Genomic DNA, 71,400 nt, shown 5'->3' on the forward strand with positions numbered 1-71,400 from the left:
ACCGACGGGACGGGGGAGCTCCGGCCGGCCGCGCTGCTTGATCCGAGCCCGCCGGCGGGGGACGGGGTCACAGCGGCCCCTCCCTCCGCAGAGCCTGCCCCGCGCGGCAGCGCCCGGAGCTCTCCCTCCCAAAGGCAGCGGCCCGGCCCGGGCCCGGCGCAGCGGCCGCAAGGTGGCGCTGTGGGACTGCGAATGCCGCCGCCGAGGCCCGACTTGGGGGGAGGGGATGCGGAGCAGCGCCGACGCTCCTCAGCGCCAGGAGGTGTCTCTGCCGTGGGAGGGAGCCGAGTTGGTCCTGCTCACCGGAGAGCTGCACCCCGTCGGCCCCACACCCAGCGCCCCGCAGCTGGAGCTGCAGCCGGGAGAGGAGGACGCGCAGCTGGCGGTGACAGACGGGACCCTGTGCCCCTGCGCAGGACGGCTGTCCCCGAGTCAGTGCCGGCCTTTCATCTCGTGTGCGCTCGTTCTTGTAGGCAGGGGAGTGGATGACCTGCAACGTGAGGTTCAGCACCCCGTTCTCCTCGTCGGAAGAACTATGAAGATACGGATAGGCGGTTGTTGCAATGCTTAGCGACGCTGGAGATGCGTGGATAGGTTTTGAATGGGCCGCACGAGGGGAACTGCAAACGTGTTTTGCAGTGCAGGCTGTTTTCTTTCGTCTTCTTCCTTTCCTGTGCGGGCTGTGAAGCAGTGTGTCATAACACAGCGGTTCTTGGTGATAGCTTGGAGCTTATTAGCAGTGTTGGGATAGTTTGAGCATTAGATGGGAGAAGCAGCCTGCTAGGTTGGAATAGTCTAGTGGTGTGTTTGTCCAGCTTTAGCAGCTGCTCAGAGTAAGATTGCTATTTTTCGAGTTTATGGTAGCTTACACAGGATAGACAATAATGCTGTGAGAAGGAAAAGCATGGCTAGAGTCAGTGGTACTGTGGTGCATTCTGTAGTTGTTGCTGAGGTGCAGGGTGTTCAAGCAATAAAAGAAATGAGCAAATTTGAAGAACTGACTTCCTTCTTTCCTCCGTACTTCACTTCGTTGAGGTGATGTTACTTTCTTTTGAAACTTTCTGCCAAGTCGCCCAGAGCTATTACATATGGGGTATTCTGGAAAAGAATAATTTGGTAGTGGTTACTGTGATTCTTTTAAACACACATTAAAGGGAGATCACTGTTTTTTTCCAGTTCTTAAGCAAACATTTCTAGTCTAGATGACTATCTATCTCACTGATAAGGGAATATTTCTCTGTAAAGACTTGTGGAGAATGAAGCTTGCAGTTTTTATTTTTATTTTAAAGGGATGTAGTATCCCTGGTCAAACCCTCTTAATTTGGAGGTCATATAAAAATTACTCTGACTGTAGAAACATTAACATATAACTGCAGGTGTGTGATTAGACTCTCAAGCAGATCTGTATTCTTACCCTTGTAATAGCATATAGTTTATCTGTAGATTTTATACTTCTCCTATCACAGCTGTATTTGTCTGAACCTGTTCTGTTATTGTCTGTGATGCTTACTCATTATGGGGGTAAATAAGAATGCAGACTGTACTGTGCAGCACAGTGTATAGTAGATTGCTAGTAATGAGTGTGATTTCAAAGGCAAATGTGTGAATGAACTCTACTGTGTTCAAAAGGCAGCTGAAGTTCATGCCCTTCACTGGCAGTCTCAGTGAGGAGTCTACTAAATCAGGGTCATAAAGCCAAGGGCTTCCTATTCACGTGGGAACGAAGTCAAAAATCCCCCAGAACGAGTTGGAAGTGGTGGAATTTCTCCATTGGTGGAACAAATGATTGTGACTCTGAGAGAGATATTAGTTCCTATTCATTGCAGGGGAGTTTGACAAGATGAGCTTTAAAGATCCCTTCCAACTCCGAGGCTGCAGTGATTCTGTATTTCTATATTAAAACAGGGAAGAATGGATGATTATGCTTTGTTTCCATAGGGTGATAGGAGAAAGAAATTCCACAACATGGTGCTAATATACGCAGAATCAGAAAAAGCACTGGACTTTACTATGAAATGCAGGCACCAAAGGTGTAGGAGGTGAATACTCATCTGCATACTGTGTAATGAGACCAGTGCTGATTAGAAACTACAGCCACATGAAAGAAGTATCCATCGGGGCTTCTGGTAATCTGTAAACTCAAGAAGAGCTGGAAACTGATGACCATTCATGAGGGAATGGTATCAGTAAAGCAGGTGATTAGCAGGCCCTACTGATGACCTGTGACAGTTCTTAACATCAGATTTAACCCCAAGCCTTGTGTTAAAATATTTTCAAGGGTGTTGAACAGAAGAAGAAATCCTATTATCATTATGTGTTGGTAGGGATGATGGGATATTAAAAATCTAGCCTGTAGCTGGTTAATGAAATGCTTGTAACAGAATGCAGGTTATGGTTAGCTAGGACTTCTGGGAAGAAAGTAGAAAATTGGTGGCCAGGAAATGCTTCAAAGGGCGAGGGAAAAGCCAAGGCTTCAGCCTGCTTGGATCAGGGGAAGCTCAAGAGCAGATGGCTGAGGAATGAGATGCAAATGCAGCAATGTGGTGGCACTTCCAGGACGAGGAGACCTTTTGGATTCTTTTTCCTGGGGTTTGGTTTGTAAGCAAGTAGTGATCTTAAACACTTACCCTCTGGTCTTCTAGATCAGATTTGTTCAACTCTTATTCCAAATGGAAAACTGTATCCCTTAAATAAATAACTTAAATAAACTTAAATAACAGGAGGTAAGTTGACCTGTCTGTTCACGAGATGCAGTCTTCTGATTAGTTATGGACTGACTCATTATCATTTGGACACGGTGTGGGGTCAATGACCAGCTGGAGTGCATGGAATTCTGCCTGAGGGTTGATGGAGAGCCAACTGAGATTTGATGGGTTAGCATTAAAACGAGAACAGGGACAGGGAACATATCAGTGGAAGTCTGCTACGGGCCACCTGACCATTTTAATACTGGACTCCAGCAGATAATACAGGGTAGCATATCTCTGTGGTTGTTAACAAGCCTGCCTAGATCACAAAATCTTACATCTGTTGATGGATATATTTATGTAATGAGTCATTGGAACGAGCATTACTTTGGGTTGATGCTGTATGGGATTTGTGGGGTCTTAAACCACACTGAACTACTTATTCCTTATCCTGTCTGTGGCATCTTTGTTTTGTGATTTGTTTTTGTTTTTTTTTTCCTTCTCCTTTCATCAGCCATTCAAGTTTATTACAGGAAATGTTCTTAAAAAGGAAGGAAGGAAGGAAGGAGGGAGGGAAGGAAGGAGGGAGGGAAGGAATGAGGGAGGGAAGGAAGGAGGGAAGGACAGACATTACTTCAGCACTCTCTTCCCTTTGGAAGTGACAGACTCCAATCTATTTTGAACAAGTGGGTGAGGTTACTTTAGTCATTTTAGTATCTTGTTTGTTTTTGTATCTTCCACTGTACATCAAAACATTTTGTAAAGAAAAATCAGTACAACAGTTCAACTTATGTACAGTGCAGCCATCTGAGTGACTAATTGCCAGGTCTAGACAATGAATATGCCTGCAGAAATTGCTACAGAGTACTGAGGTTTCTTTCCTTTTTGGGAAGTTAGCAGTGTGAAAGAGCCACTTTGGAAGGATATTCCAGCTATCTTTGGTCACAATAATCAGTCTTAGCTGGCCTTAATTCAGAATCTATACCACTCACTTTTTAAGTTATTACTGCAGTAATATCTGTAGAAAATCTCTGACAAGTTACCAGGCTTTATAATTTATTAGCTCAGGTTTAATGTCAAACAGCAAATAGTAGGTAGCTGAGATATGTATCTAGTCGAAACTGTACAGTAAAATTCCTCAGTTTTTCAGCAAGAAACAGTTTTCAAAAGAGAATAAGACTTTAATTGACAATGTGAACCTAGCTGTCTTCAGAAATCAAGTACCATCTGTACCACTGAATAACAAAAATAGAATTATCCGGTTATCATGAATTAGTTATTCTGCTGTTCTGGTAGTACGAACAGTTAGGTTATGGCTATGCTCCATTTTCTTCTGCCCCTTTGGAAGTCTTGTCTAACAAGGCTCACTGGAATAAAGCAGCCCTGAACAAGGCAATATGCAGCACCATACTGAGGTCTTCCTTTAATTGCTTTAATGCAAAGACTACATTTATTGTGTCACAGAGCCAAAATATTTTTAGATGCTGAAAATGGCCAGCACTGCTTCTGTTACAGCAAATTTATTCCACAAGCAAATCAGTGTGGATGAGAATGTACTAACAAAAGAAAATGCTGTACAATCTTCTCCAGTCTGTGGCTTTAGAGTAGAACACATTACTTTTGACAATCTGCTTGTTCTTGATAACCAAATAAGTGCTTTCTTCTTTTTGCTTAAAAAGTAGTAGAAACACATTTTCAAGCACATCCCTAAACATGCTTGTGATAAAGTTGGAAATAACAGTTATGTGAGTCAATCACAATTTTAGAAGAATATGAATGTAAATTTGGATCTTGAAATCAGACTCCTATGAGAGACAGAGGCTGATTGTTTCCACATTAAGTATGTTTTACACAAATTGCAAAATCATATCCCTGAATTTTCTTTTTTTTTTTTCATTTAATCATTTTTATTTCCATGAAATCAGAACAGCGCCCAAAAGAAATTTAAAAAAAAAAAAAAATTAAAAAATTAAAAGGAAGTTAAAAGAAGGCATGGGAACATCCCTACCAACTCTGAATATATGTGGGAACATCCTGACTGGACTAGGTAAGGAACTATCATCAACTGCAACCTGTTTTAAGGTACCTGAAGAACTTTAAAGAACTGTAACTATTTTGTAAAAATGATGGATGTTTGAATTTGTAAACTGACTGACTTGAAGTCTCTGGCTGACACTTGCCTTATTCTGTGGGAGGTGTTTGTATGATAGCAATGAAATAAATGCAGCAATGTATTTTTGGTCTTAATTGTCTTAATTCTTGAAGAGAAGCTACCAAAAAACAGATAATTGATGTGAAGACCTGCGCGTATGGGCTTTCAAAGAGTGATGCAGAGCATTCAGAACCACACAGTGTTTGTGTGTCATCCTTGGTTTGGGCCAGATTTCAGACCACGCTCTCCATTTTCATATTATTTTTATGTGTGTGTTGTCAGCATTCCGAGCTGCGGGAAAACAGCTGCATTATTCCACCTACGGCTGTTCTTTTGTTCGGAAGTGTTCACAGGCTTTCTCGGAGGTACCACCGTCACCACCTGCACAGAAAAAAAAAATAATAATAATAATCACAGAATCACCAAGGTTAGAAAAGACCACCAAGATCAGCCAGTCCAACCACCCGCCCACCCCCAGTATTTCCCCTCTAAACCCAGGTTGCACATCAGCCTTACTCCATCAAGCACTTTCTCTCCACGCCACTCCTCAGCTGAGCGCCTTACGGGAGGCGTTACGGAGGCGCCCCGACCTCCCCTCACAGCCACGGGCACAGGTGAGACAAGCGCCGCTTTACGGCAACGGACCGCAGCCGGAAGGTCCCGCGAAGAGCCGGGCACGACCCCGCAAGGCCGGCACAGCTGGGACAACAGCCCCGCCTGCCGTTCTCCCGCACGGCTGCTACCCCCCATCGCTGCGCAGCAGCTCATATGAGCTCAGTCGCGCCGAGCGCGAGGAGGGACGCATAGGCGTGCCGCCATTTCCGCACGGCGCTTTACGGCGGGGCACCTCCTGTTACGACACTGTCGCGCGACATCGTCCGGGAGAGCCAATGCTGGTGGCGCGCACCGCTGTAAGGCCCGGCGGCGGCAGTAGCGAGCGGCGCACGTGTAGCGAGCGAGCACGGGCGGGACAGGGAGGAGCCGGTGAGGTAGGACGTAAAGCCGTCCTCAGTAGCGGGGCTGCGGCGCCCGCCACCCTCCGCGAGTTGGGTGCGACGCCGGGATTGGCCGCGGGGATCGGAGGCGGGGGTGTGCGGGCCCAGCCAGCCGCGGCCTCGCTAGCCGAGCCCGGCGCTGGACTGCGGGCGCCTGCCGCCGTCCGGCGGTGCCACTGGGGAACGAACGGGCTGAGCGGCGCGGTCAGGGCCGGGCTGCGTCTTCCGGGGTCGTGATTCGTCTCTCTCCGCGTTGCGTCGTTAGCGGTGTAGGATCCGTGTAGCTCTGTTTCTTTCTCCGTTTGCAGGATTGTCACGATGAAAGCCTGGAATAACAAGAAGTTTCCAGGAAAGAGCGGAAAAGTATCTCGTGGAAAACAGCTGCGTGGAAAAAGGAAGTTTAAGAAAGATGACGGTAAGGAAACAAAAGCTTCCTCGTGGGAGTTCTGACTGAACGGTTATTGTACTTTATTTCTGTCTTGACCAAATTGATGAGCTTTTATGATGAAACGACTGGCCTGGTGGACTGAGGGGAAAACGGTGCCTATGGTCTGTTTGGGCTTCAGTAAGGCACCATCTCCCACGAGATCCTCACAGATAAGCTGATCAAAGTACTGGATGAGTAGTGAGAACTGACGCGATGCTGAGAGCTAAAATGTGGTATCTGTAGTGTGAAGTCTGATTGGAAGCCAGTGATGAGCAGAGTGCTCTAGTGTCCATACTGCAGCCAGGGCTGTGCAGCATTTTTGTTAATGTGGATGATAGATTAGAGTGCACTTCCAGTAACCTCGAGGGTAACACAAAAGCAGGGGGGTCACTGATTCACTGGTAAGCTGTACTGTCATCCAGAGGGACCTGAACAGACTGGAGGAAGAGGCTGACAGTAACCTCATGAAGTTGGGCGTAGAGTTCTGCAGATGGGGAGGAACAGCATCAGGACATGCTGTGGAAAGCCCAATGGAAAGCTGTGCTGTATGGGAGAAGTATTGCTGTTCCAGTTGGCAATAAGTGAAACTATGAGCCAGCTGTGTGCCCTTGCAGCAAAACAAGTTAGTGATATCCTGAGCTTTGTTAAGCAGTGTTGTCAGCACATCAGGAGGCATGCTTCTTCAGCTGCTGTCTTAGCAACGCTGAGAACAAGTCCTTTGTCTGCTTCTGGCTCCCAGTAGAAAGGAGATGTAGGCATACTGAAAAGAGTCCAGTGAGGGGCCACCGTGATGACGGAGAGACTGGAGTACCTCTGCTGTGAGGAGAAGCTTGGAGAGCTGGGACTGTTTAGCCTGAAGAGTCGAAGTCTCAGAGGGGGTCTTTTCAGTGCCCATAGATACCCCAAGGGGCAGTGCAGAGAAGAAGAACCATGGTATTTTCAGTAGTGCCTGGACAAGAGACAGTGGGCAAAAACTGGATCACAGGAGGTTCCATCTGAACATGGGGAAGCAATTCATTACTGTGCAAGTGACAGGCTTACCAAAGAGGTTGTGGGGTCTCTGTTAGAGACCTTCAAAAACCAGCTGCACTTTGTGCAGGTCAGCCCGCCCTGGGTAACTCTATGTGAGCAGGGGATGGAGCAGATGGACCCAGAGGCTCCTTCCAAGCTCAGCCATGTTATGATTCTGTGTCACGTTCAAAAATATACTAATGGTAAGATGAAACGATTTGGAAAAAAATAAAGCTAAAGGATTGTAAGCCCTTCAGCTGTATTTGGTTGAGCTAAAATAGTCTTGTTAAAAATAGAAAGTTGTTGATGTTTTTTTTTATTCTGGTCTTTGCTTTCCTCCATTTAAAAACCAAGAATTACTAGAGAAGCCATATTGTGTGAAGTGCTATGGATTAGAATTGAGATAATATCTATTTAACTATCTAACATACTCAAATATGGTCAGAACTGATGTCAAAACAGCTCTGACCGTAAACTGTGAAGGGGCATTGTGGCACTTGTGATTTTGGTATCTTTAATTCAGATTAATCTTTTTTATATCTGGACCTTTATGTTGTAGACTAAAAACAATGCTTGGATGAGACAAAACTTCCTGGTAAAACAGGGCGGGAGGAGGGGAGGAGGGGACTGCAAAAAAAAAAAAACAAAAACACTGGCTTTGAGAAGCAAAAAAAACAATGTGGTATGGGAAGGTAGTCTGATTCTGATTCTTGTTTTAATAGTTATTTGTTACTTTGAAGCAACAGTGGTTCTAGGGTCATATTTTAATTTGTGGATTTTTTTTATTAGATTCAGTTCCTTCAAAGACTTTTCATAGTAAAGGAGATGAGGAGGAAAAGCCTAAAACCATTTCCAAAAAGCCTATGAAAGGAAATTTAAGACCTGGAAGAGCTAGTGTCAGACAAGTCAAGAATAGACAGCAATCAGAAAAGCTTGCAAAGAAGAGGAAATACCAGGATAGCACAGAGAGAGGTGAGTAGATTGACTGGTTTTTTTTTGTTTGTTTTTTTTTTTGAAAGGCTGACTTAGATGAAAATGAGATTTTGATATGCACTTTATACTGGTTTGGCTTCCTCAGCCCCCACCTTGCAATCACCTTTCCTAATTGACTCAGTAACTCCAAGTTTAGATTTAGTCTCTTCTGTGTAATGAATGATTAAATGTGGCACTGAAATCATGAAAACCAACAGTTAAGTTATGAGCTGTCTTGACGTCAAACATAAAGGTGCAGTATTGAGTTTAAGTAATTCATATGCCATCAGAATGTGGAGAAGGACCTCCTGGTGGATGACGGGTTGGTGATGAGCCAGTGTGCCCTGGTGGCCAGAAAGGCCAGTGGCATACTGAGGTGCATTTAAAGGAGTGTGGCCAGCAGGTCAAAGGAGGTGTTCCTTCCCCTCTACTCTGCCCTGGTCAGGCCTCACCTGGAGCACTGTTTCCGTGTATGCTCCACAGTATAAAAATAAAATAAAGAATAATAAAGAAATTTGTTGCTTGGAGTGGTGAGGCCCTCACCCAGAGAAGCTGTGGATGCCCAATCCCTCGTGATGTTCAGGGCTAGGTTGGATGGTAGCCTGGGCAGCTTGATCTAGTGGACGGCAGCCCTGTCCACGGCAGGGAGTTGGAACTGGTTGGTCTTTGAGGTACCTTGTAAAGGGATGTAAAGGATTGTATGGAAAAGCCAAAGGGAGGATTCACTGGGTCTGTACAGTCACAGAGTGGTAGGTACATCTAGGGTGAATGTTCAAGCTGTGAAGATGTTTGCAGTGCATCCTTTGAGTGAGCTTTGAGGAGAAAAATCATTGTTTGCCTTGTTCTTCTGATATTCTAAAACTAGAAACTACCAGCTTAGCATGTTTATGAAATATTTGTGCTGGGAAAATGCAGACAAAGCTCCTGGCACATTAGGAATTGAAGTCAAAGAGTTACATAGCTCATACTTAAAGGATTCCCTTGCTCCTCTCTTGTTCTGAACTATAGAAAATAAATGTTTCCGTTTTCAGAGTCAGATTCTAAGAAGCCTAAATGGAATGACTTCAAAAAGAAAAAGAAGGAGTTAAAGCAAAGCAGACAACTTAATGATAAAAGTAATTATGACATAATTGTAAAATCAAAGCAAATATGGGAGAGCGTGAGAAGGTAATGTTTTTTTTGTCTTTCATTGTCATAAGTTGCAGTACTTTCTTTTGGTAGCTTTTGTGAAGCTGTATTTTCACTGTGGAACTGTCACTGAATGACACTGTTACATGCAAGTCTTCAGAGACTTCAAGCGAGGTGTGATCTTTCATAATTATAGAAATATCTGGATTTTTCACCTATATTTTAGGCTAAGATGTTTGATGATTTGTCTTGCTTTTTGAATTATGAATCACAGATTTTGTCTAATCTTGCAGTAGGATCACTGCAAGCTTATTGAGGTTTTTAGAGTTTTCTGGAGGGTAGTGTTCTTTGGGCAAGTGTAATTCAGGACTGTGGTCTTATGACAGAAAGAGGAATTAATTTTGCTGTGCTCTAATTGAATATTTTCTAGATTTGGCTGTAAGGCACTTAAGGATCTTCTGTATCTTAGTGGCACTAACAGTTGTGACTGCAGAATTGAGTTTCTTGACTAATTATGTTGTTACTAAGAAAATGACTTTAAAGTATGAGTATCTGGTTTGGTTTCTAGGCACTAAAGCCACTTTTTTTATGTCTCAATTTTAATTAATGGCAGTGTAAATGTGGATTAGCAGGAGCTAATCTCATAATATGTTTTAATGCTTTTTAACATAGAGATAGAACTGACTCAAACTATGAAAATGCAGTTTCCTTAAGGTTGCTTTACTTCTCTTCCTGTAGAAAGAAATGTGATAAAGAGAAGCGGGAAAAGCTGATGAATGAGCTACAAAAACTACTTCATGGAAAAATCAAAAATGTAAGGAAAGCTAATGCCACTTAACAAATGCTGTATAACCTGCAGAGTTCATGGAAGCTCCTTTTAAAAATGGTGAATTGTTTATATAATTCAGTACTAACCCATTCTTCCAAAAGCTATAGAAAATGTTATTTTAGCTTTAAGTCTTAAAAAAGGGATTGAAAGGCTGCATTTGGCTCTTACATTTGAGGACAATAGCACAGGGATGCTTTGCCAAGTTGAAAGAAGCTCATTTAAAATGAAGTTTACAATCAGCCACTCAGAGTTCCAGTTGCTGCTTCATGATAGTGCATTGCAGAAGTATTGTCTTGATACAAAACCGAAAGAATGCTTTAGTACAGTTAATTCACAGAATATCTAAATTTACCTGGAAATGTATGTTGCTGGATCCTGAAGTGGTTCTTGATGTGCCATGCCGAATTGAAACTGTGTGGTAACGTTCATTCTGAAATTCCATAGAACACAAGAAAAAATGATTTTTTATTCAGTATTTAATATTTCGTATATGTAACAGGTATTCTTAATTGGCAGCGATTGCAAACATTCTCTGTGTTGTATTATAGAATATTTTTAAAGTAATAAAAGCACTTCAAAAATTAGTACGCTTTAGCAGGTGATTATTGTGATTGGTATTATGTGCTGCCTGTGGCATAAAGCTCTGTTGGAGATAAAATGTTAAAATAAATTTGGTGTGTAGTATCATACAAATACTCTAGAGTAATGGAACATTTCTGTCCTGCAGCTAGCATTTGCACATGATTCAACTCGAGTGATCCAGTGCTTTATTCAATATGGTAATGACAAGCAAAGACAAGAGACATTTGAAGAGTTAAAAGGTATTTTTTCCCCATCTGCCTTTTACCGGTATGATATTGTGCTGTTTTTTCATAAGCACTGTTAACTTTATGGTGACAGGATGTATTATTCCCAGTGAGGTCTTGAAAGGCACTACAAAACCCAAAGCCACTACTTAAGTGTTGATATAAAGGAAAATCAAAGTGAGCTGATTGTTTTTCCCCTTTTTCTAGATAGCCTTGTGGAGTTGAGTAAGTCAAAATATTCCAGGAATATTGTGAAAAAGTTTCTTATGTATGGGTGAGTATGAAGTGAATTTGTTTATTTATCTTGCATCTTTGATTTCCAGCATGATGCTCCTCTCTATCTATTAAAATGATGATTTTAAAAGGGCTATGTCTCTGGGAGCGTGTTTGTAACAGTGATGAGAAAGGAGTATTTGGTATTTCCTATAGCTATTTTCTTTTTGTCAAGAAGTAAAGGTACAGCAATACATATCACTAAGGAAAACATGCAGGTAAAGCCCTCAAATATGTGCTTTGTGCATTTTATAAGTAACAGTTGGACTGTAAAGACTGTATTCGCTGAAGCATAGTGTTTCAGGAAGTTATCCTTCTGTAGTTATTCACAGGTTTCTTCTCTTACATACGTTTGATCATCCTTTATAACTTTTGTGGATGCCTGCCTTTCTCTACATATTTTCGTTAATATCATAAAGATTATTCCCCCTTGGTTTGTCTGCTTATACTTATCACCTACGTAGTCTTTCAGAAATAAAGCTACTGCTAAGTCATATCCTCCCTAATGTTTCAACTCCTGCTATCAATCTTTCCCTGTGAAACAGAACAAAACAACAAATTGCTGAAATAATAAAAAGTTTTAAAGGTCACGTGAAAAAAATGCTCCGTCATGCTGAAGCATCTGCTGTAGTGGAATATGCATATAATGACAAAGCCATTCTGGAACAGAGAAATATGCTAACAGAAGAACTATATGGAAATACTTTTCAGGTTTACAAGGTGACTTATTCCTTTTGTTTTAAGGTGTTCTGTCATCTAATGCCTTGTGTTATTGATACCTTCCTATCCAAAGTATTCTCCAGTAAAATTCCTGTCTGTGTCCAAATGCATTCTAATTTATCATATGTAAATGCGTGAATAAGTTGCACGTTTCTAAAAGTTATACAGAAATGCAGGTTAACCTGCTATAGTTTAAGATTGTATTCTTCAGCTTGAGCTACGTGAAATACATTCATGTACAAGCTTTTTCTGCAGTCCAGTGTTTATCATGGAATCATAGAATGGCTTGGGTTGGAATAGACCTCAGGGATCATGAAGTTCCAGCCTCCCAGCCTCATACAGGGCAGCCAACCTCAATATCTAGTACTAGACCAGGCTGCCCAGGGCCCCATCCAATCTGGCTTTGAATGCTTTCAGGAATGGAGCATCCACAACCTCTTGGGGAAGCCTGTTCCTGCACCTCACTGCTCTCTTGGCTTAGTTGGTGTTGTTACAGTATCTAGCCTGAAATAGTCATCCTTAGTGAGATAAGATTTTGATTTAATTCCCCATTAATGCTGTAGGTGGCTTCTACATTAAAACTATCTTATACTATGAGAACTGAGCATGAGCAAGATGCACTTGTTTCTGTATACAACATGCAATTTTGGTTTATTTTCTTTTTCCATACTATTGGGTTTGAGTCCAAACTCTTGAAACCATTTAGATGCATATACCTTGCAGATAGTGGTAGATCTTTTAAAATGTACTACCTCCTTTCTTTTGACCTAGTATTTCTTTTTCCTTGCTGACTTACAGATTTTTGTTTCCTATTAATGGAGAAATAAATATTTTCTACTAAGTACAAAATTGTTTTCAAGTTTAATTAAAAGATTTAACAACACTTTAGCACAAATAGCTTACTCTATTTATGGACTGTAATTTTTCTGGGTTTATACAACCTTAGAAATTAAGTTTTACAGTGCATGTGTTTAGACTAGATACCTGGAAACTTTGGTATATAGAAGATTTATGCAGTATTCCTTTCCCATGCTGTTCTTGGCCTGAAATTTCTTGTACCTCCAACTTAGTTCATTGATGCATTGCCCTCTGACATCTATGTATGCTATCTTGCAAAATTTTTCTTTAAAAACACACTGCCAATTTAGTGTGATTTTTACCAGATACCTGCCAGCCTCATGAAGAGCTGGCTTTAATTGCCAGAAAACAGTTCAGACCATAGAAGTGGCTTTGTTTCCTAGTGGCAATTACACAGATCTGTAAATGTATTTTTGTCTATAGTTTGACATACACAAAGTAGCTACACTGATTGTTTGTTTGTGATATTGCTGATTGACAAGGGACTAAGGCATTTTCTATGAACTCTAGCATTGGGAAGGGTATAATTAAAATTCTTAATGGACATTCATTTCAGACACCAATTGTCCCAACACTGGATAAAGTGTTAGAAGCTCAGCCTGAGAAGAGAGAGGCCATCCTAGATGAAATGAAGCAGATACTTACACCAATGGCACAAAAGTAAGGACCGAAACTGATTTACAGGTGTCAATCTACTATGCATCTATTTGTTTTTGAGGTGGTGATACTTGTATACACCTGCTGATGTATATAGATGATGTATAAGAATAACACTAACCCACTGCTTCTCTTTCACCTGTAATATTTCTGCATTGGGTAGCAAGAAACGAAGATTTTGTCCTTAGCGCTGTGATAAGTATCTTAAGTTTTATGAAGCACCTGGCAAATCAATTGGTCAAACTCTAAAGAATGTGGTATGCCTGAATAAACTTCTTGAGTGGTCTTTAAGATAAAATATCTTGTTAGATTTTTGAATCTATTACTCTTGGTGGAATTTCCCACCCATTGTAAATACTAAACATCATACACGTCATATATGTTTTTTGCACACCGTGCTTTTTCTTTTTTTGGAAATACAGAGGAAGAAGTGCTAATTTCTGTTAGAACTATTGCTTTTGAAGGGCTTTACTTATTTTCTTCTTTCCAAATACAGAGAGGCTGTGATAAAACACTCACTGGTACATAAAGTATTTCTGGACTTTTTCACTCATGCTCTTCCAAAACAAAGATCTGTAAGTATTCTTTCGTTGTATTTTGTTTTCTTTTGCCTTTCAATGAAATATTTTAAATTATATTATGAAAGCGTTGCCACTAAAAGAAAATACACTGAAATGCCAGCCTTGTACATCTGATGATTCCAGATGGGTGACTGGGCAATGGTGTTATACAAAGACTTAGTTACAGTGAGCTTTCACACTAATGCAATAGTACCTCACCTAGTTTAACCTGTTTCCAAGCACTGTCCATCATCCTCATTCTGCAGCTCAGCACCATCTGAATCCAAGCCACGTGGAACTTTCCATACTTGCTGTGTGTCTCCTATTTTCTCCTAGACTGAGCTCCTTGTTGTGATGAACAAAGCCAAAGATAAGAGTAGTGAGGTAGATTATTCGTGGCCTAGTCTAAATCGATATTTCACTTAATTCAGGATTTTTGAGTATAGTTTCTATGGTAATTCAACAGAAAATAGTTCTGAATTAACAATGCTCTTCTATTCCAAGAGGAGTAAGAATGTGTCTCTTCTTTGTTTTTATTTTTGTGCGGTCCTGGTCCCACTTGAATAATCTCTTCATGCAAAAGTTGTTGAATTTAATTCTGTTTTTGTGCAAATGTCATCATTTGGAAACTCTTTTTGTAGAGCTGTCTGTGCCTCTGCACGTAATTAGTGATGCAAGTTATGTGAATGAGCACTTTCTAGGGACTTTTGATATTTAAATGACTTTTAGTTCTTCATGTTATCTAGCTGATGTCCTGTGTGTATAAATGAACTGTATGTCCTCGTGGTGGTTTTTTCCCCTAAATTAATAGTTGTAGATGTCTCTTTAATATCTGAGCACCATTCTGAGAATTTTCACTAATAGAACAACAGACAAGCTTGGTTCTAGTTCAAAACAGTACATAGTGTAGTTTTGGAGTGGGCAGACTTGTGTCATTTATAGTCTTTGGTGATCTTTTGGAGGCTATTTTTTTGTAAGTCAAGGCAATGAGTGGTTCTGTAGACCTGGTAATATTCTCTCTAGTGTTCTGGGCAAAAATTGTTTTGATGTCTCGCATGAAAAATTGCACAGGTGGTTGTTCTTTTTTTTACTTAATCACCTTTTCTTCCTCAGGAAATGATAGAAGCTATCAGAGAGGCTGTCATCTACCTGGCGCACACTCACGATGGAGCCAGAGTAGCAATGCACTGTCTATGGCATGGTACCCCCAAGGTAATATTTAGTTCCTTTCTACCTAATGTATTTGATATTAATCTGATCTTAGACCTAGTCTGCATTACTGTTCACATAGGTTCTTCTATTTACAAGTAATCCTATCTCACTTACATAAGCAAGTGTAAGTATACATAAGCAAGTGTATCATAGAATCCCAAGGTTGGAAATGACCTATAAGATCATCTAGTCCAACCGTCAAGTGCATTTGCTGTGGAGACTAGCTTCTGAGCAGGTAAGTCTGCGCTGGCAAGGGATCTGGAGTAAAAAGACCAACCAAAAAGCTCTTTTTAAGGCTTTTCTAAGGCTTTTTTGAGGCTAACAACAGCACCACGCTTGTGCTGGGGAGCTGGCAGCTTGTGGGCAGGCTTCTGAGTCACCAGAGGTGGAGTTGGCAGGTTAGCGGCACAGCTTAAACACCTGCCCTTAACCTTCACACCTGATAATAAGCTTTAAATAGCTTCAAAGAAAACACAGCAGGTGAGAAACCATTGTTTCTCTTACTGAGAAAGGGGAGGTTCAGTGAGCACAGCCCACACTTCCCATAGGGTGCTACATCTGTGCATGTGGGAGGTGGGTCTAGTGGTGAGAATTGTAAGCTTTGGTCCCTCCTTGCTCAGGAGACTGGCTTTCCTTGGTAGTCTCTGAGACCACGGGCCGAACCATGGTCTCCACTGGACAGCGGGCTTATTCTAAGAAGGTTGTGGTAACCCAGTCAGAGAGCTTGCCAAGAAATATCGCTATTCAGGTCTCTGGCTGCAGGGAGTGCCTGAGCCTGCTGCTGCCCAGGGAGAGTGGCAGGGACTCCACCTGTGTGAGGTGTGAGCAGGTAGACGAGCTGCTCAGCCTGGTGGTGGAACTCAAGGATGAGACTTGGGACAATCAGGGAGTGTGAGCGGGAGATCGACTGGTGGAGTGACTCGCTGGCTTACCAGAGGGAAGGGTCTGGGAAAATACCCCAGAAAGGTAGTAGATCCCCTGCCCTGTCACAGTCAGACAGACCTGACTGATGAGGAAGGTTGGAAGAAGTCCCTAATCAGTGTCACAGGAGACACCCCGCCTGCCTAGCCCACTTCCCCAGCTCCCTCTAAGCAACATGTTCCAGTTGCTGGAAGTTGAAAGGGAGGTGAGTGGAGAGGCAATGGAGTGATTTTGCAAGTAGAATCTCCGCTTCAGAGTTTCTGGTCATGTTGATTAGGCTTCTTTCCAAACAAAGAGGCATTCCTATTCTGTAAGTAAGTGACAGAAAATAAGTGGTTGTATGTAGATTTTTTGAAGTTAATTTTTCTGGGATCTCCCGTTCCTGGACTAAACATGTAGGTACCTCACAGAATGTTTCTGAGACTGTAGTGTGGAAAAACTCAGATTTAACCCTTTACATTGTTTTTTAGGTGCTGACATAGTACAAATGTTGAACTTCAGTGACTGTTCTTAGTTTTAGGAAGCAAAGTAGAAGTTGTCTTTTTGAAGGAATAAATAACAGTACGCTTTTCAGAGTTACTGGCATTATGAGCTCACTTGAGTTTCTTTCCTTTTTGGATAGGACAGAAAAGTTATTGTGAAAACTATGAAGACATACATTGAAAAAATAGCTACGGTGAGTGTTCATTAGTTATGAGTAAAAATATATCAGAAATAACTATTGTATGGTTAAAGGCTGTTTTTGTGTGTGTGTTTGTGTTCTTCGCTACTGGAAGCAGCTGTGAGATCCCAGAATTACGTTTGCAATAGTGATGGTGTACTAAATAGTCTGAAATAATCAGCAGCTTATAGTAAGATACTTGAAGACACTGAGAAGCTTCATTGTATGCACTACATGCAGTATTATTACTTCAGGCAGCAGAGTAAATTGTAATTGTTTATTCTGTAGTGCTTTGCTCTTTAATTCATGTATAGGAGAATTAGTTGTTTGAGACAGAAAGAAAGCAGGTATCTTCAAGCCTATCTTTATACTTTGTCTTTATTACTCCTTGGTCAGTTTGTTGTGACTGAAATATTTCCTCTTCTGCATAGAGATTAAAATTTAATATGTGCCAGGGATGTCATTAGTAAGGTTATTTGAGCATGTTTTTTATTTTAAAGAAAAAGTGTAACAGATCTTTAAGCTTGGGAGCTTCAAAATGAACTAATCTTGAACTGATATATAATGGAATAAGTCTGTATTTACTTTGTGTAAGAGCTGTGGAAACAGAAAATAGTTTGGATTAGAAGTGGCCATTGAAGATCATTTGGTTCCAAATCCCTTGTTGTGGACAAGAACACCTTCCACTTGACCAAATTCCTCAAGGCCCCATCCAGCCTGGCCTTGAGCACCCCCAGGGATGGGATATGATTGGAGATTGTGGCACAGAGTAGCAGTTGTAGTTTTGCACAGCACTATTGTTACACCTGCCAAAAAAAAAAAAATCTCTTCTTAGATTTCTTCCCTTATGGATGCTGCTGTGTTTTGTTTACTAATAGCATAGTCAGTAGTCTCCAGGCTTTTTTGATCAACCCTATCCCTACTATGTACATTTATTTCTTAATAATGACTAGTGTAATTGTAGTGATATAACAGATACATAATAACATACACATTTTAAAACTAAAAAAGATGAGAAATGCAATTTCAAAAGTATCTCTTACTTTCAAATGGTACAAGAACATTTTTCTCATACCCCAGTGGGTTGTCTTGCACACCCCACTTTGAAGACCACTAGCCTAAGTAATGTTATTTGATTTTTCACATACCAAAGTATGTGTACAGAAATCAGAAACTGGTTGAATATCAGTTAAAAGTTTTGGATTATTGAAGGTTTAACGTCACCCTTATATAATCTCACTGACATGCAAATGAATTGGGTTATGCCTGTGCTGTGTAGATTTGACTTTGCTAGATACATGCTCTACAGAACTATATATGTATTTCATTTCTGTTTTAAGCAAATGCACTGTAGAAGACTTCTCAGTCTCTTCAAGGATCTGGTTGGTAGGGTGTATTGGGATAAAGCCCTGGAGAGATGGGTGTCCCAAGAAAGCTAGCTGATACTCAAGGCTCACCTCCTCTGCTCTTAAGAACTATGCGTCCTAACAATGAAAGTTACACAGAAATGTCAGGATGCCTTCTCCAAAAGAAATCAAGAGACTATTTGGCATATAGAGAAAGCTGGAGTGCTGAACTACTTTTTTTGCCCCAGTCTCCATCAGAAAGTGTCCTAGCCACACTACTCGAATCCCAGCAAACAAAGACAGGGACTAGGAAAACAAACTATGGAAGAGGATCAGCTTTGTAACCATCTATGGAACCTAGATGTTCACAAATCCATGGGACCTGATGATTGGCATCCAAGAGTCCTGAGGGAACAGGAGAATAAGCTTAGTCAGCTGTATCCATCATATTTGAGAAGCTGAAGCTCTCCAGTGAAGTTTCCCGTGACTGGAAATGAGAAACATAACCCTATTTTTAGAAAGGAGAAAGAATACTTGGGGAACTAAAGGCTCATTATTCTCAGCCCTATACCTCCTGGAGGCTGTGCCATAGCACATAGGATAGAGTGATAATTGGTGACAACCAACATGGCTTCACTAAGGGCAAAAAAGTTTCCTGAAAATTTTTACCATCTATGGCAGAGCTTACAATGTTGGTTGATAAGCAGATGGTATTATCTGCCTGTACTTGTGCAAAGCATCCTTGTCTCCAAAATGGAGAGACATGAATTTGATGGATGATCCACTGGGTGAATAAGGAATTAGCTAGACAGTCACACTCAAAAGGTTTGGTCATCATTTCAGTGTCCAAGTGCAAACTAATGGAGCTTTTCCAACCCAAACCATTCCATATTTCTGTGAAAGAAAATCTGAATACATTGTTCCAGCAGAGCGAATCCTATGATTTCAGATGATTATACAGTTGGATTGGGTTAATATCTAGCATATGATGAAGCAATATAGCAGCATATAATGGCAGATCAAATTAATCTACATTTTTAGGAACAGGCTTCTCTGAAACCTGGATTTCAGGTTTGTTAGGCTTCTCATTCTTTGCCAGTAGACAGAATTAGCTTGTATGCTCAGGTCATGTTGAACTGTCTTAAGTGTTGGTTCAAAATGAATTGTTCACAGAAATCAACTGTGTCACTGAAGTATTCTGTTCCCATCTTTGCAGGGTGAATTTTCTCATTTGGTTTTGTTGGCAGCATTTGATTGCATCGACGATACTAAACTTGTGAAACAGTTAATTATAACTGTAAGTAATTATTTTTTCCTAAAACAGTGTATCAGGTATTATCTCATTTTTCATTGTACAAGAGTATGACAGTAAAAATCCATCCAATTTTTAGAAATTATTTAAGTCCTTTCCAACTTTATTTCTTTGTCACTTTTTTCTTGTCATAAAAGAACTCAGCATTTTCTCTGCATTTATTTATTGAATTTGAATTTAAGTTAGATTCATTACTTGCTAAGAATCGTACATGTTCATCCAGGCTAGTGGATGACTTGAATCTCTTTAAATTAAGATACGTTGTCGTAAGTTTAAGCTCTCATGGTCCATGTGCTGCTTTGAAAGTAATGCCTCCAACTTTATTATGTTCATCCATGATGTCAGATGGGATGTTGGTGGTATGGCAGTACAGAAATATGGCAACATGTTTGACTGCAGCGTAAACAAAACTTTTTACAAAAATAAATACTTGGAGACTCTTGGTTGGATGTTAAAGCCATAGGCTTACATTAACTATCAAAGCTTGACATTTTACTTAGTATGTTGATAGTTAAATGATAACTAATGTTTGGGATAAAAATCCTTGAAATATTTATCTAATCTCTAAAGCGGATATAGGTGTTTGAAACGTGAGAGCAATTCAGCTGCTTCGCAGCAACTGCATGTAATTACACAATAAACATAACAGTAGTATAATCCTGTCTGCACTTACTTCCTTTTGGAATGTCCCATTTGCTCCCTTCTTACGAATTTTCATAACGTATTTTTACTTAAGCCCCACTTACATACAATTCTTATTACTTAAGTTGTTTTTACTGTTTTCACACTGAGAAAAAGGGCTTTACAATGCACAACTAATTCTAACATAAAATAATATTGATATATAGGTTGTAATGTGCTCAAAGCCATGCTCATGCAGTGGGTTTCATCACATTTATGATACGTGTGAATTGAGAGCCAGTGGCAGGGAGTTAAAAATGAGGGAAATTCTTTGCATGATGCTTTCATGAGAAAATGACAAGGCTTGCTTTGTTTTTGCTTGGAACTTTGTGCAGGAGGTATTGAGTTTGTTTACCCTACCATGGAAATTCTTCTCAGAGTCCCTTTCTCTGAAGTGTGGTAAAGTGAAAGCATTGCACTGTGGAGGTGACTTATGATTCTCCATTATAGAACCTGTGATCACAGCTGGTTTCCAGAGTCCACTGAATGATTTAATACCTTTGGGCAAGTTCCAAACAAATAGGCCCTGACAAATGAAAGCTATCTTGCATCAAGATCGCTGTGTGGTGTTTCAAGCACTCTGCTCTACAGAGGGTTTATTAGATAAGATGTTATGCTTGGTTTTATCGTCCACTATGTCACTTAGCACCTAAAGAATCTGTGTCTTTTCCACCACCTGAGACTTCCTGATAATATCCCAGATAACTGAATGTTTACTGTTCAGTCGTCATACTGGACAGGGGACTAAAGGAGAACATGTGTAGACAACTTATTCTTGCACAGAAGTAGCTTTTCTGGACAAGAAACGGAAAAAGACATCAGGGAAAATGAAAAATTTATCAAATGAGATCAAAACCAACTCTTAAGATGGGGAATAAGAGCTAGTATCTGAGGAAGAGGCAGAAGCATGAAGAAATCAAATATTGAAGTATATTCTATAGAAGAATTGAGAATGTAATATTTTCTTTAAAACTAAATTAGACTTCTGAAATATCTTTTAAACTTAACTCTCTGTCCATACTAAAAGCTGAATTAATGTGAAGAAAACAGACTTGGGGAAGAGAAAAAGCAACACTTGCCAACTCTTTCTTTTGTGTGTTTTCGTTTTTTGTATGCTATAAAATGCATCACTTGTTATATTGAAAGAATGGCTGGAAATTTTTTTAGGTAAAGGGAGAATTGCAAACTCCTAAAAGCTTCAAAGGAAAGTTTTTTCTTATAATTTCTTAGCTATACGGCCTTAATCCTGGACCAGATAATATATGTTGCTTTAAACCCTCATACATGATTGGAATTATATTGAGTGCTTGGCAGAGGTTAGGATTCAAGCAGATTTCAGTGGGTAAGCTCTTGTTGGAAATATTCTGAGAAAGTAACGTTAGGCAGAATATCCCATTGAAAGGAGTGCAGTTGTGTCATTTAGAGTTTCTGCTGGTACTTTCTACAGTTCTGGCACTGAAAGCAATTCCGTAATTAATCAGAGTCAAAAAAATAGTGGGAGAAATGAACTTTTGCAAGATTTAGAGATAAATGTTTTTATTATGTTAATTAACTGTATTATAGCTTGATTTCAAAGTCTTTTGCATTTGGTTGTATTAAACTTTAAGTATTTTCTTTACCTGTTCTAAGTTTTGAAATACTTGAATAACTGTCATCCATGTAAAATTAACTACACATAGATCTAAATCTCAGTGTACACGCTGAGGAGAAGGGGGCTTCCCCTTTAGACAGCCTTTCTTCTGTGTTGGAATATGAAGATTGAGTTAAAAACTAAAAAACTGTATGAAGTGCTGCATCCAAATGATGCTCATTGCAGTTTATGAAGATTTTTACCATTTGCTGCCAGCTTCTAACCACCTGTCCCTTTCTCTTCCCCCTCAAAGGAGCTGTGTCAGGGGAGGGTCCGGTCAGATGGTAGAAAACTGTTCCTGATGGAGTTAAAAAAGGCTCTGCAAAATATGGCTAGTCCTGTGTGAGCCAGAGGTTGGACTTGATGGTCCTTGTGGGTTCCTTCCAATTCAGGATATTTTATGATTCAAAGGCAACTAACAAGGCCTAGTGTTTATTGGGGGGGGGGGGGGGGGGAAGTTATTTAAACCATTATCATTCCGTTTCTTTTATGAGCTGTTGCTGAAAGAATTTTCGAAATGGTGCGGAAAGAGTGGTGAAGGGGTTTTCAAGGGCAGTGGCACATAGAATGTGCTGGAAGTGCTTAATGCCATGTACAATCCTCCTCCAATTTTTAAACTTTTAGCATTTATATATACTTCAAAAAGGAATAAATTGATGGTATACAGAGTTCTTACAGGTGTGAGAGTACTTGTGTAAAGCACTGCTGTATGAAGGGGTCTGTCAAGAAGGGGGTAAAAATGCAAGTACACACAGACTAATACGACACAAGTATTTCTTCTCAAGCCCTCCTACTGTACAGGGGTATGAGGTACTCATTCTGAAGTTTACAAAATGCTTATTTCTAGCCATCAGCTAGTCTCTGGGGAAAGCCCTGTGTTTTCTGCTAATGCTTACATAAACTGCAAGTAATACTGATGGTGCTGCCAGCAGAAGTTGGATTTGTTCTTTTAATGGAATCTTTTTTGCTATTGGATGTTCTGTGATCAATTTAGGATTGAGTTTCCCTTCTCAAGGACTGTCATCACTGTCTATACAGCTGTTTGAAAGTCAGGATGGTATCAGTGATCACTCTTGAGTAATGTGATAGATGATCTTTTGTATGTTTGGTCTACTGAGGTTATTAATTCTACTCAAATCATGTCTGTACACAATTGTGATGTACCAGAATATGCGTTGCTGTTTGTACTTGTATGTATTAATAAACTTGTTTTTTCATAGTGTTTTCTAATCAGTGATGTTGATGAACCTGTCTTAAACATTAATATTTCTTCCATTTCTTTAGCTTCTACAAACATGATTTTTTTTTTAAAATTTCATGAGTAGATATGAATCTTACAGTATGCAGTTTTCCTTTTCTAAGCTTTGCATTTGAAAAAATACATAACTACTGGTGACTCAAAACTATTATTTCATTAATGTTTTATTGCTGTTTATTCATTTCTACAGGAATTAAATGCTTCCTTGCCCAGTTTAATTTCCAACAAACATGGAAAAAAGGTCTTGCTGTACTTGCTAAGTCCTAGAGACCCTGCACATTTTGTTCCAGAAATCATCACACTTCTGCAACAGGGTGATGGAAATGCCTATAGGTAACTGAGATATGACGTTCTTTTTTGTACGGTCCAGAAAAGTCTGTGCAACTTTCTCTAATGATAAATTTAATGTTATTGAAATATATGCGATAATACATTATTTATGGTGTGTAAGTATTATTATTATATATCAATCTGAAGTCCTTGCTTTTCTGTTTTTTGCTTAAAGCTTGTATATGATAATTGTTTGAGTTAGATTGTTTGCTAGACCTTCAAATATAGCAATAAAAATTTAAAATTAATGTTTTTTAAGCCCCTTATCTTGTATTGATGTTGATGCTTGTCTGGTTTTGAAGCTGCTACAATTTTCAAGTGAATTGTGTAAGTAGTCTCTCTCAGTAGTTGCAATTAGAGAATGAATAGACAGTAGATGGAGGTTAAATTACCATTGTTAATGAAAAACTTACTCTTGTGAAGTTTAATGCCAATTTTAGGCTATATACATACATTCTTACTCTGTTTTCTTAAAATGTGTGCAACATTTAACTGAATGAGAAACAAGGAAGAATAATGATTTTGATCTTTCAGTAATTTTTAGCTGTCTCAAAGAGCGTGTGTGTTCTGAATTTATTTTTATTTGGTGTGCATACAGAGCAAATCTTCTGCATTAATATGCTATCTCTTTCATCAGTAAGAAGAATACTGAACTCCGCCGCCGTGAACTCCTGGAAGCCATTTCCCCACCTCTGCTAGAGTATTTGCAAGAACATACCCAAGAAGTAGTAATGGACAAAGCTACCTTTGTCTTGGTTGCTGACATCCTAAGAACGGCTACTGGTGACATTCAGCCCACACTAAATGCAATTGCTAATTTAGCAGCAGAAGAGCTGGTTCCAGGTGGCCAGGATGGGCAGGTAATGTAACAGAACATAAGACATTGACATCTTGCAGTGCATTTGCTTATGCTTTGTTACTAACATGAAGTCTGCGTATTTTTTCCTTAATGTAAGAAGCCAATGAACTTCCACAATAAACTTGTATGCTGGAAGTATTCTCACTTTGTTTTCTTATATGTCCCTTCAATAACTTCTTATTGTGTATGTAATAATGAAGGCTTGAGCTAGAACTTCATCTGAATTGGGAAGCAAGGTACTTCATGGTCTTGAATCTTCCAGAACTAATTTAAATATTCTGTGGGAAAGTAGTTGACAATCTTGTAACGCAGGCTCTCTTTTAACCTTAACACTATGAAATCAAGCAGTTAGTAACTTCTTATATTCATTTAGCTGTTTACACTGAGAACGATAGGGCCTCTTAGCTTTCAGGAATGAATATATTCATGCAAGGGAAGATCATAGCTAACAGCTATCTCTGCTGTATGACCATCTTTTCAAAACAGGAGCCTTTCCACTATTTTGCTGAGTTAAAGTCAGTGACAAAAGTCTCTGTAGACTAGAAAATGGAAAATGTTATGTAAAAAAGATACCCTTCAGGTTTCTGTAGTTTTGCTGAATTGTCTCAGCCTTCCTGAGTTTTGTAGTGCCCCTTCCGCCATAGCCTGTGGAATATGGCAATATAGGTACTTCAGGTAAGAACAGAACTATCAAGACAGTTTATAGATGGAGGAAAAATGTTGAAAATATCTCCCATTCTTAACAAATTAACTAGATTTCTTGCTTCTCTGCCACCCCCATGAAGCGTGGGCTTTATACCCAGACATTCTAGAAGCACCTATCTTCAAGCTCATTTCCAAAATCACTTACCTCTGCTTTTTAAGATACACATGTGGTATAATTATGGTATAATGAACTAGTGCTTTCTCTGATTTTCTGTGAGCTGTACTGTGGTGACTTTTGGAGTCCATGAAAATACAGAAAGTCTAGATATTCTTGTAGAAGAAGAACTAGAGATTCTGCTAACTAAGCATTAAGTCCTTGAGAGTGGTGGATGAGATATTAGCTGATGAGGAGCAGCAAATAGTTAATACCACTGAAAGTTAGATGCTGCGAGGCAGAATAAAAACAAACTGCTAACTTTTAAAAAATATTCAGATATTTGCAAAGAAATAAATAAGTAAAGCATGCAGGCATTATAATATAACTGGATTTTGAAATGTCACTGAATAATTTATTTGTGGGTTTTTTCCCCTTTTAAAGCTTCACATTGCAGAGCATCCAGCAGGTCATTTAGTGCTGAAATGGTTAATAGAGCAAGATGAAAAAATGAGGGAGAGTGGAAAAGAAGGTATGTTAGAAATTCAGCCTTATTTGATCAAATTTGTACTTTTATGTTGTCTGTAATATAGCCTAAATAAGATTGCTTTGTTTATTTCTATAAACATACTAATGAAAATTTAATATCTTCTAAGATCATTGATTTTTTTTTTTTTTCTTGCTGTTGTGAGTTGCTTCATGGACAGAACATAAAAGGCACATTTTTCTTCTACAAAGCTAGTACTGTGTAGTTTGCAGATTTGAGTTTACTGCGTATTTAGGCAGTGTTAGTTTCTGTGCTTACAATATTTTTATCTTTGCTCAGACACATGGCAATTTAAAGGATGATAATAGAGATAGTAAAGCTTTTCTGACAGAAAGACTTGTTTCATTACTGCTTGTGAGCCAAGCTGTAATCCATACTGTGTTCATTAGTGCAGCTGAGGTACTGCTGTATGACTGTTCCTACAATAATTCAGGCACAAAAATAGGACATCTTTGCTGTTTTATATCCCAGAAGGCAGAGATTGGGCACAGATGTTCTCATCTTAATTTAGCTTTTTGGAACTCATTTTATTATATAACTGCAAAATCTTTGTGTATGTGTATCACCATACACTAATAGAGATTACTTTTTCTCCTATATAAAAAAAAACTTGAAAAATGAATGGAGATGCATGGTGCAGGGTAAACTAGAGAGAACTTCTGTTGTGCGTAGAGGCCTTTTTGTTGTAGAATTATCAGACCTGAAATACCTATTAGTAATTACTGTGTTCAGCCTTCTCCTGTTTCTTTGAAAAATGAGAGATCACTGTGCTTTATTAAATGTTTCTGAAAGGAGGCTGTTTTGCTGCTTCTTTATGTAAGTGAATTATTGGATAGGTTCAAAGATATATTTTATCTGAACATCTTTTGGAGACTACAGTAATTGATATTATGATGGTTACGTGACTTAATTTATGTTCGCAGTATATAATTTCCACTTTAAACACAAGTTTTTACTTTCTGTTTCTTTGTCTTCCATTGAATTATGTGTCATTAAGTATTGTTGGTGTGATTTTATGGCATCAGCATTATAAAACATCCAAATTATAATGCATGGAACAGCAAAATAAAAACTATCCTGTTCTTTACTTGGAATTCTAATCTGAAGTGACAGTGAAAATCAGGATCAGCGTTTGAGTGCTGAACTTCGGGGTACCTTTGGTTACTTCCTCTTAAATTTGCCCAGCTTACAAATTGTAAGAACATCCGCTCTCTAGTTCAGTTCTTCAAAAATAGCTGTGTACCTGTGGTGAGCTGTGGTTCGTTCTTTTACATGCATCATTAGTGTAATGGATCTGCAAATAAGCTTAGACTTTCAATCCTACTGAAGAATTTGTGCCCTGTAGCATCAGTATAGTTGAAGTAAACATACTCTACTTTTGTCAGTAGAGTGTTTGCTCTGGATTTTTAAATAACTTTATACAAATACTGTTTCTTCAGTTGTAGAGTTGAATGCCTGAAAACAGCATTTCTCAGCAGATATATATATATATGTAATATTGCATGTAATTATCTCTTGTATTTGTGATGTTCTTACTTTGGAGTGTATGCCTTAAGATATAGATAGCCTTTGAAATCATCTGAAAAAAAATGAAAAGTAGATAATACTTTATACTAGTAAGTTGTCACCCAGTGTAGCAACTGACTAAATTTTAAGCAGTACTTGAAACTGGTCAAAAACCTACAGACATATTAGTGCATTGAATTATTTTGAGGGATAATAACTTCATGAAAACATAGAGGCTAAAAACTATTTGCTTAAATTGCAGTTGGAGAGAATTTTTAACTTGCTTCTTTATGTAAGGGTAGTATCTTAATATTTTTTTTTTTCTTCCCCTGCCCCTCTTCTGTGTTTTAAAGGCTGCTTTGGAAGAACATTGGTGGAACATGTTGGTATTGAGAATTTGAAGACCTGGGCAGAAGTAAATCGAGGTGCCATTGTTCTTTGTTGGTATGTAAGGCTCATGACTATTTGTTATTAGGTCTTAGTATAATTTCTTCAGCAATTATCAGTCGGCAATATGCTGGCAGAAATTTCATTTTTTTGCTGCTGGTAAGTCTGCAGTGGAAGAAGATGCTGGAAAAATTCAAAGCTGCATTTCCAAGATTTCCAAGGGTTTTTTCTTTGAGCTTGGGCATCTACAGTTCAAGGAAGCCACTCAATCTTGGAAAAATAATAAGATTAAAAAATTAATTTTAAGTGTAGCTACCATGTATTTACAAACACAAAAGGCTTAAAGGAAGATTCCACAAATAGCTACATTAAAATAACTTACCCTGAAGTACCTGTGACTGGGGTCAGCTTGCACAAAATGCAGGTTCTTTTTTTATATAACATGTTACTTTGTCATGATGCCTTAATTATGGAGCTCAGGTATGTTTCCATAAAAAGATAAGTGTTCAGAATAGATCATTATAAATGATGAGCTGACTGGCTTGCAGCTTGGAATTAGTTAATGATGCAGCTCTGGAGATCAACAAGAGCACACAAGAATCAGATTACTAACACTATCACTTTATCATATGCCAACACTGGTATTGTTGCCGTTTTCACACTGTAACTAAATGTTAGTGTCAGGTCATGGAAACCGAAGGTTTTGCCATAAGACCTCCTCATATAGGCTTACTCTGAGGCAGAATTGTCAAACAATTCAGACAGACAAAATGGTTCTGAAAATGAAAACATCATCTTACCTTTTCCACAGCTACTCCCTCTCCTACAGTTACTTTAGGTTCCTTGATGTTTGCTTTCCATCCTTGCTTCTTATTATCTCTGAGTGAGGATACTTTGACATTCCTACACTTTTGCAAGATGAATCAAAAGGTGTTTAACTAATACGAGTCTTACTGCTGAAATCTGAGTTTAATACTAAGTTTATTTAGTCATTGCCATTCAGATTATTACTGAGAAGAAATGGTATTAGAACAGTAGTTGCAATCCAGATTATAAAACATTTACACAACATCACAGTAGTCTTAGAGATCTGGCTGTAAAGATAGTTCTGTTTATAAAATTGTAATGCTTTTTTTTTTTGCCTCTTGCAAGTTCCATAAATGCCTCTAAAGCCTATAAGTAATCTAATCCTCTGCACAGATGTTCAGTAGAGATTTTTATAAAGGCCTGTGCACTGACAGTGTATTAATGCTTGGATTTTTTTCTCTAACTTAAGACTGAGGAGAGTCATTTAACATGTGATGTTGCTGGTTTATGTACTAACATATTATGATTGTCCAAATAACATTTTGAAGTAAGTTAGTGGAATTTTTCCGTTAATCACACTTGAAGAGCTATTCAGCTGTCTGTGTGAGAACAGCTTTTCAATAGCTTTTGAACACTTCTGCTAATAGGTAAATATTTGTTTTGTGTTCATTATAGAAGACAGCACAGGAACATGCTCATGTATATTAATTTATGCAAATTTCTCTTAGGAATGTGAACTTTTACCCCTCTCTGGTATTACATGTCACTATGGGGTAAAGATTTGACAGGTGCTCTGTTACCAAGTAGGGGAACTCATCCCCTAGACTATCAGTCAGACACCTTTCAGAAAAATTGAACCTCATCTAACTGGATGAAGAGAAAGTATTTGTGAGGTGTGGTTTTGTTTTGGTGTATGGTGTTTTTATTCTATTTTGGAATTTTATTTTCATCTGAATCCTTTGTAGTTTTAAGTTCTTTTAATGACTGTTAAGGCAAGATGCCCTTTAGTTTCGTCTGCCTTGTGTGCATGAGCATAATCAGCTGTTTGTTCAATTTCATGTGACATTTATTTAACTCAATAATATAGTAATTAGGCCTGATGGTTTTTTTTACTCTATGTATTGAAGTAAAGAGGAGTTATCTAAATCATACTACAGTGATAAATCTAATTTAGTCAGCATTTTTAATAAAATCATTGCTTTCTACTATTAAAAAAAATACTCAAGTTCTTTTATCATGAAGGAACTCACATCTTTCTTATAGAGGTAATTTGCAGATGTTGCAAGTTCTCAAAACTGTAGTTAATTTTTGTTCTGTCATTGGCTTTTTTGCTTATCAAAATTTGAGAACTGCCCATTCAGTCCATGTGAAGCTTTTGGCTTCCTGGTCATTTAAGCACATTGACCAATTAATGTGCAGTTCGTTGAGTGCAGTGACCTGCTTAGATACCTGGTACGCTTCAGACACAGCCTTCCATTACCTTATTTGTTTTTGACTTTTGTAAAAGAATTTGGCACCTGTTTCTGGCCTAGGACAAGCATGAAACATGGGAAGCATCATAAGGTTGTAAGAGACCTCTGCAGATTTACAGCAGGGCTTACTGTAAATCAAGTTTTGTACACAAAATGTCATAGGTGTTATTTTATTTATATTTCTATCTTATCTCTGCTCAGTATTTTTTGAATTTGTGAGTGATATGTTTCAGGGTAGGTACACAAAACTATTTATTCATTCTCACGTGTCATTTTTTTTTTTTTAAGCGTAGAATGTTCTGTCCATAGAATACGTAGACATCTGCTTACCAGAAGAGCTTTAAGCCAAAATAAGACTATATTGTGTTCTGGCAGCACTGTGAGACATGCAGATGTTTCATATTAAAAATAGCATCTTGAAATATCTGTAGATACTACCAGTTTGAAAGCAGCTTTACGTGTATTCGTACAGATGTTATCAGATGAAATTCGAGTGACTTTGCTAAGGAGACAAAACATAAATCTCTCCTTAAGCACCAGTAATTTGTTGTCTGCTTTACTTAGTTCAGCTTGATATGTCTACTGCTTAGAATCATAGAAGGATGTGGGTTGGGTGGGACCTTAAAGATCATCTAGTTCCAATCCACCTGTCATGGACAGGGACACCTTCCCCTAGCCCAAGTTCCCAAAGCACCATCCAGCCTGGCTTTGAAGATCTCTAGAGCTGGGGCATCCATAGTTTCTCTGGGCAGCCTGTTTCAGTGCCTCATTGTCCTCTAAGTAAAGAATTTCTTCCTCACGTCTAATCTAAATCTACTCTTCTAGTTTGAAGCCATTACCCTAGTCCAGTCCCTGCTTTCCCTGACATAATATTCCTGTTTTGTTGCAGGCTTCCTTTAAGTACTGAAAGGCTGCTAAAGTCTTGTTTATAGAGTATGCAGGAAACAAGGTTTTAGGTATCTGTATATTTGAGTTAAATAGAATAATTGTGAGGCTCATAAAGACTAATAGTATCGTGCAGCCTATTTGGTACCAGTACACGTATGTTTTAGTTTGCTTCCAATTTTAGTTTAGTTCATGCATGTTCAATATAATGGATTGTCTGAACCATACTGAGTGAAGAATTGATTGTCTTGGGCTGCCTTAACTTAGGCTGCTCTTAAAGTAATGCCTCCTATTTACCTTCATGGAAGCTACAACAGATACAGTGAGCACAATAATTGTTTGGTAGAGCAAATTTTTAGCAGCAAAACACTATTTTTCAACATAGTCATCACCATTACCTATATATATATTTTTTTTTTTTTTCTGGCAATGGTGTGAGGTAGAGAGTAGGCTGTGGGTTGGACGTACCTGGTTTATTTGGTTGCCATTGCAACTTCTAATGCTGTTTTGGATTACATACTTGGATTGTATAAATAGTAAGCTTTTTAGGCAGTATACTCAACCTTTTGAATTGGCAAACTATGTGTACCATTCTTTCTACTACTTTATATTGTAATAAAACATTTCACTACTACATTAAAACATATACTATTACCTTGAAAGAAGGGGAGAGAAGGACAACCTCAGTCTAGATGGAGGTGGAAACACAGAATATTATGTTATTCTAATAATGTTCTATAGCTTATTATGGATTTCCTCATTTCTTATGAGGAAAAGTTAGCTAGGAAAGATTATCCTTTTTTTCCCTGAAGGTAATGTCTAGTAAAGAACAGACCTACTGAGTTTCTGAGTCTTGCAATAAAGGAAGCACATAATTGAATATTAAAAGTAGTTTATATATATTAAATATATTTGACTGTATCCATTTTTAGTATCCGCATTGCAAGAAAGATAGCAATAATGGGAGTGAGCTTGATACAGCCCAGACATCGGCTGACAACCTTGGCAAGGCTGTACAGAGGCGGGCTGGTTCAGCTGAGAGAAGAAGAAATTATGTTCATGCTTTTTGAAAGTTCTACATCTTTCTCTAATAGGTCAGGGCAAACTGTTATATTCTGTTGTCTCTTGAAGTATGTAGACAGTTTTTCATATGAACTACATGTTGACTTTTGTCATCTTGTTTTTTTTCCCGTTGCCTCTTCTTGTAGCCTTCTACGAAGTACTGATCAAAAAGTGACAAATGCAGTCAAAAAAGGATTGAAAAAAATTGTTCCAAAGTTGAAGCTGAATAAAAATGCAAAAGGAATAGAAGCATTGCTGGAGAAATTGACTTCTTAGTGCACAGAAAGCTAAAAAGATCGCTTACAACTATGCAATTAACTGCCATTTGGTAAGATTTTTGGTCCATGTCTGTGTTCTAAAAAGCATTTGTGAATTAAATCATTTTGGAAGCAGTTTGTCTCTTGCGCTCATTGTGCTGTGTGTCAATCGTTGCTCTTAGAAATAGAAATATCAAGATCTAAGCATTTGTGGAAACTTCTTGACATTCATGATGAAGTTAAATCCTAGTAATTTACACAGAATTGTTTTGATATCTGTTAAAATCTGTGTGCCTATTATGTCCTAGTTACCACAGAAATGAAAGCATCTGTTCTGGGGCTACTGTTGCATACAAGATAAATACACATATTCATAATACCTTTCCCTCTTTTTTCCATAAACAAAGCAGGAAAAAAATTCTTAGCCTGTGAAGGAGTGGAGTGATGGAAGTTTTCATCCTTCAAGAATTGACAAGAACAGAAAGAAAATGTTGTCTCTTACCTTTTTTAAACAAGGTCTAAAATGAAAGGCTTGCTCTCACTGAATCATAGTTCAGTTCTTTTTTTCTTCAGTCTTCTGAAAAGTACAGACTTCTAAGCCCTACTAAGCCAGTCTGTATTTTTGGTACCTTCTTTGTAATAAGAAGGATGAGTTTACTTTTGTGTAATATCAAGTAAGTGTTTACTGTACTTTTTAGAAAAATGTAATCTTTATTTTATTCTCATCCTAGGCAACTTTCTTGATAAGGCATTCGTGTAACAACTTGTTGATGTTTAATGCCATACTGCTAGATTGATCCAGACAGAAAATAAAATAATTCCTGATAGTAGGAGTCACTTGCTCCTACCAGTTATCCTGGTAAGGCACCTCAGTTTTTACTACTGGATAGGCTGCCATTATTTCTCCTGAAATACAGCTTCCTTAACATAAAATACATGGCAACTAATTGGATGTGGCTAGTGAACATTACACTAATACACAAGAATGTTTTTTCATATCCTCAGATAAGATTATTTCCCTAAAAAGCATCAGAAACTTGGTAGATAAAATTGGAAAACTTCAAGTCCCGTATGTATTCATGACTGGCTTCTGGTCTGCAAGTATTTTTATTCTTCAACAAAACTTTCTTAGAATCATTTAGAAAAACAGTAAGGAAAAGATCCCAGAATCATAATTGGAAAAGATTCTCAGATCATAAAATCCAACCAGGGTGTAACACTAAATCCCAGTTCCTTCAGCCAATCCTTGTACGTATTGTTTTCTAGTCCTTCCACCATTTTCATGTTCTTTGAATACATTTCAGCAGCTCAGTATCCTTCGTACAGTAAGGGGCATGAACATGATACTCAGCTCTCACCAGTACTACGCACAAAGGGAAAATCACTTCTCCAAGTGCTGTTTGTTATACATTTCTGATAGAAACCAGTAATGCCATTGGTCTCTTCAGATTTCAAGGCACGTTTCTGGATCATGTTCATCTGGCTGTCAACCAGCACCCTCAGGTACTATTCTGCCAGGCAACTTCCCAGCCCCACTTCTGCAAGCCTGTATCACTGGATGACTTTGTTATAACACAGGTAAACATCCAGCATTAAGCCTTGTGGAACACCATGCAAGCAGATGCAGTCCTCTGCAGAGCCTTCGTACTCTCAGACAAATTAACACTCCTGCCTAATTTGGGTTCATCTGTGAACTTAGCGTGGGTACATATGATTCCTTCATCAAGGTCAGTGGTTAGAAAGCTAAAACTGGCCCCAGTTCTGAGTTGTGGAGAATATGTTATGGGTACTTACGAGAACATTGCTCAGTCAAAATATATCAATAATAGTAGTATCAATTTAATTACGTTAATGTTCTTCTGACAAAACATTAGCATTTTTGGATTTCAGAATAGATGTCTAGACAGTAATGAAACATTGCAGTGTTTCTGATGCTGTGTGTTACAAGGACCACTCATTTGGAAGACATCCAAGACTTTGCTATCTATTGTCAGTATGTCAGTAGTACAGAATAATTTCTGTATTTTACATTCCTGAAGTCTGTTTCCTAAATTACCACAATTGCTTTACAGACCATGAGGAACTGCAGTGCTCAGCACCCAAGAAAATCAGATTATTTGTTTTGAGACTCAGACTTGCATGCTTAGCATGTGGTAAACTATTTTGTTTCCCTAGAAATACCTATTTACATGTTTTGGAATTCTCAAGTGTATTTTCAGTATTGTATGTATAATTATAAGTAGTTTATACAAAACAGAAATGCATTGTTTCATCTTAGTAAGAAGTAACCTCCTGCTGCTCATTGGTCCTGTGCTGTAGTCTCATCTCCATGTGGAGTATGTTTTTCAGTGTGAGAAATGCCACGCTGTCTGAGTAAGCAAACTTTTAAAAATAGTAAAGCTAATTTTAATTACTTAATGTTAGACTACATTAATTAATACATGAGCACTACAGTTTGAAGTAGTTGAAGTAGTTCATCATTTGTTTCTCTTTGCATCTGTTCATTTACTGATACTTTGCTGACTGTGCTTCCATCTAATTCCACTTAAGCTTTTGAGTAATAGTGAATATTTAAAGGTTAATCCCAATTAGACCGGACTGGCACTGGCGTAAAACCTTCATGCTTGTAAGCAGATATCCTCTCCAGGATCAGTTACTGAAGGTTGCAGCTCATTAGGTTCTGTAACAGGATTTTCTCCTGTGACAATGAAACAGATAAGTTTAATTAGCAACAGATAAGGAATTTAAGATATAGTAAACTGCTTCTAAATAAGTCTTATTTACAGCCCAAAAAAACAAACTGAAAGAAATACAGAACAAATGTGTGACTGAATAATTAGTGCCAGTGTAAAACAGATATTTAGGAAGAATGATATATCCCTCTCCAATTTTCAGGTTACTGAGAAGAATAAACCAATGCTTGAAATCCAGCACAGACATATTTCTAATTCAAACATAACAGTGAAACTAAGTCATACTTAAAGACTATTTCAATAAATAGAACAGCAAAAAGCTCTATGAGAGCATCTACTTAGATGATTCTGATTTGATGTTTTGTGTTCCTTCTCTGAATTTTTAAATTATGTAACAATTGGAGTGACTGCTAATTTCTCTCACCAAAATTTTAGAAATACCACTTTTGATTAAGTAAACATTAGTTATGGTTATGCTAAAGATGACACTATTTTTCTGCCAGAGGAAACTTTTCTGCAGAGGTAGAACTTAAATACATTGTTTGTGCTGAAAGTAATGTCTTCTATTTATTTCCATGGAAACCACAGAAGAAAATAACGCTATCTGGTAAATTCTCAGGTACGAAACACTGTTTTTCAATATAGGGACCACTATTATCTCTGCATTTTTATCAGCAATAAACAAGAACCCACCTGCCACACTTGTAAACATCTGCACCAGCAAAGGTGCAGCTGGTAGGATGGCATAGTTGCTATGGAAGATGTTGCCTACACAGTCCTTCTTTCACTGGCCCAAACAGAAGGAAGTCAGAAGGCTCCAAATCTGTGCTATGCAGGGTGTGGTAGAACAGTCCAGCCAAGACTGGCAGTATGCTTCATGGTCTTCAAACTGGTGTGGGGCCTGGCATTATTGCGTTGCAAGAAAAAGGTGCCTTCTTCTCTAGTCTGACTCTGGAAGTTCAAGCCTTCAGCTTAGTCAGTGTTGTCATGTAGTGGTCAGAGCTGATGGTTTGTCTGGGCTCCAGGAAATCTGGAAGGACCGCCTCTTTCCTCTCCCAAAGACAGTGAGCATCTCTTTACTTACTGAGGACTGCATCCTGAACTTTTTCTTTGATGGGAAATTCATGTCACTGCTCCAAGAACTTCCACTTTGACTCTAGATCATATTGTTGAAACCACATCTCATCACTGGTAATAATGTAGTCCAGGAAACTGTCACCTTCAGCTTCATATTAGTTCAGTAGGTCCTGACAAACTTGGCATACAGTGGTCTTTGTTCCTAAGTATTTGTGGGACTAACCAGGTGCAAACTTTGAGAAATTCCAACATTGCTATCACTGTTTCCAATGCATTGAAGCTGATATCAAACTCTGTACTCAGTTCCACGGCCATAACCTTCCAATTTGCACAGATAAGCTGGCAGAGACACTCTTCATTTTGCAGTGTGACAGCTGTGCATGCCCATCTGGAACATGGCTTATCTTTCCTGCCACTGTTGCCACTCCTGAAATGTACCGCCCAATGGCTTACTGTGCTTCCATCCAAACAAATTTTGGTTATTTTATGGAGGAATCCAGTAACACAACTTTTCTTCATACACATTAAAGTAATGTCAGTTGAAGCCAAATTTTGAAAAGCACTGCTAGAAGAGGAGAAAAAGGAAGGAGATGGAGAGGAAATTGAGAGGTACAAGAGGAAATGCCTAGCTGCTTAAGTTACTTCACTGAGTGGACTCTTTTCCAACCATATTGAAGGTGATGATGCAGTGCTGTTTCTTTCGCACCAGGTGTCTGTGACTGTATAAAGGATAAGGGACGGTCTCAGTCTCAGAGGCAAGGTTTTTTTCAATGTTCTCTTCTTTTGTCTGAAATGCACTTGACAAGGACCTCCAACGACTTCATACTATTAAACTGTTTAAATTACTTAATCTTAACAGAGCTAGTGATATTTTCTTTTCTTCTTGCCAAGAAGAAAATGGAAGTGCGTGTACAGCAAGTAAATGTGCTACTTTCTCAGAAGAGAACATCTTCCAGAAATTACAGGGCACCAATTTTAAAGCACTTGTCTAGGGAAGTGGCAGTCTCCACTGCACTCCAGAGCCAACACTTCCCTCATGTGCTCTATGTAGCAGACATTGGAGTGTGAGCAGCCAATACTTAATCATTAAAAGGGCTAGGACAGTCTAGCACAGGAAAGTTCACTACTTTTGTTTTTTAGAGGACAGATGACCTTGGTGTACTATTCTTTAGAAATAGAGATGTTCAGACAGGTGTTACTGCATCTCAGTATCTCATGATTTAAGGTAAATAAGGAACTTTTTCCCCCTTCTTGCTGATGGCTGCAAGTACCAATAACAAAGAATATTTCACTTTTCCACAGGCTCTCCATCAGTATATGTTTCTTCAAAAAGCGGAAAAAATTGTGATTCTGAATTTGTTTCTGAAGTACTCTGAATGTCCTCCTGAGAACGGAGAACAAAGTGTGATCGTTAGAATTTGCAAGTAATAGGAGTGGGAGGGGAGGATGAATTGAGACTATATGGACTGCAGTTAAGCCTATCAGTTGTGATATTTTGCTTCTTAATCCCATACATCTCTAGTTCAGACTTGTCAGAATGGACACAGGGTCATCTCCACGTGGGTACACCACATGGCATGCAGGGGGTTTCTGCATAAGTGTTCTATTCCTATGGTATGTCTAAAAAAGTAGTGCTGATCTAGTAATTTAGTACTAGTATTCTTTAAAGTCATTTTTTTGCCTTTGAGTTTTCTTTCTTTCACCTTAAAAACTGACTCATTTGAATGTTGCTGCATTAATCAGGGCACATTTCCTTCTAAATTCTTGGAAGAAATCTGTAGACCATTCTGTAGACCATTCTGACCATCTGTAAGACCATTCACAAATTCAAATTGAAAATCTGTGTCAAAACCATTCTTTCATTAATGTATATGGCATTCCTCAAGTGCTTTGTGAAAACACAGAAGTTTATTTACTCTGAACATAACTCTTTTCTAGCAGCTTTCTTTATTTTCTGCTTGGAGTTTAAAGCTCTTCTATCAAGTTGGTTCCTTAAAGCTCTATTCTGTAATTGCATTTTCTTTCACTCTTGGACTTTTGTTTTCTTTAAAGCCCTTGTTTATTTTAATTCTCAGTGCATGCAAAATCCCAGACCTATTTAGCTGTAGTGCCTAATACTACTAGCAAGTATAGTGTCATTTACAAAGCAGTATTCAGGAGAGGCACTGAGGGAAGGGATAACCACTGATGGCAGAAAATAGGCCTGGTATTCCCAATCTTAGTTATCAACAGCAAATTGTTACATATGTCCAACATTTTCTATATTTGTGATTTTTGCTGTTATTAGCCATGTATTTAAACTTCAGTGAAGGGCTGTACTAGTTGAAATGAGTTTGGTCAACTTGTCGTCTGCTGTCATCAAAGGTGGTTTTAACTATTGGATTCTTAAGTTCTTTTGTTCAGAATGTGTCTTACAAGTACAGCTGTGCTTTACAAAATAAAAAGTCTTATGGATTCACTATTTGTGCTGTCATCCCCACATCAGCAACACTGCTTTAGCTTTTCAGTCTGTGCTAATCATATAGTGTCTGCATGCATTATATGTTTATCAGAGTAGCAGAATAGTCATGAAAAACATAAAGGAGGGAACCAACAAGAACTCTTGGTGTATAGGCATATGTGAGTAGGTGTTAGAAGTACTGAATTTAGAAGTCATTGGGAGGGTTTTCTGTGTTTGTAAAACAGATGGCTACTTAAGTGGGGGGAGGACGGGGGAGGGGGGAATAAAAAGACAAAAACCAAGCCACAACAACCACCAAAAACCTTAGCATATGTAAATCTTAGCACTTTATAGGCATGTCTGATAGAACCTTTTTTGTGTGTGGAAAAAGCTGAACTAATAAAATTGGTTCAGAATTGGTGAAGTTTCTGCTTCCCAAGGGTGGTTAGATGAAGAAAACTGTGTGCCACAACACCTGCTATTAAGTTATCTTCACAGCATGGTGATAGCATCAGGTTTTGTGACAGTCAAAACCATCCTTCATATGGCTGAAATGCTTTCAGAAGCTGTTCTACAAATCTGTGCCACTGCATTTTCCACTTATGCTTTTCTATTGTTTGTGATGATTTTTCTTTTCCTCTGTTTACCTGAGGAGGTTAAATGTTTAGAAGGAAATTCATATTCCAAGTCCTTTGACAGTAGGCAGTGGAAGGAACAAGCTGTACCAATTTAAAGGCTCGAAGGCTTTAAACTAGGTATGAAGGGGCATTAGCGATGAGCCTGGTGAATGATGCTGAGGTTGGGGGTGAGGCAAGGGGCACAGCTGAAATGCATCCACACCGATGCGCACAGCATGGGCAACAAACAGTAGGAATTGGAAGCCATCGTGCAGCAGGCAAACTGTGATTTAGTTGCAATTATGGAAACACGGTGGGATTTCTCCTATGACTGGAGTGCTGCAGTGAATGGCTATAAGCTCTTCAGAAGGGATAGTGGTGTGGCTCTATGTGTTAGAAAGCGTTTTGAGTTTGGGGCTGACACCTCAACAGTATTGAGCTCCTATAGATAAAGATCGGGGAGGGTCAACAATGCTTACATCCTGGTGGGGGTCTCTTACAGACCTCCGCTGGACTCTTTCCAAGAGGTCCCTGTCTTTTTTGTACTGGGGAGCCCAGAACTGGTACAGGAACAGGCTGTTCCTCTGTGCCATGAGATGAGCCAGAGGGGAAGAAGACTGGTGTAAACGAACAGGGAACTTTTTCTGAGGCTCTAGGAGAAAAGGAGAGTCTACCTCCTGTGGAAGAAAGGATGGGCAACTTGGGGATAGTACAAAGAAGTTGTTCAGATATCCAGAGAGAAAATTAGAAAGCCAAAAGCCCAGCATGAGCTCAACCTGGCTGCTGTAGTGAAAGAGAACAAAAAGCTTTTTTACAAATATATTAACAGTATGAAAAGGGCTAAGGAGAAACCCCATCCTTTACTGGATGCAGTGGGAAGCATGACCACTGAAGATAAGGAAAAGGCTGAGATTCTCAATGCCTTCTTTACGTCTGTCTTTAAAAGTCAGACCAATTATTCTTGGTGTACTCTATACCCTGACCTAAAAGTCTGGGATGGGGAGCAGAATAAACCACCCATGATTCAGGTGGAAACAGTTTGAGACTACTCCATCTGGACTGTCATAAGTCCATGGGGCCAGATGGTATCCACCTCAGGGTACTGAGGGAGCTGTCAGAGGTGATTGCCAAGCAGTTTTCCACCATCTACCACAATTCCTGGTCAATCAGAGAGGTCCCAGAGGACTGGAGACTTGCCAATATGATTTCGATCTACAAAAAGGGTCATAAGGAGAATCCAGCGAACTACAGGCCCATCAGCCTGACTTCAGTGCCAGGAAAGGTTGTGAAGCAGATCATCTTGAGAACACACAGCCTGTGCAGGACAAGTGGGAGATCAAGCCCAGCCAGCATGGGTCCATGAAAGGCAGGTCCTGCTTGACAAAGTGAGGCGCCTGATGGATGAGGGAAAATCTGTTGACATACCTAGATTTCATCCGTGCCTTTGACACTGTATCCCACAGCATTTCCCAGGAGGTGGCAGGCCAAGACTTGAACTACCTAAAGGGAGGTTGTAGTGAGCTGGGGGTCGGTCTCTTCTCTCGTGTAACTGGTGATAGGACTAGAGGGAATGGTTTCAAGCTGCGCCAGGGAAGATTCAGGCTGGATATTAGGAAATACTACTTCTCTGAAAGAGTGGTCAGGCGCTGGAATGGGCTGCCCAGGGAGGTGGTGGAGTCACCGACCCTGGAGGTGTTCAAGGAACGTTTGGATGTTGTGTTGAGGGATATACTTTAGTGAGAACCATTGGTGATAGGTGGATGGTTGGACTGGATGATCTTATAGGTCTTTTCCAACCTTAGTGATTCTGTGATTCTGTGAACAGGTACACTCTTTGCTGCATAAAGAATTCGCTTAAGGGCTTGGCCCAGAGTGGTGGCAAGTGAAGTTAAATCCAGCTGGTGTTGTGTCACAAATAGTTTTCACCAAGAGTCAGTAATGGGGCCTGTCCTGTTCAATATCTTTATTGATGACCTGGATGAGGGTATACTGAGTGTACCCTCACTAAGTCTGCAGATGACACCAAATGGAGGAAGTGTCTATCTGCCTGAGTGCAGGAAGGCCATACAGAGGGTTCTGGACAAGCTGGATAGCTGGGCTGAGGCCAGTGGATAAGTTCAATGAGGCCAAGTGCCGGATCCTGGTCTTTGGCCAAAACAACCCCAGGCAAAGCCCCAGGCTTGGGGCAAAGTGGCTGGAAGACTGCGTGGAAGAAATGAGCATGTTGGTTGACACTTCGTTAAACACAAGCCAGCAGTGTGCCCAGGTGGCCAAGAAAGCTAATGGCTTCCTTGCTCGTATCAGAAATAGTGTTGCCAGCAGGAGCAGGGAAGTGATCATTCCGCTGTATTCAACTCTGGTAAGGCCACACCTCAAGCCCTTTGCTCAGTTTTGGCCCCCCCACCACGAGAAAGACATGGAGGTCCTGGAGCATGTTCACAGGGGGCAACAAAGCTGTGAAAGGTCTGGAGCACAAGTCTGACAAGCAGCTAAGGGAGCTGGGATTGTTCAGTCTGGAGAAGAGGAAGCTCAGGGGAGACCTTATCCCTCTCTGAAACTACCTGAAAGCTAGTTGTGTCAAGGTGGGTTTTGACCTCTTCTCCCACATAACTAGCAATAGGACTAGAGGGAATGGCCTCAAGTTGCACCTGGAAAGCTTCAGGTTGGATATTAGGAAAAAAATACTGTCTGAGAGAGTAGTAGGGAGTGGCTGAGCATCTCTGGAGATGTTCAGGAAATGTTTAGTTGTTGTACTGAGGGACATGGTTTAGTGGGGAAATACAAGTGGTAGGTGGACGGTTGGACAAGATGATCTTGGAGGTCTCTTCCAACCCTGGTGATTCTATGGTTCTAAGCCATCTTTGAGAAATGTCTGAATGATTTATCTTCAAAAGAATGAAAGACTGTTGAACATCCAATTTTACATTTCAAATTGCCTGATATTTTGTTAGTCATGGCCTGAACATGAGAAAACTCTTAGGCTCTGCCGAAGAATATATGCTGCTCACCAGCATCCTTGCAGCTCCAATGATTTCCCTTTAACATGTCCTCATCAATGACAGATGTCAAGCAAGAGGTTGGATTTCTTACTTTATACAGCATTGTGCCATAGTTAGAAGGCTTTTACTTTCATAGATGATGACTGAGTTTCATGGTCTCTGCACGTCAGAATCTGATTTGCTGTTCAGGTACGACCAAGTGCACATTGCAACCAGTCCTTAAAATAAACAGTTGTTTATAGTAGAACAAATTCATTATATACCATAACATCACATCTCTAATTGCTCAACTCCTTGTGCTTTGGATGCACTTTAAGTGTTTGCCCTTGATCTTGCTTTGTTCTGTAATCTTATGGTGCACTATAGTAGAAAATGTGTGTCTGCTTCAAGACAGTGAGGTGCTGCTCAGACTGCCCTTGCTTCAGTGCATAGGCTATTGCTTTCTGCCAAGTCATTTGCGTTGTTACAATACCTAGAATACTTGTTTTCCTTCTTCTCCTTTTCTCTCTTTCATTTTTTAACTGGTTTCCCATATAAAGTTTTTTATTGTTGGGTTGTTGTTCTTTTTTGTTTGTTTGTTTTGTTTTGTTTTTAATGGAAGTGAAGAAAGATAAGCACAGTAACTGTTTCATTAAACCAAACTGATTTTTAGATTATTTTTTTAAGTTCAATATTCTTTTGTTTAACTGAGCGCTCTTAAGAACAAAGAAGAGGCTGGGGGTGGAATCCAAAGGGTATGAATGAAGACTGAAGCACCGTATTTTCACAAAGGAAATTGTGTTAATGCTGAACTGACCACTGTTCTGGTCAAGACTCTGTATGACTGACCACAATCAGAAACCATATTTATACAGGAAAGTTCTTTTTCAGACAGTTATGCAAAGTGTGTATGGATAAGGCAGATAGTATGGTGAATGTGAACCTTTATGGTGAGTTTCATATGGTGGGTCTGATTTGTTTCCAAGGTGGATTTTGTGGAACAAACCAAAGTTATAAACCAACAGGCATTTACAGATTTCCAAAGAGGGAGGAACTGGGAAAAAGCACCTGGTGCAGAAGGAAAAATGCCAAAGGGATCTGTGTTAGGACGGTGCTACTGCAGTGGTGCGATTACAGCTACACAAGAGCACGGAAAGCTTGTGACAAGAGACAAAGTAGGAGCTGAGTGTTTAGAGGTTTCTGTGTCCTTCTTCCCCAGCCCTCTGGTGCCAGTTGATCTGATAACTGTTACTTTCAGTCCAGCAGTGTGCTTGCCACAACATTAGCCACAAAATAAGGATTTTTCTTTCTGCCTCCACTAGTGGCTCTGGCATTTCTCAGGTTATTCACTCAGCTGAATCACTTTGCATACCCATTAGAGACTTGTGTGTGGTGCTGCTGAATTAATTTCTAGTAATAATCTGATAACACTTGCTAAACAAATGTTGCATGCTTTAACACAAGAGCATGAGATAAGCGGCCGAGTTGCATGAGCGAGCAGCAGGCAGCCTGGTAACAGCCAGTACCAGACCTTGTCTTCACAGGGAATCATGTTAATCTCCTGGGCTGGCTCAGTTTCACAGTCAAACTCTTCTCCAAATCTGTGTACAAAATGACACTGGTCTCATCACAGCGTGGCAATGAAGCAAAGCACACATTGTGTCATATGGGAAACGCCCCCAGAAAATCAGCATTGTTTTAAATTCACCATGCTCCCAAAAGTGGAAAGAAAACTGGTTGAGACCAATTCTTTGATTGTTTATGTTTCATTCTGCCAATAAAATCTTCAGTATTGATCTAAAACAGAACACAGAATCACTGAGGTTGTAAAGAGCACTAAGATCATCTAGTTCAACCATCAACGCATGCCTGTGACCGCTCTATGCCGTGTCCCTTGGTGCCATATTTACATGTTTCTGGAACACTTCCAGGGACAGTGAAGTACTGCGTCCAAGTCTGGAGTCCCCAGTACAAGAAAGACAGGGAGCTGTTGGAGAGGGTCCAGAGGAGGGCCACAAAGATGATCAGGGGACTGGAGCACCTCCCCTATGAGGACAGGCTGAAGGAGCTGGGCTTGTTCAGCCTGGAGAAAAGAAGGCTGCGGGGTGACCTCACTGCAGCATTTCAGTACCTAAAGGGAGCCTACAAGCAGGAGGGGAATCAACTCTTTGAAAGGGTGAGTGACAGCAGGACAAGGGGAAATGGTTTTAAGCTGAAGGAAGGGAGATTTAGGTTGGACGTCAGGGGGAAGTTCTTTACAGAGAGAGTGGTGAGGTGCTGGAACAGGCTGCCCAGAGAGGTTGTGGATGCCCCGTCCCTAGAGGTGTTCAAGGCCAGATTGGATGGGGCCCTGGGCAGCCTGGTCTAGCATTAGGTGGGAAGGTTGGTGGCCGTGCCTGTGGCAGGGGGGTTGGAGATTCATGATCCTTGAGGTCCCTTCCAACCCTGGCAATTCTGTGATTCTGTAATTCTGTGATTCTGTGACTCCACCACCTCCCTGGGCAGCCTGTGCCAATGTCTCACCACTCTTGCTGAGAAATTTTTCCTAATACTCAACATGAATCTCCCCCTGAAGCAACTTGAGGCCATTCCCTCCCGCCCTACCACTGTTACCTGGCTGAAGAGGCTGATCCCCACCTCTCCACAGCCTTCTTTTAGGCAGTTGTAGTGACTGATAAGGTCTCCATTGAGGATCCTTTTCTCCAGAAATGGGAGAGTTAAAGGAAGTTAAGGGAACTTTGTCTTCAGTGGCTAATTTTCTGGTGTAAATGTTGATACTTTTTTTGCTTAAACTGTCTTGGACATAGCCGTACTGTGTATAAACCATACATCCTCTAGATCTGCCCAGAATCAGTTCCCTTCCTGCACAGTGACTCTGTGGGAAGCACTTCAAACTCCGGAATTGTCTTTCAGAAATGAAATTTAGCAAAATGAATCACCAGTGGCTGAGGTTCATTAGATTGAAGATCCGTTTAGCCCCGAGTGGCAATAACACCAGTTTTACGGTACCATTAAATTACTCCTTTCTTGTAGGCGCTCTTGCTGGCAGTGCTTCGTGGAGGCCCAGGCTTTCAGCGCGCTCGGTGCCTGAAGCTGAGCGAGATGCAGCTCACGCAAGTGTGCGTGCAGGAGCCCTGGCAGCCTCGGGCCTGCGGGCGGCAGCAGCGGACAATTTTCCCGCGCTCCCCGGAGGAGCCCTCCCTCGCCCCATCGCGGCGGAGCAGCCGTCGCAGCTTGTGCGTGATGAGGGAGTGTGCCTGAACGCCTATAACATGCTGTTTCTGGTTTTTGTTTGTTTGCTTGCTTGCTTGTATCCTGATTGCTTACCCATATAAAATATTTGGATGTTAAGAAGTTTGGATGTCAGGCCAGTCAGAACCTCAGGAGCTGTCTGGAGCAGCCTGAGGTGGTGTGCGTGCAGATCTAGCTCAGTTGGTCACACAGAGCTCTTTCCCTTCACAGTCCGCCTGCTGTTGCAGGTGAGCTGCTCTATATTCTGCACTCTCTGCCTTTGCCGTCATTTGTTGGCTTTGATGAGGAAGTAAGAAGAGTGTGACTTTCCTACTGAGCAAGGCTCTTGTTTTGGGTATGGAAAAGTTCCTCTGCACAGTTGTTCTCAGTGACAACCTCCTCTTTGCCCGGCAGTAGCGTTTCAGGCAGACTGTTCTGCCAGAACCAGCAGGTTGTATGAGCGTTTGGTGGCTCGATGAACTGTTATTAGTGATGTTGAAGGGCTGATTCTTAGGGATGTTAGTAGTTTATCTCGTTCTTAATTGGGGAAATGATTTGTTTGTAAATGGATCAAATTGGGTTCAGAAGTTAGAATGACAATACAGACTCATTTGACAGAGTTGAAATGAGCTGTGACCAGTTTTATTTTGAAAACTTTTGTAATGTCTATCTCAGAAAATAGCTGGAGAACACTTTAATTTGTCTCAGCATATTTCCATTAAATTACCTATGTACATAAAAAGCTAATAGCTCTGGCCTTTCCATTTCAAAATCCAAGATAAAAAGCTGGATTACAGTCAAATGCCTTGTAATTTCTCTACTACTGAATAAAGAAGTTAGTAGAAGTTTTGTCAATAGCAGATAAGCATGAATCAAGTACTTTTACACAACATAAAAATGGAACACTCTAAATAGTTAAAGCTACTTTTTTAGAAAGTAGATTCTTGTTCTCCCTCCTAGGTTTCTTGATGGTCATTGTTTTTCTCCAGAAACTTTAAATTATACCTAGTTTACAATCATTAAAATTATATGTATTTATAGACTGAATATTACCATTTGCCTTAGAAGCCTGGGAATAGCACCAGATGCAGATTAATCTATGGCTGTACACTAGCTACCCCTTTAATTGCTATCTTTGTGAATGAGAAAAGCAAACAGCTGCTGATTTGCATTTTAAAAGTGATGTTCTTCTGAGACATGGATTTGTGCAAAATCGTATTCTAATTGGAATTATTTTCACTGTCTCATGTAGGGGCAGTCTCTCCAGATTTCCAGCATCCCTGCCTGTATGGTTGGTTGTTTTTTTTTGTTTTTTGTTTTTGTTTTTGTTTTGTTTTGTTTTGTTTTTTTGTTTTACTACAATCATTTGAAGGCCTAAAATGAATAGAACAAGCAACACTGAGCTTGAAAATGAAGGCCATCCTGATAAAGAGTATGTTTCTTTGTGTACTAGGGACAACATTTGCTAAGTGTGAGATGAAATATAATGACAGAACATATTTTCCTTCTCCCTCTATCTGTAGTTACTTAAAATGAAAGACATGAATATGGCTGCATTCTAAGATTTCTAATTTCTTGGTGGTTTGAGGAAAACCTCCATCCTGCTTTACCAAAACCTTAGTTATACCAAATTAACATTGCATAAACAAGCCCTATTTGTACACCTTTAATGGTACTATCCATCTTTGTTGTGTCTAAGCATATTTTCCCTTGAAACGGTTATTCTGAAATCTTTTGATTGTGAAAGCCCTATGGCATTTAAGTAATCAAATTATCATAGCTACCTTCTGTTATTTTTTATTATTATTGTGTAGCACTTGGCTGTTTCGTTTCACAATAATCTGGGGACACTTTTGATGCCACTTAAAGTCTTATTGGATGTGGCAGAGTAAATTAACTTAGGGTCTTTCTCAGAAGGAACCATTGTGTGAGCAGCAACAACATCACAACCACTATGACAAAATACAGTGCCCAGTTTCAAAATCAGATGACAAAGGTACACACAGCCCACTGTGGGTGGTCAGGAGTTTATTCTGTGTGAGGATGAACTCCTTCCTTCCTCTGACCTGGCTAGAGCATCTAAGCCACTTTGTATAGTAAGAGCCTCAGGCAGGAGTTTGGCAGGTGGGAGAGCTATACCATTCTTCTACAGAAATTGCTGGTACTGACACAGGTTGGGCATTCAGAGGAGGTTGCCATTGGGGAACCTCTGTTTTAGGCATAATCTATTGGAATTCATGGACTTAAACTCATCACCCTTGCAATAAAATGAGGCAAGACACAAGGCAGAAAGCTGCAGGAGGTAGTCTGGAAAATGAAACAATGAGTTGTTAAAGAAAACTCAAAACACTAACTTCTGGTTTGCTGGAAAACACGTTATTCCACCAAGAACCTGCTTCTCTGCTGCATACAACAGGGCAAGCATCAGATTATTACAAAACCAATCAAAATTCTAACCCTCCCCTAGATATTTGTGTTTTAAATGATTTCACAGACAAACCACAAAGGCACCAAAGCTGCCATCAGCAAGATAGGATTGGGTTTCGGAGAAAGGGGTGAATAAGTGTACTGGGGAAGATGAGAGTGCAGTGGGTGTTAGTGCTAGGGTAGCTTTAATATTCAGAGTAGTTAGGTGGGATTTGGCAATATTGTCTTCTGAAAGATAAGAAATTAGTCTCCTCCATGTCTGAAAACCATTATCCCACAGGGCATTGTGAGTCCTGCCTTCACGTAGCTGCAGTATGTGCAGACTGATTGGCTCTTGAGGCCCAACAGGCTGCATCTGTCATCCAAAGATTCCTTCTGTCAGTGAAGAGTGAGTGTTTGGAAGTATTCTGCTGCCTCGTCAGTGCTTTCATGGGTCTTTTTTGAGTCAAAGTCTGTGTGACACATGCCCTTCTGCCTGCTAACCTTAAGCTGTACGGACTTTTCTGCTCTGTCAATAGCGGGTCACTGTTTGGAACAGATTCAGCTACAGAGGTGGGAGAGACCTTCCAAGCTCAGTTAGAACAGCAGTATGGGACATGCGTGTAAAAATCATGCTGAACTGATAAGAAAGCACTCACTGAGGACATTCAATTGTAACTCTTAGTTAAAAGAGAAAACTGTCCTTTTTCTCCTGCTCATGTTTTGTGTGGAAAGTTTATTCCAGTACTTGTCTACTCGAATGTGTCCTGCATGTAAAACAGGTGGGTGAAAAATGGGGCTGGCAGTCTATCTGGGGTCTGCAGCCATAAGGAGGACCAACCTCAGCAGAGGAGGTGTTCGTCTTCTGGATTTCTCTGTGTGGCAAGAATCTGCTGAGCTGCATGTGGCAAGAACCTGCTGAGCTGCAAGCATGAACATCTCATCTGTGTTGTACATACAAGCTTCTTTAGACAGAAAAATTAGGATGTTTCATATCTTGGAATGTTGAGTGATCATCAACATTTAAATCTTTAAATGGATCTAACTGAGTGAATGTAACCTAACAGACCAAGCTGCATATTGTAAATGAAGTGCAGTTATTCTTTCTCTCTTTTATTTACCTGCCACCACCTCACTGAACTGCAGTGGGGGTCTGAGAGAGTGACTTCCTTTGGTTTCAGGATGCTCCTGGTTCTGATGTTGCTTCCAGAAGGACAGTGTAAATTCATGCTACCTTACAGCCAAAAAGTAAATCAGCTGCTTCTTCTCAGTGAGTGCCAGGATTGTGTCTGCTGCAGTGCGTGCCGTCCACAACAGCAAATATCTGTTTCATTCAACTCATGGGGCTCAGCTGTGCCTTAAAGTCATGGTTTAGTTTTTAACAGCTGATCAGCGCACAGTGTGCTGACTGCCATTCCTACAGAATGAAATGACAGATGGGCTTATAATACCTTTGTCTGGAGATAGAGAATGAGAAGGGCAACTTGGTTACTAATTACCTTCTCATCACTGAAAGGAAGAGTGGCCCCATGCTTGATGCACTGTGCATGGACGTGGCAAAATTAATGAACTTTTTTACCCTCAGCTGTCTAAGGAGTGGGCTTTAAACACCTTTGTCTCCAGCACGACTGAGCTTTTAATATGGCCATTTACATTCAACAGGGCAGCACAGAAACATCGTGGGTTTTCAGAAATACTAAAATGCACCTCTGCTGTCAGGCTGTTTCACAGTGAGAGTGTTGTGCTGCTGAGCAGCAGTCATTTCCATTGCTTCTTTTTATTACTGTGTTTTACTCTATGTGAATCTGATATCAATTAAATAACTTTCAGATGTATTGTTCAGATTCCTGACTTTTAACTGCTAGGGCTGCTCTTGTGTAGAAAGAATGTTCCTGATATGCAGCCACCTAATGTATGAAATGCTGATCCTGTTCAGTATTCTTTTTGTTGCTATTTGTTATTTAGTTCTACAGATGAGATTCTGACACATGCAGAAGTCCAGCCATGTGAGAAGTCTCAGTAATCACAGGAAGTACGGAGGTCCCTGGAGGTGAACCGAGGTGTCAGATGTGTGTCCTAATAATGGCTGTGTGTACCTTGTCTTTAAATGATGTTTAAATTTGGCTACAGTTAAGTGCTGATAAGATCCTTTGTATGAAAAGTCTTTATGAGATATTATCTATTACACATTTCATTTGAGGGTTTTTACAGAATGTTTCTCTATCATTTATGTTCTCTGACAGGCCTATTATTATTTTAACAATTCAATAAACAGATACATTTGATGCTGTAGAATAAAGTAGTTTATCACTTAATCCTACACCTAGAGAAGCTTTTGGCTTGGAAGTGTCTGCAAAACTGATGACATTTATCAGCTCATACTCCAGATATTCCCACTAATTCTTGACATAATGGAAGATGATTACAGAGGTGGTAGAGGGAGAAATAGTAAAACCAGCATGTTGCTCACCTAGGTGTGAAAATAGGAGTCACTTGCAGCTAAGCTATCAGTGCAAGTGGAAACTGAAAGCTTAAGGAGTACAGATGCTGCTAATATTCAAGAAAGCATCCTAGGCTGTTTTCCTTATTTTGAAAGCTGATGCAAAACTGATTTCAGCAATGCAGTCAATGTAGTGAGTATTCTATAAGAAGTTTAATTTTTAAGACTGCCCTGGCAGCAGAGAAGTGGCCAACTCTTAATGACAGAGTTTTGTTTTTTTTTTTTTTTTCCCTATGGTCTGGTTTGTTTTTAGCAAGGGTCTGGCCAGTTGCAGTGGACCCATCTTCTTGTGGGTCTAATTCAGAGTTTCTGGGCTGTATGTCTGAAGAATATCATTTAGATACTTCACGAGCACATGAGCTCATGAACCTAATATTGCCATAAATAAAAAAAATAAATGTTGTTTTAATCTGAGCCTTTTTTTTCTTTCAAAAACAGCTTCCTTGCAGGCATATTTCACTGCCTACTTTTTGTTACTTTCAGCCTTTTCAGTTCTTCTTTAGTTAGCTTTGCTGATTCATTTCTTTTCCTCCAGCTTCTCTGTTTCAGCCTCACATCCAAAGCTCTGCTCCTATCCGTGTTGTGGCAAGGAGCGAGCTCCACCTTCTCCACAGCATTCAGAGATTTTCTTCATGGCTCTCCGCGCGAAGTCCACCTTCCCCCTCTCCTTCTTGAGAGCAGTGTACTCGTAGGCTTTCAGTTTGCTGTAATAGTCTGAGAACTTGTTGTAGAGGATGGAGATGGGCATGCCGTTCAGGATTATCCCGAAAGCAATGCACAGGAACGCAAACAGGCGGCCGAGGTGAGTTTCTGGACACATGTCTCCGTATCCCACGGTGGAGATGCTGACCTACGGGCAGACCAGCATTCAGCTTATTAGCAGGGAGGATGCATACAGGCACTTATCTCCTCAGCACTTCTCTAGATATGCACAGTGAGTGGGGGCAATTCTGAAGTTGATAAGAACACATGTTCTCTGTGTCTAAATCTGGCATGCTTATAGAAACATGTATTTTGGGACTTATTGTGTACGTTTTATTTTGAGTATTAATATTGCTTATCGGGTATATACAAGTATTATGTACCATGAAAAACACATGAAAAGCTATTTGTGAAATATATTTCTATAATGTTAGCGCCACTGGAAGAAGTGACCCAGGAGAATGAAGCGTACATATAATGATACGATTGACTGAATCTTTGAATGATACGAGGAGCAGGGAGGAGCTATGGAAAGGAAAGATCTTATTCAGTTGCCTAGAAGGCTGTGCACGCTTACAGTATGTATGTATTTGTAGTGGTAAATTGCTTATCTGCCTCATCCTTTTTATGTCAGAGGTTAAAGAAGTGTAGTCTATGCATGCCTTCAGTAGGGAATGTTCCTGTTTGTTTCGGCTGATGGGTATACAAAAAGCTTCTCCTGAATTCACTCCTTTGAAAAAGTTTTGGGAGTTGTTGAAAATGCTTCTTTTTGTGTGTGTGTGGAGGAGAGGGGGGAGAAGAGGAAGGGAGTGGTGGTATTTAATGTATCTGCTTCATATGAATCTGTGAATATTCCTTTCACATGTACTTCATAGCTGTTTTTTTGTATTTTTTTTCTAAGCCTTCAAGATTTTCTCTTTTTAGATTACGTATGTATGAAGAAGCTTTGATGTATGGGCCCAGTACTGTATCAAGTACTGAAGTAAAATTTGTAAACTCTGTAAAATTTTGTTTTCAAAATTCCTGGATGTTTGTTTATGAGAATGTTACGTAAAGAATGATATACTACCAACCAGACAACATGAAATAACTCCTAAGTTTTACTCTCCCACTCTACACATCTTGAGTTTTTATGGTGTTTATATTTAGTAAAAATAACTTGTTTTTCTTTGTCAGGTAAAACTCACAGGCTTCTGCAATGTGGCACTTCCTTGTATTATTCCTATTCAAGAGGTGTTTTTCAGCCAATGAACTTTATTTAATCTTCTTCGCGGTATCTAAAGAGAATGCATGTATCTGCAAAATGGTGATATAAAACTTCTGTAGAAATATACCACCGGAAATAGGAGTTTCACTATAATGCCCTTCTGGCTTTAGCTCTGAATATAAGACTTAAGAAGGTCATGGAGTGCAGCCTTCCATCTTCTAACATGCTAAATAAAATGTTATTTCAAATGAAGTAAGCATTAGGGTACATGAGACAGCACTAGATAAGCGTATTTGTAGGATGCACCTTGTGCTTCCTGCAGAATAAAAAGGATTAGTCATTTGGTTTAATGGAAATTAAGTCACTGGATTTGAATGATAATACAGGATAAATATCTCCAAAAATAAATACTGAGATGAAGGCAAGATGTTTATCTCTAGCAGCCAGGACAAAACCATTATCCTGTGAAAAGGTTCTGTTCCACTGGCACAGTCTTCTAATCGCTGTGACAGTCTGGGAGAAATACTTGTTCCCTCCTGTGGGTCAGATTGCAGATGTTGTTGGATTTTGATGAAATTTAAGTGATCTGGATATCTGGTTTTTATTCTTAATGAATGAATGGGCTCTAAAAAAAATGTTTTATGCCATAGAATTTCAATGTGCAAGCTACAGTATCTCTTTTGGAGACACTTGCTTTGCTAAGTAGGAATTTCTTAAGTAGTCATTGTTATATGGGTTTCAGAGCAGTACCTAAATAATCGTGGTGTTATCAGATTGCAGATGTGATCTCTAATGCTTTTTGCATGTATCCTGCATGTTCAGAAAATCAAAGCAAACATATGGGGAACTTCCACATTTCATCATGCCCAGGAAACTGTTCTCAGATAGGTTGGTGTTGCTGTCCTGTGTGCCCTGTGCCGAGCTGATCATCCAGGATGAGGAGGTCTCCTGACTCCTTCGAAGTTTTTTTGCCAGGGCATTCTTCTCTGGAAGGAAGCTGGAACCAATTGTGCCCCAGAGCCGTGCCTTAAATGTGGATTATGCAGGCAGGGATCAGTTGCCATGAGATGAAATGTAAAAACTCTGCATATGGCAACAGGCTAAAACAAGCCGTAGAGCAGTGGGAAGCCAAGACACACCCAGCTCCCCTCTGACTTGATTCAGGCTGCTGTAGGCACAGCTGCTATGACATAACAGAGCTGTTGTTTTCCTTTTTTTTTTTTTCTTTTTTTTTTTCTTTTTTTTTTTTTCTTTTTTGATACTGCTAGTTGTTACAGGGAGGGATTTTTTCCCCTTCTCCTCAGCGCCTGGGATAAAACCACAACCCTTTCCATGCCAAAACACTGCTGTAGAGATGATAATTGAGAAACTGCCATACCTGAGCATGAGGATTATCTGCTAAGCATTTACTCACAGCCCATGGCTCCCTCTCCCAGCCTTCATTGTTTGTTAATCCCTATAAACCCACAGGTGTTTCTTTTGTATTTGCAGCTCATCTTGAAGGATATAACTATCATTTCTCATACACTGAGAAAATAGGGTTAAACTGTTGTAAGAAAATGCATGGCCATCCTTGATGGCAAACACTTCTGTTTGAGGTGAGTTTGGGAAGCTGAATCATTCTGCCATAGCCAGGAAACATTTAAGCAAGGGAGAGGGCATTAAGCTCTCACATTTCTGTGTTCCTGGCTATAACTTAATACCTCCACAAGATGTGAACTTACCTTAGCCTGGAAAACACTGCGTTAAAAACATCTCTCCATATAACACAGTGTATTACAGGTCAGTGGTAGTTCAGACCTCGAGGTGATGTCCTCAGATGTGCATCACCCCAGTGGCAGACTCTAGAAATGAGGTCATTCTGCCTTTCTTTCTGAGGCTTGTCAGCAGAAGCTCAGTCAGTTACTACCACCCCGATTGTTTTGGGAGGGACTAAAATCACACTCCTTCTGGCAGAGGCTGCAAAAAATATTCAGGATGACATTAACCAGCCACTAACCATCCATCCCTGATGTGGGATGCAGACAGATGACCTAGATGTAGAGGGCAGTTTATCTCAGCTCCCTGAGCTATTCTGCTTATTTTGTATTTATTTTTCCGCAAATCTGGCACACATTAAATAACCACCAATGTGTCTACATGTACAAACGTATCATGAAAATGGTACTTAAGGAGCAGAATGCAACAATTGCTGGTCCTAATGAATTTTAATGGTCAGAGCTCTGGGATGGTTTAACTTTTCAAGTGTGACTGTCTAGAGTACCATGAAAAAAAACCCACGTCTTACCCTCTTGCAGTTACATGATGTATCACAGTGTGTCTTCAAAAACACCAGGAATGGAAGTCTCATATCAACCTGCAGTCAGCTAGACTGATATACACTGTTTGATTTGTTTGTTTTGGTAACAGGTAGAATTTAGTGGAAAAATGCTTTTCTTTGTTATTTTGCCCACTTCCTTAAAAGGCAAGTACTGCCCGCGTTTGGTCAGATGGGAATGTCAATGCCGACAGCCTGATTAAGTCCTGATTAAAGCTTACAACAGAGGTGAATGAGTGCATGCATGTGTGTGCGTGAGTGAGTGCATATGTCCAGTAAGCTCAGAATTCAGAGCAGATGTTCACTGATCTGGGTCTTCTGTTTTCAAGACTGTCAGCATCTCTATCATGGGAGGGGAAAGAAGGGGAGGATAGGGAGGAGGGAAGAGAAGGAAGAGGAAGGAATGGAAAGATCTCTGGCTACCCAGCAAGGTGAGTTGAGTTTACTTACGGCAGCCCACCACCAAGCATGGGGGATGCTGGTGAAGTTGGTACTGGATACATCATGCTCCACTGTGTAGACCATGGCAGAGAAGGCGAAGATGCCCATGGCAATGAAAAGCAAAAGGCAGCCCACCTGCTGGTAGCACTGGCGCAAGGTAAAGCCAAAGGCACGCAGCCCTGTGGAGTGGCGGGCCAACTTGAGAATGCGGAAGATGCGCATGAGACGCATGATACGAAGCACTTGTCCCACTTTGCCCACCCGTCCCACCTTCTCGATATCATACTCATGCTGAGAGCCCCGACCTCGGGGCTGGTCATCATCAGTGAAGCATTCGAGCAACAGCTGCAGGTAGAGGGGCAGGATGGCAATGAGGTCTACAGCATTGAGGGCGCTGCTGGCAAAACGACGCAGGTCTGGTGTGGAGACCAAGCGCAGCAAGTACTCCAGCGTGAAGAACACGATGCACAGAGTCTCAATGTGCTCCAGGACAGGCCGACTCTCTCCACTCTTCTTGTCTACCTGTTGCATCTCCTCCACTGTATTGAGCGCCAGAGCCACCACAGAGATGAGCACAAAGAAGCTGGAGGCCACTGCCATCACTTTGGCAGTGACAGAGGAGAAGGGCTTCTCCATGAGGTTCCAGAGGCGCCAGCGTTGGGGCCCATAGTAGCGCATGTGGTGGAAGAGCTGCTCGTTCTCCTGAGCCTCTGCCTGGGAGCGCAGCTCACGCTGGACTTTCAGCTGCTCGCTCAGCTCGTCGCGACGCTCCTCGAAGCAGATGCGGCAGCAGCGGGGTGTGTATTTGAGCCGCACGCCCCAGTAGCTCAGCTCCTCCAAGAAGCTGCGTGGGCACAGCTCATCCCGCACACGGAGCACCCCTGAAGCATAGAAGTTGTACACCAGCTGAAAGACAGCTGGGTCTCGGTCAAAGAAATACTCATCCACCTGGGCGGCGTAATCATCACACAGGCCCAGCTGGCAGCGACGGTCTGTGGAAGTGGCCAGGCGGCCCAGGCGGGTCTTGGGATAGGTGGCCACTGCCTGGTATGTGAGACGGTAGCTCTGGCCGCCAACGTTAATGTTCAGCACGGATGAAGTGGAAGGCCTGGCTGGGGCCCCAGGGGAAAAGGCTGGGGAGAAAGGAATGGATGATGAGAGCTTGTTTTCTCCTTCAAATGGGTCCCCTGTTGGCCATTTTCCCTGGTCTTTTTCTTCTTCTTCTTCATCTTCATCATCCACGTAATAGTTGTAGTTTCCCTCCGGTCCGAGGAGCAGCATGGGCTGGGAGCTCAGAGGAGCAGTACCAGAAAAATCACTCTGCTTGTCTAAACACACACCTTCATTATCCTTCCCCATGTTGGGCTGTGTGAAGACACTTGATACTTCCCTTTCTCTTCCTTTATGTTTAAGGAAAGGAAATTGTTTCCTCATGTTAAACTGCAACATACTATTTCTCCTTGCTTTTCTCCCTTATTTTCATCCACTTGGTTGAGAAATTAGCATCAATCCTTTCTGGCACTAATAGGACGGAGAGTACCACTTTCTTCTCTCTTTGCTGGTATCAAACACAGCGGCAGTTCTGCATTTTTCCTCTTGCCAGTTGCCACTCCAGTTGCTATGAAAGCTGAGTGTGGGATACAGACACATGAAGACTGCTGTTGACCGTTTTAATCTTGCTGACAGGGAAGATTTGAGTGCTTAGAGAAGGGGATTTAAAGGCTATTATCCTGTTTCATCCTCATCTCTCTCAGGCTGTGACGTGAATGATTATGGATCCATAAACCTATGAAAAATCAGTATGGTAAAAAAAAAATCCTAAAATTCTATTGATAATAAAAAACATATATTTCCCTAATTCAAGATTATAACGATTAGGAATAATCTGAAAATGAAAATATCTGAGGAGCAGAGAACAGAGAGGGAGGGAACACTACTTCTTTCATTCATCTACATGAGTATATGGGGGTCTTAGTTCTCCTTAATGAAAATTATGAATAATTAAAATGCAGATATTGTGTGGAAATTCATTATCATAGGTCTTAAAGTGCTTTCCAAAGGTAAGAAAATAAATACAAATCCTTCTCATTCTTGGGTAGCATATCTGCAGTCTACCTGGTTGTGGGCTGAGGAAAGCTGCATCTACACGAGCCTTGGGCTATGCCCTGCGACTGTGTCCCGTGCTCTTCTTGACACAGCATAAGTGAAGGAGAACATGTGCATGAGTTTCTAGCACGCTGCTTTGCTTCAAACTCTTCTTGAGATGCTGCAAAGCAGAGCATATCTGCTAGCTTTGGCAGCACCCTCACTGGTACAGAAGGCTGCAGTGAATGCCTGGAGCACCTGAAAGCCCAATTTTGCTTCTATAAGTCAGGAGAAATTCTTGTTGAATCTTGAACTATCGTGTTAAACATTCCAGCAATCCTGCAACAGCAGCTTTATTAAAACATTGGCACAAGTTGAAAACTAACCTGAGGCACCAAGAATAAAGGGAGGTATCCTGGTTTCAGCCCTTGCTCCTCAAACATAAATGCCTTTTCCCAAGTATCTCAATGCAAAAACAGTCTCTCATTCTCATAGCATGACATACAAGTTTCTGTTACATATTTTTTTTCATCTTTGGCCATGTTACCTTTGTGTTACTTTCTGCTCAGTGTCACAACTTCACCATGCCTGGCTTCCCTTTCAGTAAGGAGCCTAACAGCAGCTAATTCTAGGTTTCCCATGCTGATGAGTGCTTTTCAAAAAGGTAGGTAAGCCTGGACTGCACCAACATTGTGATGTAGTCCACAGCGCTGCTATGGTCAGACCACTGCTAATAGTATGAACCTTCTGTCTTTGCACCTGGGACAGGCATAACCACAGCAAATTTGGATGCTCATCCTCAGGCCCTAGGAGGAAGGTGTGATCTGGAAATGGATCAGCTGCTGCAACTCAGACATAGGCAGCAGGTACTCCAAGAAGCTGTTCTAGTCTGATGTGGCTGAGTTCTGCCCTATCTTGAGACATTACACATGGTGCAAAGTGATGCTGTTGGAAAAAGCCATAAAGTGAGAGTTTTGAGGCTTATTAATTTGACTGATATAACTGGAAAAAAAGATGAGCTGTTTTCAAGCAAGTGTATCTTCAGGGTCTGATTTTGTCAGCTGCTGAGCAAAAAATGTCATTTCTGCCATATCTCACCTCATTAATACCGTTAGTGGTACTGTATCCATGAAAGTCTGCCCCTTGGAAGTAATGCATGTACGTAGCTTGCCATCTGTAAAAGCAAGTGTTGCACAGTGCCTGAACCTGTGTGTTGCTAAGAGCTTTCCATCTGCAGTCTTTTAGCCTGTCTTCTCTCACAGCTTCTGACCCTTTTTCACAAGCTGGCAAGACATTCTATCCCAGCTCACCTGTGGCAATATTTTTCCTTTGTTGTTCTCCACTTCTGCTGTTGTGTTGTTAACCTCAAGTATTTTCCCGCAAACTCCAGTAATTTTGTTTTGGTGGCATTTTATTTACTGTAAGACCTATTCACTACTTTTCCCCCTTTTTCCCTGCATCATAGTTGTAGCTTTAATGTTTACTTGGTCCTGATGAACAGAAAGACATAATAGCTGAGAATTTTTGCACTGCATCTGTTCTCAGACTGTATTCTGATGGATCAGTGGATCACACTGGATAGACCAAGGCTTCTTCAGGTTACACTGTTTAAGGCATGCATTATTAGCAATTCATATTCAAGTGTGTTTAGAGATGTTTTGCTTCATATGTTCTTCTCCACTGTCTGTTCTGTTCCTTCATTCAAAAAAATGTAATGCTCATACAAATTAAAAATGTCAGTGCCTTATTATTACAGGCTCTCATCTGCTCTGCAGTTTGCTTTGAACATTGAAACATGCTATGGTTAGTCCTTTGTTAGCAGTTTTGATACAAATTAATGAACATTTCAATGCTGTTTCTTTCTCCTTAGCAAATTACTTCAGGCATAAGAAAAACACTAATTGGAAATACTGTCATTTCACTACCAAAAATTCTTGAATATTTCTTAATTAAGTTTCAGGTGAGAGTATATTAATACTGCTTTTCCCAGCCTTTGCTGTAACATTTTGTTTTGCTTTTTGCCAGTCTGCACAGTCCCAGTTCTGAGAAGTCTAGGAAATGCTCATTGCTCACTACTCATACTGTACTGCAGCAGCATCAGCCTCTAGCAGGTGGAACTGATGGCTGCCAGATGCCAGCACTTTGTGACATTCCTACTAGGAGAACAAGAAAGGCCACTAGCAGGGTAATGACTCTAACCTAGATATTCTTGGGAGGGAAACTCTCAGATCCCTGATGGTCTCTGCTTGAACTTGCCCAAATAGACAAAACAGGTAAAATAAGGTTTCGCAGTCACTCATCCCCAGTCTAGTTAGTTAGGACATTTTTCCCACTTCATTTTTTTTCCTTGGCTACCTTATTTTTTTTGCATGTGAGATGCTGAGGAGCAAATTAGGAACCATAAAGTGGAATGATCAGCTGCTATTTTTTATATTGGCAGGCTTTCCAGTGCTCACTGTCACTTGTAGTGGCTCATTCATAAATATTCATGTCTCCTCATACATGGGCAGTTGGTACCAGCCCTGCAGTGAACACAAACAAACTTTAAAAAGCAGACAACAGTATCAACAAGAACAAATTGTACTCACTGCATATGAATGAATATCGGTTCTATGTAGGGAAGATGGAAGCAGAGACCACACCATGATGCTCACATACCTCCAAGTGGTTTCTGGGCTGTGGGAGGTGTTAGGCCTGTATAGTGTAATGCCACAAAGAGAAAATTGTAGGTGAAATTCTGCAGTGAGGAAGGACAATCACTACACAGCCATTGAAGGCAGCGCAGTGATCTTTAGTGATGGGACAATGGTGAGTTGTGCTGGTTTCTGCTACAATGTGATATGACACATACAAGTGCCACAGCCTCAGGACAGCCATTTCTCCCAATTTATGTGCTCACACAGCATCAGTAGAAATGCTAATACATTATGTAGAATTTACTGAAACCAGCTAGCAACTGGAAAATGTCAGTTCATGCACTTTGCATGCAAGAGGACCACTCAGACTTGGAAAGGGCTTAATATGAAACTTGGTTCTGGAAGTATTTTTCAAGAATTTGGACAGGCTTCTCCAAGTTCCTTCCTTTAACAAATATGCCCACTGCAGTAGCTTTGTTCTTAATTTCTTCTTCTCCTTTCCTTGGGCAAGACAGCCCCTCCTGAGCCTTTCCTCTCCCAGCACTCCAAGTGATTTCCAAGTGATAGTATGCTAGCACAGCTCACTCATCTTTTGAACCTCTGCTTGCAGCTTTGTACCTGCATTTCCATCGCATGTAGGTCTCATGCTGCATCCCAAATCTGAAAGAACATCCTGGGATCTGCCAGGTCTGTGGGGAATTAAGGTGTACCTCCTCCTCATTACAAGCATATCCAGCCTCACACCTGAGCTTGAGTAATGTCTTTGAGAAGAGGAGGAGGCAATACCATATGAGTTGGACTGATTTTCTGAACCCACATTTTTAGGTTCATAACCTATAGTGGATTTCATAAGAGTTTGTCACTGTAAAATTTTTGTCTCTCTGTCAGTCTGGGACTGCAGCTGGACTGCCTTTGTTCTCTTGGTGCTTCATTCCGGGGCTGGCCCTTACTTCCTTCTCTGCCCATAATGTACCTGCATCATATTCTCCTTGCCCAGTCTGTCCCCATGCTCTGCAGCAGCAGTCCTTGGCACTGGCACTCTTCAGTCCTGACTCAGCCATGTACTTACCCCAGAGATGCTCTCACCTGCAGAATGCTGGAGAGCCCACCTCTCGGGTCTTGTTAAGAGAGTGCAGTATGCTCAGTGAGTGTTTAGTTCACTGTGTGTTCTGCTTTTAGCGTACAAATTGAAATGTTTTGCTACAAAATTATTAGCATTTCTTTACAAATAGGAAAGGCTGGTTAAAAACAAGCAAACTACGCCTGGGACTTTTTGATGAAATTAAATAACCTTGCAGTGGAAAAAGATTTTGCTGAGATACATCCGTCAGTGCTAACTTCACATTCCAGGAGGTATTTGCATAACACAAGCAGAGTTTTGTAATAAAACCTTATCTACAGTGTTGCATACCAAAGAACACAACAATTCAGGGGCAGAAAAAGATTTTGCTGCTTGGATTTTAGCCAGATTTTCTGCATGTGTTTGTTTGTACACACATATATTTATGCATATGTGTGAAAATCTGTCAACAAGATTGCTGTCCTTATCACAACCATATACCATTTGTAAATCATTTTAATAGAGTGAGTTTGTCAGGCATTTCATGAATATAGGGTTGAGCGGTTTTAACGGGTTATTAGCATTATCTTCAGTTCTGCTCTCTCCACATGCTGCACAGCACTGGCTTAAACTTTCTGTGTTCCTCTGCTCAGAACAATGCAATGGCCAAAACTTCTGTTTTCTTTGGCGTTCTCAGAAATTGCCTTTGTCTCCACTGTTTGGAGAGCTGAAGGAGACACAGAAAAGTCCTTTTACTGATACCGTCTCTTAAGAGATAATGAATATACCTCTGAAAAATCTTCCTTTGGTTTTGACTTCTGGCAGAACAACAGTGCCTCTCTTGTGCTTCCTCACCCAAAGAAAGGAACAGGGAAAGCTGCTGAACTGCAGAAGTTTTTGGAAGGTGAGAGACCCAGTGCCTCTTCAACCTAATCACAGCCTCCTACAGACACTGTATCTAGAAAATCATCCAGAAGACTGATTATTTTAGAAAATTCACTGTATTCTACTGTTTTAAAAGCAGGTCAGGAATCCCTATTCAGCAGCTTTTGAGATGGGGATATAAGGAGAGGTTCATTACATGATGTTTTATATGAAATGGAGATTGCTATGTGTTCTAAAACCTCTGAACACAACAGGATCATTAGGTTATTGTCAGATTTGTGTGGAAGACCATATTTAGCAAATATTTGTTCAGCAGAAACTTGACAGTGTTTACATCATGGGTAACTGGATTACCTCAACAGACCTGCAAGTGAAGTAAAACCAGAATCTTATGTAGTTAGCTAAGTTTCCACACCTGTTTTCATTAAAGGCTTGTATTTGTCTTCCTTATTCTTTGCAGGTATTTAAAGGCAGAAACCTCCACAACAGCCATGCTGCATTGCTCCCCATTATCTTCCTCATGGGCAGCACCCCCAAAGAACTTCTGCTCTATTGTCATGCAAAAGTCCACATGGTTCCTCACTGCACCAAAACCATGGGCCCCAGTTCTGCTGAATGAAAACACATCATCCTGCTCCTCTCCTGCTTGCTTGTACTTGGTTTCCTACATACTATTTGTTGCTTGTCTCAGGTGAGAATTTGGTATTTCCATGGCACTGCAGCAGTTTATGTCTACCTATGACCATACCTAATGCTTTTAAAGAACTGAAGTTTTTTGCTGATTCCCACATAGCAGTGTAGTAATTCATATATGGTATTAACATCAGAGTGCAGGAAAACATTCAGAGGACAGAAAGAAGATTCATGGGACGTCTTATTCTTCACTATGATTTCACTTCTTTTTCATTTCTACTAAGAATTATTCTCAATACAGGGCTAAATAATATCCTACAACTACATCTACAACTGCAGGTAACATGTTAGCCTGGTATAGGCAGATTCACAACAAAAGATTTCAGAAATAAAGGACCTGGATAGCTTAAAAAGCTCTTACGGTTCATGTCTGCAAGTTGCCCTAGGAGAATAAAAAGCAGTGAAGAAAGGTGATTGACTGTAACACCATTATGATCAGGAGCGGCTTCAGGAAGGTGGAATAAAAAGCCATGTGTTGGTGAAACACTGCCTGGTGCCAGTGCAAGCGAGTGGCATGAGTGGTGAGATGTGATTGCTTCCTTAGAGCTTGGAAAAGCTGTGTGAGTATAGTTTAATGCTAAGCTGGGATGAAGGAGGGAAGGAAAGGAAAAGCTTCCCAGAACAAGATAGCATGGTGTGGCCTGAGGCAGAAAATAGGAGGATGATAAACACAGCTGTTTCCCAGCTTATTCAGAAGCAGCAGAGATTTGGAAAAAAGAAGCCAAACATGACTAACTGCTAATAGCTAATCTTGACAGTGTAGCAAACAGAGTGATTTGCCTAAGTTGTCAGCACCTCTGTGGGAAGCTGCAAAGCTCAGAAGAAGTGTAGTTATGCTGCATGTTATATTCTTTGATATGGTTTCTGGTGATGTGTGGAGGATCAGGAATCTGGGACCATGAGGTCTCTTCCAGTACAATACTTGACTTAAGATTATTATTATTATCAGTCATTTGTAGGAGGTCAGGAGCTTTCCAGAAAGTGTGACATTTTTCTGCCTCAAAGACTGTATGGCCCAAGAAACATTTTCATGTCTTGTCTGCTAGTGATTTGCACAGTATGTGCAAAACAGTTTTCATTTCCAGTAACTTGCTAAAATCCCCCACAGGGCAAATGGGTCCTGAAGGACAGTATTCTGCCACCATTCTGCTTCACTAACTGTCTTGTGCCATGTCTTACTTCATTATCTGTCATCTCTTTTTATTTAGTTATTATCTGAATTCTCCACTATCTTGTCAGTATAGTTCCTATGTGGTTATATGGCTCATCAACACAAAAGTTGACACTGTGGAGTCAAAGCGTTCAGCAACCTGCCAGACATAATTTAGATGTGGAAGGTGTGGGATGCCACATGCCAGGTAGCTGTAGAGGGAAATGAGCGTGAAGGAGAAGCAGCAGGGGGCAGTGGCTGTAGGTCAGAGGGATGGAGGTAGCAAAAAAATAAGCACTGAAGTAAAACAACAGATGCAGTAATGAGGATGTAGTTGTGTTTAATTTTTTTGTGGGGAGCCAGGCAGGCAGGGAAACAGGGAGGGATCATAGTGACTTGCCCTAAGACCCGGGAGAATGATGAGAGTGTGTTTAAGCACAGTGCTCCTTTCCTTACACGAAGAAATGTCCTTGCTGAAAGAAGAAACAATCCATTTTGTGATTTGCCATTACTCTGGTATAAAGACAAGGCATTGTGCACAGTATTCCAACTACTGATGGGTGTAGTGCAAGCAGGCACATCACCAAAAACACCAACACAAATTGCAGCTTTCATAGGTTTGATATACAGAACAAAACCAGAGATTAAATCTTCCCAAGTTTTTCTCCTTCCTGGTTGAAAGCGTCAGGGAAGCCCAGGCCTTGTGGCAAGAGGCTGCTCTGGTGCTGAGTGTCAGGGGCAGAGCAGTGGAAAGTAACAAGAAACACAGGAATAGTCATTTATAGATAAGAGATACTGATGGACTAAAAACTGCACAACTGGTGATGACAAAGAATAACTAGAAGAAATCCTTGTTTCAGGTGAACGGAAAAGCAGCATGACTCATACAAAATGAAGTAAGATTGCAGTTTATCGCAAGAGATAATGTAAGCAACGCAAACACAGGAGAAAACAAGTTGAGAACAAAATGATCATGACAATACTACAAGCAGCAGTACCCGCAGCTGCCTCACATTAACTGAGACTTAGCACTGTAGGCTCAGAAAGAAATTTTAAAAGGAGAGGAAATGTTTCAGCAGAAGGTATTTCCCTAAACTCTCTGTTCCCCATCTCTTTTTTGTGAGCAGCTTCTCAGAGGCCTGGCAGTTCCTTCACATCTCTCCATGAATCAAACCAATGTGTGTATACAGTCTGCTGGAGGCAGGGTAGCACGTGTCATGAACTATCCCAGGGCAGCTCCAAACTTGCCACGTACACACTGGAGGGACATACTTGACTTCAAATAAATTATTTTCTTGCAATTAGATCACCAGCTGGCACTGCCCATTGGGGCTCTGGCAGTTCAGATGTTCTTGCTACTTAGCCACATGCTGATCTTCTTGCTGCTGTCCACCACTGAGGTTACAGACCTTCCTGAAGTCTGTAATGTCCAACCATACAGACTTTCAAGGGGGCATGCATTAACCCTTGGTTATGCTGGAGAATGGAAGGGGACTTGGGCACACCTTACAGTGTCCTGACCTGCTGTTTCCCTTGTGCTCACAGAGTTACGGACTTCAATATGTCCTATTTTGCTGTGAATTTTGCTTTAAATTAAGTCTTGAACTGAACCCTATAGTAAGGTTTCAGCTTTGAGGCTCCAGCCATTTTCTACTTCTCTTTTTCCAATTTTTTTTTATCCTCAGAAATAAGCAATTGAATACTGGCCCTAGGTTGGCATAAGTCCAGAGCAGCTAAATGGTAATGATTACAGAAGAGACATTATAGTTTGGTAAGTGAAGCAGCATGTAAGTACCACCTACTTGACTGTAGCCTAATTTATAACCTGAAGAAACACACAAAGGCACACACAAATAATGTGTTCAACAACAGATGGTATAAATCAGTCCACTTAATTTAAGTACCCAATTTATAAGGCGCTGCTTTCTGGGAAGAAGTTAACATGCTTACCTAGATTGTCCATGAGACAATGGAGATTTGCTGTTATGTTTACAGCCCTCTTGCCTGCATGCTGGCAGCATCTGATGACAAGCAGCCAGCAGCTCTGGGGCTCCTGTCCCTCCAGCCTTCACCCAGTGTTGGTACAGTGGTTGGCATGCTGTCCCCAGGCAGTGGCACCATCACAGCACCATCATGGCTGTACCACCACCTCCACTCATCCCTGGCAGGCTGGTGTGGAGATGGATGGCTGTTCCTGTGTCCCCAAATACCCTCTGGGTGGGTAGGGCATGCCCAGTTCCTAATCCCGGTTGCACCAGCAGCACAGCGAGGTTAGCACAGGGACAGTAGGCTAATGGGTTGAGGTGTTGTGTTAAGTAGTAAAGAAAAGCAGATGGGTTAGACTGGTCACTGAAATTCAGCTTCCCCTACTTACCTGTGGTAACAGGAGCAAATCTTTGGCAAACTCAATCCTTGGTCCAAATAAACAAAAGTAAATCAGGCTATTGTGTACACTAGAAGGCAATATAGCCTTTGCTGTATCTGTAACAGCTTACATTGGTGAACAGTCTGGGATGACAGATTTTTTGTTTATTTAAGTCAAGCTGCTGCCATGAAACTCAGAAAATGTAAGATGTACATCAGGAGGTGTTAATATGTCACTGATGGACAAATCCCTGTTTAACCTTTTGCCCACGCAAACTCCCAAGGGAGCTCCACCTTAACCCATGATAACAAAAAACACTTGGTGGAGGAAGGATTTAAGCATTCACTTTTGCATGGTGTCTCTAGTTTGAAGTGAATGCTGCACGTTCAGACTGCAGATGCAGCTCCCAAGGAGCTGTGGAGGCTATGAGCAGTGCAAACAGGATCTGATGGCTAATACGTGCTGATGGTGACTGCAGATAAAGAGGTATTCTTTTTGTTTTGTTTTTCCCTGTTGTGACTGGATGCCGGGGTGATCAGAGGTACAAATAGGTGGACAGATCGGATGGATGGAAATCTTGGTTCTTTAGGGCAAAAAGTGTCAGTTTGGATGAATAATTTTCTGCATTTCAGTATGATGCTTGCACAGCACATTTACCTACTACATGAGATATCAAAATTTTATTTTTAATGAACTGGAGTCACTCTTAGGAGGAGGACTGTACCTTGTGGGTTTCAGAACATTTCCAGACATTGACTGATAATGTCAGAACCCCAAAATGTGTTAGGGGAGAAGGAGCTCCTAATAAGAGCCATGAAAGAGAAATTCTCTCTCAGTTTCGTATGGAAGTGCAAGGTTTGGGAATTTGCTGACAGAATCTCAGCAAAGTGCTGATAGAAATATTCTACTTGCCATTTTTCATAAGTAATGCCCTAAAGGGAAATGCCATTTGTCAGGCCTGTTCACAGGAGAGTTTATGTCCTGTCTAATGAATTGAAAAAATGGGTTTGTTTCTATATTTCAATTTGTTATGTTAGCTGTAAAGTTAAATTATATTAATTGTTTACTGTGTTTCTTAGTGCTGGAGTACCTTAGGTAATGAAACACCCTGGAGAAACTGCTGCACTCTGTGAGATAAGTGATATTTAGTATGTTGATGAGATGTAATACAGTCTCGCTCACTGTCTCAAAGCATTCAGTGGGGTGGTCTAAAAGCAAGAATTTGCAGTTTCCTGGTGGTGAGCACCATGTGGAAACACAAAGAAAGATGCAGTGGGTGGGAAGTGAACAGTTCCTGGTACGATGAGGCAGAGCTGAATTTCAGGACAGATTAGCAGTGTAGTTCAGCTTGCTCTGTTGCTATTCCCTTCCTTCACCTTCCACAGAGCAACTCACCTCCATCACAGACCTTGGGCAAGGTACTAAGGGGTGTTCTGCTCACCACTGTCCCTGAGGCCTTGCGGTCTATTGAGTGCCAGCATGCTACTGGGCTAGATGGGGATGATTTTCACTGCCCATGGCTGCACTCACCAACTTGTATTATCTCTCGGAATAATTCACCCTGAGCTGAATCAACCTGATGTTCTCCAGGCAGGCTGAATTTGGGGCTAGGCAACTAGCGTGCTGGTCCTGTGGACCTTACTGTCTGCGTGAAAGAATTCTGCTTTTCTTCATCCTGAGAAGTGGCTGCATGAGTAATGATTCTCAGCCTGGGGAGGAGAGGAGAAGAAAGAAGTGGACTGCACTTGTGGAGTCATGAAAAGATTGTGCATGATGATGAGTGTGGGATGCTCAGGGGTTTTTCTTGAGTTAAGGGCACCAAAGGAAACTGGAGAGATTCTTCTTTACACAACAGCTTGTAAGGCTCTGAATTTCATTGCCTAAAGACTCTGTGGCTGCTAAAGTTTTAATGGCTAACAAATGGAACTAGGTTAATTCTTACAAGAAAAGATGAAAGGCAGTTTTAGAGGAAGGCAATGACTTTGTATAGAGAAGTACAAGGTCTTGTACCTGTGTTGTGGCAACTCCCACTATCAGTACAAGTTGGGAGATGTAAGGATGGAGCACAGTCCTCCTAAAACAGATCTGGGGGCTTACTGGACATGACCCAGCAATGTGCACTCACAGCCCAGAAAGCCAATCATATCGTAGGCTGCATCAAATTAAGTGTGGCCAGCAGGGTGAGGGAGGTGATCCTCTGTTCTGTGCTGTTGAGACCTCATGTGGAGTACTGCATCCAGATATGGATCCTCAGTACAGAAGAGATATGGACCTGTTGGAGCGAGTCCAGAGGAGAGCCATCAAAATGACCCAAGGAATGGAACACTTACCCTTTGAGGACAGACTGAGAGCTGGGGGTGTTCAGCCTGGAGCAGAGAAGGTTCTGGAGGAGATCCAATAGCAGCCTTTCAGTATCAAGAGGGGGACTGTAAGAAAAAAGGGGATAGACTTTTTAGTAGGGTGTGTTGTGGTAGGATAAGGGGAAACAGTTGAAAACTAACGAAGAGGAGGATTAGATTGGACATAAGGAAGAAGTTTTTTACAACAAGAGTTATGAGGCACTGGAACAGAAAAGTAGTGGATGCCCTGTCCGTGGAGACATTCAAAGTCAGGCTAGACAGGACTCTGTGCAACCTGATCTAGCTGTATGTGTCTCCGTTCAATGCAGGGGAGTTGGACTAGATGATCTTTAACAGTGTCTTCAAATGATTCTATGATTCTGTGTTTTGAAGTCTTTGACCTGCCAACCAGTGGAAATGGGTTGAGTGTTCTGGCAAAGTATTGCTGTATCATGTCCTTAAATTCTTCCTAAGCATCCGCAGATGGCCACTGCCAGGGACCAAGTAGTAGGCTAGATGGAGCTCTGATGTGCTCTGGCACAGCTGATATTTCCTTCTTGTGTTATGAACTTGTCCATCTGTTATGTCTGTTGTCTCCAATCTGCACAAAGACAGGAAGTTATGAAGGCAGAAACAGTTTTGCTGTTTTGCATTTATAAAATTGGGGATTGAGGGAATTGTTTGGGGTCCCCATGTATAGCACAAAACAAACAACAATGCTGACAGCATTGCTGAGAACTAGATGTTGCAAAGCATGTGTTCCTCCGCGATTGGAAATAATGCAGTAATGACAGCTCCATTTGTGCCCTAACGACTTTTGAATGGGTGGTATCATGCAATTCCTTGCTCAGCAAGTATGGTGTGAAGGTTTATTAAAAAATAGTTTAAACAGAAAAGGGAGTATATCTCTGTTCTGTAGGCATATTTTACAGCTTGCACACACTAAAATTGTCCTACAACGGCTAATTGTTGTGAAGTGGGAAGATAAGGAAACTCCTCTGCCTCTGTCTTTATCTTTGCCTTTACCTTTGCCTTCACATGTTAAAACTGATTTACAACTGAGGATGGCTCATTGGGTGAGAGGGTATGTTTTATAGGTTCATCTGGAATAAGTACCACATAATGTAGCTGAGAAAAGGGAATGTGTCCTTGTTTCAGCATTTTTCATTTGTTGCACTAAGAATACAGAGCTCTCCCAAATAGTTTTAAAACACTTATATGATGAGGTAAAACATCTGCAGGCAGGTAAAACCGAAGCCATGTGGCTGTCCAGAAAAATGAAGCACATATCTTGCAATATGCAAGTGTGCCATCTTGTCAGTTTACTATGCATACCATGAATTCAACAGCCAAGATGAAGTACTCTCATAGGAGCTGGCTACTAGGAGGCTCCAGATGGCCCTTCCTCCTTGTTGCAGCACATAACCTAGATATGTAGCAACTCATTCACCATCATACTGAGGATCTGTTACTGGGATGACACAATGAAATGAACTGCTGGAGAAACAAAAGACACTTTGGGGACTTTTGCATAATGTTCCCATCTGAATTTCATGCTTAAGAGCAGCAACAACAAAAAAGTAATTCACTTCAGCACGCATCATGATCTGAAATAAACAATTCATAGGAGAATGTACATTCGTTGCTTTATATCTGAAGAATAACTGAGGCCATTGTCCGTAAGTGAAATTTGCTCCTGAGCAAAGAGCCAGTTTACAAGCCTGCACTCCTTGCGTAAAGTGGTCTTTATCCACCTAAATCTGTTCAAATTATGTCTTAAGGAGGAAAATGAGATTCCAGCTTTTTAGATTGTTGAGATATGCAGTGAAAGCACGAGGTATTTCGAAAAATATAACTGGAAAAACAGTGGTGATCAATGCTTCCTATCACAGGTGCAAACTTGCCATTCACGTGCCTCGGGGTAAGAAGGAATCAGAAGTGCTTTGATTCACTGTATTTGATTTTGCTTCTGAGAGAAACAATCTGCTCAGGGACTCAAACTGTGACTGTGGAAGTATGCCTGATTTTGCTTTTGCGTTTATGGAGGATATGGAGAAGAGAACAATACTATATCTACCCCTGCAGTCTACTCACAATATGCTGTTGCAATTATCTGCTTGGCACAAAACTGCAAAGGCAGTAACTCTTGAGGTAAAATGTTTCCCAATCAATCATAACCTTTCTTCTTTCTTTGAGCCAAAACGTGAAATTCTTCAAATGCAATTTGGAAACAGAGAAGTGAATACCGATAGGACATAAGATGGTTGGTATTGCTGTGAATGATCTCTGGATAAACTGTGAAAAAAAAAAAAAAAAAAAAAGTAATAAAGGAGGTTGAAGAGAATAAGAATTCCAGTGAATTCTGATTCACCAGCTGTAGAATCTCAGCTGACATCTTTGCCTCAGTTGTCCTGTTCTCTGAGAATGGGATTTTTGACTGTGAACAGTGTGGTGGTGTGTCTTTGAATGTGTATGCATTTATTTAGCTCCCTTGAGTTAAATAAACTGGATGAATGTGCAGACTCTGACATCACTGGTCTTTCTGCATCTGCCCAATCCAAGTTTGAATCAACAGTTCCACAGACACAGATGAGAAGTTACTATAGGAATAGTTACTATAGGAATTATGACACACATTGAACTCCCCCCCCTCCCCCACTTTTTTTTTTTTCTTTTTACAAGGCTGCTAAATGAGTGTGAGTCATTCAAATTTGGATTCTGTAAGGTATAAAGATATGATGACATTAGATCCCACTAGTGAACTGGTGAGAACTACATCGTTGTAAACCGTCTCTGTTTTTTCCAGGGAATAAATCAATACTCTGTTAACTTTAATGGGCTCGAGCTAATTCACACTGACTAAGGATACGATCATGGAAACTCACGCTCCCACAGTGTATGGATTGTTTCATTCATCACAGAATCACAGCTGTCTCCAGCTGGCCAGGTGCACCTCTTCAGCTCCGTGACACCGCGCAACAAAGCAGAGTGAAGCAGGAAATGAAAAGGAACATGAGACTCCTGTGGGGCTCTGTGGTGCAAATATGTCTTTGGAATACTGTGTGGAGTTTGGCCAGGATACTCTGTAGTTCAGCCACTGGTTTGGGGGTTGGAGAAAAGTAGTTTAAGTGAGTCTCTGTAGGATCTTGATATATAAAGCAACGATAGCATGTCTATAAAGTGTAAGATCTTTGAGATCTTGGAGGAATTTAGCATAGAATATGATATTTTTAAATGCATTATTACAGATGTTCTGCCAGTCATAAACCTTAGATGAAGGATAACTATAACATTCCAAATGAATGAGGCTGGCATTTCCTACCGGTCTTTTTGTTCTCTTGTGACTTTTTTATGTTCTCCTATCCATGATTATAATTCAGAAATACTTATACTCTGTAGAACAGAATCAAAGAGTAAGGCAAAATTGTCATTAACAGCAATAATTAAAACTGAATTAGGACATTTCTACTCTACGTAGCAAATATTTCTGCCTCTAACCCTATAGCTGGACTCCAGCTTTACAGATCAATAGCACTGTCCTGAAGGATAGTCCCTTAAGGATGTCAAAAGC

The 71,400-nt window shown here is 40.6% G+C and overlaps 3 protein-coding genes across 5 annotated transcripts; 1 reads left to right on the forward strand and 2 right to left on the reverse strand.

Moving 5' to 3' along the window:
• Positions 1–4,095: 4,095 nt before the first annotated feature.
• On the reverse strand, positions 4,096–5,686 carry LOC149913046 (uncharacterized). The gene is made up of 2 exons (XM_090131142.1): positions 5,356–5,686; positions 4,096–5,220 (listed from the first exon to the last, which is right to left on the reverse strand). The coding sequence occupies exons 1-2, from the start codon at positions 5,605–5,607 to the stop codon at positions 5,104–5,106; spliced, it is 369 nt and encodes a 122-aa protein (XP_089987268.1). The 5' UTR covers positions 5,608–5,686; the 3' UTR covers positions 4,096–5,103.
• Positions 5,686–32,145, forward strand: PUM3 (pumilio RNA binding family member 3). 3 transcript variants are annotated; one of them, XM_031610453.2, is made up of 18 exons: positions 5,686–5,889; positions 6,143–6,249; positions 8,062–8,244; positions 9,276–9,411; positions 10,111–10,186; positions 10,929–11,022; positions 11,215–11,281; positions 11,826–12,000; positions 13,415–13,518; positions 14,012–14,090; positions 15,189–15,287; positions 16,831–16,884; positions 19,432–19,512; positions 23,287–23,429; positions 24,064–24,286; positions 25,529–25,616; positions 27,491–27,581; positions 31,897–32,145. In XM_031610453.2, exons 2-18 carry the CDS (start codon positions 6,153–6,155, stop codon positions 32,024–32,026), a joined length of 1,920 nt encoding a protein of 639 aa, XP_031466313.2. In that variant the 5' UTR covers positions 5,686–5,889; positions 6,143–6,152; the 3' UTR covers positions 32,027–32,145. The 3 variants fall into 3 exon arrangements, with proteins under 3 accessions (XP_031466313.2, XP_031466311.2, XP_031466310.2); XM_031610451.2 differs by having other exon boundaries at positions 5,686–5,835; XM_031610450.2 differs by having other exon boundaries at positions 5,686–5,828.
• An 18,360-nt stretch (positions 32,146–50,505) lies between these two features.
• KCNV2 (potassium voltage-gated channel modifier subfamily V member 2) lies at positions 50,506–56,116 on the reverse strand. Its single transcript, XM_031610466.2, has 2 exons — positions 54,626–56,116; positions 50,506–50,799 (listed from the first exon to the last, which is right to left on the reverse strand). Exons 1-2 carry the CDS (start codon positions 56,063–56,065, stop codon positions 50,521–50,523), a joined length of 1,719 nt encoding a protein of 572 aa, XP_031466326.2. The 5' UTR covers positions 56,066–56,116; the 3' UTR covers positions 50,506–50,520.
• Positions 56,117–71,400: the final 15,284 nt, after the last annotated feature.

The sequence above is a fragment of the Phasianus colchicus genome, chromosome Z (assembly GCF_987193195.1).
Source record: "Phasianus colchicus chromosome Z, bPhaCol1.hap1.1, whole genome shotgun sequence".
Lineage (NCBI taxonomy): Eukaryota > Metazoa > Chordata > Aves > Galliformes > Phasianidae > Phasianus > Phasianus colchicus.

Bases quoted from the DNA above. Each gene is read 5' to 3' on its own strand.
- LOC149913046 (XM_090131142.1), bottom strand. From the start codon at position 5,607: ATGAGCTGCTGCGCAGCGATGGGGGGTAGCAGCCGTGCGGGAGAACGG. The intron at 5,221-5,355 runs GTAAGGCTGATG...TTTTCTGTGCAG, and splicing joins GAGAGAAAGTGCTTGATGGA to GTGGTGACGGTGGTACCTCC.
- KCNV2 (XM_031610466.2), bottom strand. From the start codon at position 56,065: ATGTTGCAGTTTAACATGAGGAAACAATTTCCTTTCCTTAAACATAAA. The intron at 50,800-54,625 runs GTAAGTAAACTC...GTCTGCCCGTAG, and splicing joins ATGCTTGGTGGTGGGCTGCC to GTCAGCATCTCCACCGTGGG.
- PUM3 (XM_031610453.2), top strand. From the start codon at position 6,153: ATGAAAGCCTGGAATAACAAGAAGTTTCCAGGAAAGAGCGGAAAAGTA. The intron at 11,023-11,214 runs GTATTTTTTCCC...CCCTTTTTCTAG, and splicing joins GACATTTGAAGAGTTAAAAG to ATAGCCTTGTGGAGTTGAGT. The intron at 24,287-25,528 runs GTAATGTAACAG...CCCCTTTTAAAG, and splicing joins CAGGTGGCCAGGATGGGCAG to CTTCACATTGCAGAGCATCC.